The sequence below is a fragment of the Mizuhopecten yessoensis genome, unplaced genomic scaffold (genome assembly GCF_002113885.1).
Source record: "Mizuhopecten yessoensis strain PY_sf001 unplaced genomic scaffold, ASM211388v2 scaffold8437, whole genome shotgun sequence".
In the NCBI taxonomy this organism is placed as follows: Eukaryota; Metazoa; Mollusca; class Bivalvia; order Pectinida; family Pectinidae; genus Mizuhopecten; species Mizuhopecten yessoensis.
This window is the reverse complement of record NW_018407547.1, coordinates 78,564-150,652: the sequence shown is the minus strand read 5'-3', so window position 1 is coordinate 150,652 and position 72,089 is coordinate 78,564. Positions and strand designations below refer to the sequence as shown.

General features: G+C 33.6%; 1 protein-coding gene across 1 annotated transcript; it reads right to left on the bottom strand.

Annotated features, from left to right (window-relative positions):
- Positions 1 to 19,370: 19,370 nt before the first annotated feature.
- LOC110455949 (transcription factor LBX1-like) lies at positions 19,371 to 56,998 on the bottom strand. The gene is made up of 2 exons (XM_021506419.1): positions 55,847 to 56,998; positions 19,371 to 23,568 (listed from the first exon to the last, which is right to left on the bottom strand). The coding sequence occupies exons 1-2, from the start codon at positions 56,259 to 56,261 to the stop codon at positions 23,102 to 23,104; spliced, it is 882 nt and encodes a 293-aa protein (XP_021362094.1). The 5' UTR covers positions 56,262 to 56,998; the 3' UTR covers positions 19,371 to 23,101.
- Between the last annotated feature and the right edge of the window lie 15,091 nt (positions 56,999 to 72,089).

Here is a 72,089-nt window from a genome sequence, read left to right as displayed (position 1 = left end):
TGCTCATTAGAGTTTTTACATTAACATATTATCATTAATTTCATAAATTCCGTGTTATAATTAGGATAATTCATTTTAGTTTGCCATAGATACTGAGTGTTATTCAACTAGGTTAATTAGGGTAATCGTGGCGTAATATTTGATAAATTCTTGGTTATACGATAAATCATTATATTGGTAAATGGTTAATGAAACTTAGCGACCGTATAAACCAATGACAACGAATGGAGACTCATATATTTATAAGAGAGACTTTGAAAATAGTAACGACTTATGCACCTTCAGGGTTATATAGCTGCAGTTGTAGAATATGTTGTATCGAAAATCCTTTAAAACCCTAAGGCATTAGTCAGGCATAATTTATCAACTGTAACGAAATAACGTATCTCTACCTTCCAACTTCTATTGGAAAAGGAAAAACTAGTTGTCCATAGCTCACCATGTCTTCACACATTTGTTTTGATGTCGCTTTGATTTTTTTTTTAGTTTGTTGTAAGGTGGTATAACTTTCATTTTGTTATATCAAACTCTCATACATATCCTTAAACATAGGTTTTGCAGCTATCTGCTTTGCAAATCCCTTTAAAAGTGGACCCTATAACACATTTCAATAAAATAGAAATTGCTTGTTTTCATTGTCTGACATTGTGCATATCTCGCGAAAGAGTATATTTTTTGTTGTTGTTATCGTTAATAGGTCAAAACAGGCATATACAAACTATAATAGTTTTAATCTTGAAACATATATTACATTTGTAGTTCTGAACAAAACAAAATAATGACACGGAAATGTATTATGGAAGTTTTGCTGTCATTTATCACTTTTACAGACCGAAATGAAATTCCTGAAATACTAAATGTCAAAATGCATGGCAGGAATAACGTTTTATTAAGTTGTTTAGTAGATTTTATTTATGACAAAGAGTATAAACGTAAGTGTAAAATGTTGAGCTAATGGAATACTTATCTACAGTAACTCTCATCGGAGGCATGGCGGAGGTATCGGAAAGTTAATGCGCCATAAACATGACTTGATTACGTGTTGGTCTCAACGAACAAATAAGCAAGATTGAACATAATGATAAAACCTACATGTGTTACCGTGGTTATTATATATAAATACATCCACTGCGCATGTCCAAGTATGTGGATATACCGACAGTTATTCGAAACACCATTATAAACAACTAGCGTAGTAGCGAACGCAATTTGAAATGTGAGATCTACTATCATGACTAAAACGCAGTTTTGATTAAGTTATATTCTAAAAGATTTATCGTTAGTTGTAGCATAAATCATCTTCTGTAATAGCCAAAGCTCTTCCTTTGAACGCGGCGCTTTGATGCAGCCGATAAGTCTTGATAAGCATGATAATGATCGTTTGTGGTAGTGGGGAGCAGACTAAAGCCCGGAGTCGGGACCGGACCCGCTGCGATTTTTGAAGGAAACAACTGGCTGTGGTTGTGATTAGTAACATATTGTGTGCGTGCCGACATTCGTAAAACAAGATATGGTGTGCCGATAGACTTAAATACAGTTGTTAACTGTGCGGTAGATACAACACGAGTGATGTTATTTAATAGAAAACACGGCTGGAGCGAAAAATATTGTAATGCGATACTGAAATCGTCAAAAAACTGTCTTGGACTGCTTGACTCCACAGTTCAGAGGGAGGCAGGCTTATCTGTTTCCCGGTGAAACTCCCTTCTACTAAATTACTTGCATGAAGCGGCTCAAATTTACAAAAATGATATAACGTCAAAATGAGTCTTAATGAAAAGACAGACATAGCGAAGTTAATAGCACTTTGAAATATGCGTTCATGGTAAAACCCTGTTGTTCATTAACTTGAGCTGAAAGACACCTGCGAATTTCAGACGCATTGCCTTGTTTAATTATCTGCTGGTCTCGCATATAACCAGCGAACGGCAGGTAAGTAGTATATATTGTTTGCCATGTTACATAAATTTTGCTATAAAGTGCCTTCTCCCAATGGATGTGTTTTTACTGGAACGAGAAACATGGCATCACTGCATTAACAATACCGGTGCTGGTTCATTTTGTGTCATAACTGCACCAATGCGATCGATTTCTCAAGAGAACTAAATCAGGAGTGGCTGTTTCCTAATCATCAGCATCAAATGAAGCCGAAATAAAACGGTGTGTCATGTGATTAAATAAGTTCTGTAAACTGACATATATGTGTATGGACACCTATGTTACTTGACCCTTTTATACATTGACCATGTAAACTATGACTATTTAAAACATTGTGAAATTTGACCACTGATATTTACTGACACTGCTAAACAATGTAGGAATGACTTTTATATTTATCCTCCCCCTCCGTGAAAAAAATCAAAATCGATAGATGAACAAAAGAACGATTTACTTGGAAACCAGATGTACCGAAAACGTAAGCGTCTTTTGCTTCATCGACGACCCCGCTATGTAAATCTAGGTTACAACCCAAGGAATGTCACGTCCTCAAAGCGAGAATCAAAGTAATGACAACGAACTTCAAGACTAATGAGCATAATCAGAAACATCAGATTGCACCAATTGCATATATTTCTGAACGAGATCATAATGACGACGATAAAACGTGCTTATATTCTTTGTCAACCTGAATTCCTTCTCATACATAAAACATCTGGAATAATATGATACTTTCTCCCATCTAGACCTCGTACTAATGAATCATATGTCTATTGCCCCTTCTTTGGCCAACCAAACGGATCGTTGCCCTCAGCTGGAAGTATAGCCCTTTTAGTTGATGTAAACAATGCCGCCAAGCTATATAGACAAACCTCTGGTTCAAGGTGATGCTCCTCTTGTCAACTCGAATGACCAACGGTCTATAGCCCTTTGTGACATCTTCAATAATTATGATGGCGTTGGTGGTTATAACCTCGCAATAGCACTGTGGCCCTTGTTACACAGAGTTTACAGAAATGCTTATATTATAACATATCATCCTTGTTGATATTTTTTAAACAGTATTCATTTCTCTTCGTGGAGTTGGCCGTACGCCAGATATTCACCTTTCAGCGTATTTGAAGTACGTGTATATATTAGATAGTATCCATCTCCTTCATAGACAGTGGTGTTGCATTTACTTCCCAAAACAGTAGTGCATTCCACGTGTAACATCTTCTAAAGCGTATTGTGAATATTCTTTTAATATGCTATGAATTGCCCTTCATGACTTTTGATAAATATATTGTACCGAAACTAGATGTGGACTCGATATAGACAGTGCAGTTGGTATCTTAATCGTGTCACTGGTGTTCCGGTCTCTATTACAGGATTCATAGGTGGCTCAAACAAATCCACACCTCATATGAAATGAAGAACGTCCTCTGATGTCTCCGAAATTTATTTGGAAGTAGGTAAGATGATGTCAAATGTCAATCGTTTGTTCGAATTGTTCAATCGTCTCCGCTCTGTGCAATCTAAATTCAGCCATGTTTAATGGCATCAACCCGATTTTATTGGTCCGTCTTTGCAGCTGTATTTCCATTTTCTTAATTGACTTTTTAATAGTAATTTCCCCAGCATATGCATTCAATCCTCATTCCTAAATGCTGGTGATTTCTTGACGTGGGAAAGGTGTCATGACATCCTCTGCTGGTACTTCTGTCCATATGCCGATTACCTTTTGTTCCATAGCTCCTTGCTGGCAATACGTCAACTTCGGTTTTAATGCTGAACCTTCGCACAGGTGGGGAAGGCAAAGGTTATGTCCAAAGGCCGGAACATACAAAAGTCCTTTAAAAACAGGTAGTTGATATTCCCTGGTTAACGTTCAGCATTTAGGGGAATGGCAGCAACTGATTTACCCGTTGTCAGTATAATGTGACCAGGCTGAATGCCGTGCTGGGTGCCTTTGGCATGGCATTTCAGTTAGATAGCACAATAAAGCCGGCATCTAATTCCCGCTATCAGAAAATGGCAAATACACCAACATATCCTGCCTTCGTCACAAATACACACATGCTCGCACACAGCAAACACAGAAGCCCGTTCTTAAATGACCTTACCTGTTGATAGGACTTAAAATCCTTAACAAGGCCATAACCTCAGAAAACTGTTCACCCCAGTTCCTCATATACATTAATGTTAAAATTCACAACAGGTTGCAACCTATCGCATCGCCATGTGTTTGGTTGTAGTTCTTCGTATCCATACTAAAGCCACTATCGAAAAAGACGAACTTATTTGCATTGTATTAAAGCCATCATCTGACGGTAAGATGTGACTTGATTTACGGTCCAGTGTTTCCTTGTCACCAATCTTTCTTTGCTATATTGAGAATAATATACACGCATCAAATTACTCGAGTACAGCATCGTCAGGTATTGGTTCATTGCTTAACTTTACCTAATGGGTTAGATAACACCCTATTACAATGAAACTGTGTTCACCAGCAAACCAAATTACCTCAAACATGTTTGTTTTTCAATTCGCCAACTGTTGTATCAATGAAAACATACGGTTAAACTGTAAATACTTTTACTGGACATATTTACTGATTAATAAGCAAAATATTCTGATCAGTTTCAATGTTGTAATACAGCGATTATTAAGTGGATTCATAAATATAGAACATCTATATCAATGTACAAAATGTGATATTACGCCTAGTGTTGATTTTCGCCTATGACATTTTATGGCACCGTGAAGTTAGCACCGGATTCGTTTTTCGTTTTTGTTATTCGAATAACGAATAACGAGTTTTCCCGTTATTCGTTATTCAATTTTGTTTTTCGTTTTCAAATACCAAATAAGAATCATTAGTGTTTTTTGGATATCCAGATAACGACTCTAACACGCCAAGGTCAATTACTGCAGTGTTTTAGCGCATGAGCTCGAAAAACGAAAAACAAAAAAAAGGAATAACGAATAACGAGTTTTCCCGTTATTCGTTATTCATTATTTTTTTCGTTATTCAAATAGCAAATAAGGTACAACAGTGCTTTTGGATATCCAGTTAACGATTATAACACACCAAGGCCAAATGAGGCAGTGTTTAGGTGTATGCGTTCGAAAAACGAAAAACGAAAAACGAGTTTTCCCGTTATTCGTTATTCGTTATTTTTTTCGTTATTCAAATAGCACATAAGGTACAACAGTGCTTTTGGATATCAGTTAACGATTATAACACACCAAGGCCAAATGGGGCAGTGTTTAGGTGTATGAGTTCGAATAACGATAAACGAAAAACGAATCCGGTGCTAACTTCCTGTGGCTACATTTTATTGGGAATTATTTGTAAAGAATAGTTTCCTGTGTCGTGTATCGTTGGTGACCTACACCCTTTCCAGTGATGATTACGACGGGCGACACATGTGCTGTTTGTCATTCTTAATGTACAACGCATTTGTTTAGCAGTGTTTAATTTTCGCTGTTCTCGCCAACCTGTCAAATATACATGATTCAAGATTATATGAAAAAGAAAAAAGATAAGCATATGTACCTCCATGCAGTCAGACCATTACAGGAGTGTAAAAGAATCGATCCCATACGGCCTTGCAATCAGAGCAAAAATATTATGCCATGATGAGAAGGAATACTTTAAGGAAAGAGCTAAAACCAAGAACAGGCGTGTGAGGCGGGGTCATAGGAGATGCAGAATAGAGAAACAACTTAAACGAGCCGATACTATAGAACGAACAACATTGCTAGAAACAAGGAGAACAGAAACAAGAAATCAAGAACGAGTTCCATTGGTGACTACATACAGCAACAATTTGCCGAGTATATCAGAAATACTGCGAAAACACCAGCACCTTCTACACCGTTCTGACAACCTTAAAAAGGTGTTCACGAAACCTCCTATGTGTGCATTTAAAAGAGATAAAAATATTGCTGACATGTCGTTACACCAAAAAACGAGTAAGATCATGAAAGTTAAAACCTACATAAGTAAAGATATGAGAAGTGATGAAAAGCGACTGATGTGGGAAAACCCCACCTGCAGATATGGATTTGCACTTGTGTCCTCTACTTTGGGATACAAAAGCGACCAAACTAAATCTGCTGCACCCTTTGCAATATTTGGGATCTTTGTTTTTCTCTCTACTTCTAGCTACCTTTATTTCCTAGTTTCTTGTTTGACAACAGCTTTTGGCGTTGATGTTGAACGTTCGCCCAGATGAGCAAGGCAATGGGTTCTGTTCCCATACCGGGACATAACAAAGTCCTTAGAATTTGTAGTTGTTTCCCCTACTCAACGTTAAACATTTTGGGTAATGGCCACAACTAGGTCACCCGTCGTCAGATTAATGTGACCGGACGGACCACTATGGTGCCTTCGGCATGATATTTATGTGAGTTAGCACTATAAAGTCGGCATCAGATCCGCGTTATCACAAGGAGGCAAACACACCGACATACCCTGCCTCCAGCACACATAATCACAAGCACGCAAACACAACTTACATAGATGTACAAACAAACAAATCAAGAGACATACTATAAGCTACATGAAGTTATTACATTTTTATCTGCCACACTTTTCGAGAAAAAAGTATCTATTCAAACAACTTAGTAATTGTGATGAAGTCAAACAAGACAATGTTCAATGTACCGATCCTGTTCGTATCAGTGATGTATGAGAAATTTGTTCATAGTATAGATTATCAACAACTGTCTCTCATTATTTTATATTGAATATCACATCGATCAATACAGTGCGATTTTGTTTCAATTTCATTAAAACTTGTGTTTATAGTTTGAGCAATATCTATTTTTACAGGATTTGCATTATCACATAATTCACAATTTGAGTATATCACCCAACAGTAAAGAAGTACTAAACCTATGGGCTTATTTTTGTGTTGGTTAGGATTAATGATTTTTTTTTCACATTAATATTCATGATTTTCTTAACGCTTCTATATTTATTGTTAACTTCATAGATACCTTATGTTTGTTTACCTTACGAATATTAATGACTAAAGCTAAGATATGCATTTATTCCGCAGTAATCAACAATACATCATAATTCGTCTAATAAATCAATTAAAGTGTATATAGCTTGTCAAATTAAGTTAGGGAACCCATCAATCATGATCAACTTAGTCAAAACAGACATCTGATATACGAAATTGATTTTAATTAATTCGTTAAAGTGACAAAATAAGGTCTTTATTTTAAATGGATATCTCAATAAAAAGCGCATGAGTCCTTTTCGATGGGGTCTTTTAAATTTTCATAATTATCCGTAGGTATTGCTTTTTATGGAGCCAGTGTTTAAGGGAAAAGATTTGTCTTTTCATATGGAACTTTGTCCCAGTATTTTGCACTCCATGGACATGTCATGCCATGCCTTTCACCAAGGTAGCCGAAGTTCGATTCCCCGTTCGGACGTGAAAAGGTATGGGGTTCAAATAAGAGGTATTAGCCTAGCAACTGGTCAGGTTTTATACCTGTAACCAAACAAAAGAACAGGTATAACAGACTAGCAACTGGTCAGGGTTTTATACCTGAAACCAAACAAAAGAACAGGTATAACAGACTAGCAACTGGTCAGTTTTTTATACCTGAAACCAAATAAAAGAACAGGTATAACAGCCTAGCAACTGGTCAGGTTTTTATACCTGAAACCAAACAAAAGAACAGGTATTAGCCTAGCAACTGGTCAGGTTTTTATGCCTGAAACCAAACAAAAGAACAGGTATAACAGCCTGGCAACTGGTCAGGTTTTTATACATAAAACCAAACAAAAGAACAGGTATAACAGCCTAACAACTGGTCAGTTTGTTTTCTACCTGAAAGCAATCAAATAGCTTACGCGTTCTTTCGATTCTGTAATAGTATATTCCATATATGTTTAGCGGGAGCAGAATAATTGCGTTTCGGAAATTTATTGGAACTGCAGGTTATCATGGATCAGCTAAATCTATAATACTGTAATACTGCTTCAATTAAACATGCGCTGCAGTAAAATTATGTCAGCAATACTTTCATCAATGCCAATAATTAATCGATGAATCACGTATCAAGAGATTTCAACCGGAGATGCTTAAACCTACGCTGTGGAAAATTTACGACTTTCGTTATGAAGTGCAATTTAGATCATGTGGAAGATAACTGGCTATTGACAATCGCAACATCTAGGAATCTTTATTGTCGTATTACATTGTCGATTATGTCATGGTTACCATTTGACGGTATACTACGAACGTTGTAAGATAAGTTTAACCTTCCTATTTTGTAATGTTTATGTGATGACAACAACGTGTTTATAACTCGTCTTGTCATAATATTGCATGTTTTATTTCATAATTCAAGTACGTTAACATGTAGACATAAAAGGCTAATTCAAGAACAAATGTAAACTGTGATATCTACAGAAAAACACAGATAACCTATATCAGCTTTGCCGAATATAAGAATAGTTAATTTTAAAATTCTTCAATGGAATATTTAATTGGTCGTAAAATAATTTATATCGTCTTCTATACAAGCTTATATTTGATTAAATTAAACTATTTAATATACGGCATACTTAACATGAACCAGCTCATTTGCATATGTATACTCAACACCACCATTAATACAGATGCATAATTGGCACTCATCTTTGTGTAACTGCATCGTCATGTGTTTGTTACCTAGTGACATGTAATGTTGATATACATACATGTTTATATAATAAAGGAGTCAAATGATCGTAGATTTACGACTTCGTGCACTTCATTCATAATTAACGGTGTTTGGAACATGCTTTAATTGATGTTACTACATATTTCCATATTAAGTACATGTAAAAGCTTAAGCTACATGTAGTACCGCAAGTCGTGCACTGTCGTGGAATTTCTCGGCGTTGTTATAAAGGGATCATTATTTTAACGGGAATTTGAATTCGTCTATAACTCGCGAAAGGAAAGTTTAGCCAATGTATATCTTATCTTACATTCATTAGAGTCAATAAGAAATCATGTTCTCGGACAAAATTACATGAAAACAAATATCCTTCAAAATACGGAATAATCTTTAAGAAAAAGAAAAACTCAACATGATGTTTCCTTAATTAGTTAATCTGCTAATATGCATATATCATAAGACTATCAAGAGTTTTGACCTTACATGAAATAATACATTATACTGAATACTGAAATTTTAATGGGATTTCTGGTCAAGATCTTAGAAAAAATATCTTAGATGTCAGGCTCTAAATTACAGTAAAGGTTCAAACTAGGATGTAAGCTGGAGACATTGGACTGTAAACAGGCCAAATATTCACTTAACCCATCATGTTATCCACATATGGTAACGCTTTGAGAGAGATTGTTTTAGTAGTACACAGCTCATGACCCTAATATAAAGCTTGGTGACGTCAATTTAACGGAATGAGAAAATACGGTCTCGTTTATCAGGAATACCAGCAATTGTTTCGTTGGCTTTTTTATTCTACTATCACAGATGAGCTGAGATCGAGGTAGATAAGTATGATCACCAAACAACGCTCATTGAGGAATTATCGCTATAAAGGCACAAAGAGGCAAGTACACCAACATACCCTTGTATCCAGCACACATACACACATGCACACATCATACACGGAGGCACGTCCTTACATGACATAAGCTGTAATAGGACGTTAACAAAATACAACCAAACCAAACTAAAAAAACTATCAGAAAAAGAAAAATCCCCGACAACTCAGTCAAATCACATTAAAACGTATTTGGCAACACACGTACGAGGAAAGTTGTTAGTATGAATTATCACCAAACGGACTGATGTCCTTACACTCGAGTATATTGACGATGTTAAATGTATTATGTAAACATCGTTTTAGATAAAACGTAATTACTATTTAAACATTGTATCTGGTTTAAGCTTCCGGATAAGTTGTACCGATTTGCTTATTGACGTAACATAAAATTCACAACGTTTCAAAGATGAATCCTAATTGTAATCAAGAACATTGAAAACATGTTATTTGAACACTGCCAAGCTGTAAGGTGTGCGATTTTAGTAAGCAAATCAATTATGACGTTTTCTGAAAGAAGTATAGTTTTTAAAATGTAAGCTTTCATATACTTGAATCTCATCATTTCAATATCATCGTGCATTGATAATATAAGCGTCCTGTTATGATAACCTTCGACACAATATCATCCATTAGAAAATGTTACGACTTTGTGAAATGGGAGTCGCCACATGGCTAAACGAAACGAAATTGCTTCCTTTAGTCCCATCATGGTATCTGGTATCTATACAAAGAATTAATAACGGAGTTCTAATGAGGTGCATCGGTGATATAACTATGGAGAGCGTATAGTGATTATGACTATAACTGTATCCGCCCTATGCATGGCACACAACATAAGAGGAAGCCCATCAGTAAATAATGTCGCATTGTTTAATTAAGGCATACCTCATCCCCACAGCTCAAACATCAGTTTCGCATAACAGCATATGCGCGTGGACAAATCAAATTAACAGTAACAGCAGCGGAAGATTACAGAGTAAAGTTGAAGGTGGGCGGAAGCGGATATTTTGAGACCTTTTATGACAGGTAGGGAGCCTATAATCAAATACCCTATTAGGGTCTATTAGTCACGCGCAATGATCAATGTGTAAAATGGTCCATGGTAGGAGTGGACATGTGATCATGCCCAGCCGGGTGCAGCGTCAAGCTTGCAGATGAATATGATGTGTAAATTTAACTAATTGTTATATTAAATAAAACGTTGTGGTGACTATTTGATCGGCGCTGTATGTGTTCAATTGGGTAGATGTTCAACGAACACCCCATCCATATCCTAATGTATCTTTAAGTACAATGGTGAATAAAAATGGGCGGGTCTAGATCTCTGTGTGTCCCCATGAAGATGATAGCCAAAGCCAATGTCAACCACTAACCCAACAGATCGGTAGGGGCAGACCATAGCATCAAAGGAGATGTGATCCGACACTGAGGGTTAATAATTATAGAGCAGGTGGGAGCGCCGAAACCAAGTAAACCTCTATAATTGATATTTGCTCCACGAGGGTATGATACAGTGTGACCAGGCAGAACCCCTAATTGAAAGTTAAATGTTCTCCTATCTCCCTTACTAACCCTTTTGAGTTTTATAAAATCTTTGAGTATTTTCAATACAGTACACTGGCCACAACCAAATATTACACTTTAAAATCGAGACTTGCCAATCACGACGAGATTTTCTAACTTGTTTCATAATTAATAAGTGATCAGTAGAGCAGGTTTTCGGACGTAAATCCCCCCACCAGTTACCCTATACTTTCCCTTACAATCAAACCTTTCAGCGCTCAAGGCTTCATTATAGTTGCAAATGTCGAAAATTAGTCTTCTTTTCTTCTTCAAGTAATAATACCGAAACTTCAATTAACTACTTTTTTAGCGTTAATTTCCTTTAATTAAGAAACTTTTCTAAGACGTAAATGGCGATGGTAATAGCCCTGCCTGTTAGACTATGTGCCATTTGCTGCTGCCGCTACAGACAATGAACGGTGCGGAGCCGACCTTTGTTCATTAAGCCTTGACAACTATGGGGAATGTATTACACAACCACTCAACGAGAACACATAAACGGTAGTAGATATAGTGATTAGTATATACCTACCAGCCTACATCAGCATTTGTAAACGAAACAAAACGAATTTGTACAGAACCAATTAACAATGCTGTGATAAAGAAGAGAGGTTCCAAAAGGACAAACCTACATACACCATGTGTACTGTAGAGACACATCTCACCGCTGAACTGAATACGCACTATATTTGATAGTGTTGTTCTGTTACAGTAAGGTATTTGTTGACCAATAGCATCGCTATTTAGACATATCTGCAAATAATCTATTATTTTTGTACTTTATGCATTTAACTGTCATATTTTATAAGAAAAGTAACGAAAACAATAAATAGCTTTGCTTTCGAATTATAGCGTAAATGATACAGCATCCAAGGTGATTTAATGATCATGATCGATAATTATATTGTTTATTAAAATCGTTATTGGAACTACTCTTGTCATTGTTATTATTTCTTACTCCATCATATCGAAGTAATTCAAATAAGTAGGGACTATTCGATAACACATATAATAGTTTTCAATCAAATCGATCTTTTTCCATCGCTAAATCTCAAATATAATATACTTAATTAGATATTAACCAACGTATTATTCAAACATTCCATTTCACATAATTATCGAATATGTTCACGCGAAATGATTTGTATTTATAGTTTAAGATCCTATTAACGTTCACTACCTCTCAAACCTGATGTCGATAATCAGTCTTAAATGAAATGATTGTATAATATGATCACCCAGTTACATCAATAGCATGACGTCATATTCGACTAAATGTCATGTCCTGTTTATTTTCGGGTATTTATCTTCATCATCAGTATGTCTTTTATATAAAAGAATTTCCATGAAGATACGTGCTTATATTTCACGTTATTATTTTCATGTTTCCGAAAAACGTTTAATATGAAATAAAGTAAAAACAAATGAGATGCTTTTAGTTGTATTCTAAGAGAACTGTATACATGTAAAGTTAATAAACTAAAGGAAATGCATTGAATATTTTGTAGCTGTTGGTTTTCTCATAAGTTAACCATTGTCCGTTAAATAAGATTTAGACGTCGTGATTTTATAAACGCGCATTAAGACAAGCGTATACAGTGTTATCCAATACGATTTGTCATGGAATACAATAAAGTAATACTGCAATAGCTGGCAGACTTGCGTATATGTGATCCATGCAATAAATACATAATTCGAGGGATATCTACTGTATATGTATGTGTTGAATTTGGAGAAAGTTGATCGTTAATATGTATGTATGATAAATATTATAACATTTAAGAGTCATAGTAATAATCCTAAATTCCTAAATACAATTGTGAAAAATATGGATACTTGAAACGTAAGCAATCAACAGGTTTTAGAAAAAAAATGTTGTGGGGCCAATTTCTTAATTTGGAACAAGTTAGGATGATTTCTATTTCACACAACACCGTTACTAATCAATTAGCATTACTTATTCTTTGTAAGTAATCTTAAGTCCTAACCTACCTCTCTCATTAATTAATAATTCTTTAATAGTTCTCCGTCGGTTATCAATAGCCCTTTTTATTTTCTGTCAGTAATCCATTATCCTTAATACTTTCTGTCAGTAATCAATTATCTTTACTTACTCTCTGTCAGTAATCAATTGTACTTACTTACTCTCTGACAGTAATCAATAAAACATACTTACTTTCTGTCAGTAATCAATGGGCCTTACTTACTCTCAATCAGTAATCAATTATCTTTACTTACTTCCTGTCAGTAATCAATTGTACTTATTTACTCTCTGTCAGTAAGCAATTGTACTTACTTACTCTCTGTCAGTAATGAATTGTACTTTCTTACTTACTCTCTGACAGTAATCAATAAAACTTACTTACTGTCTGTCAGTAATCAATTGTACTTACTTACTCTCTGACAGTAATCAATAAAACTTACTTACTTTCTGTTAGTTATCAACAATCCTTTCTTATTCTCTGTCCGTTATATATGATTCTTAATAACTCTTTGTCAGTTATCAATTATCATTAATAACATTTTGTCAGTAATCATAAGTCCTGACTTATTTTCTGTCAGTTGTTAATTATCTTAACTTACTTTGTCAGTAATCAATAGTACTTCCACAGTTGCTCTAAGTGATCAATTATCCTTTTTATGTTCTGTCAGTTATAAACTATCTTTAACTACTTTCTGTCAGTAATCAATTATCACTAATTACGTTTTGTCAGTAATCAAAATTCCTTGTAGCTCGGGAAAAATACCCAATTAATTCTGGCTTGCTTTTTTTTCGCTTACCTTGTAACAAGCCACGAATGTAGCAAAATTAAACCAATTAGGAAGGTGTCAGCGCTACAGAGGATATGAACATTGCTTGCTACCTGTACACCACAAGTTTACAATTAAAAGAATTTTATTTTGTATAAAATTCATACTAAGACGACATATGGGGAAAAAAGTATTATATAACTATGGTACTAAAACACGATTTCATAAATTATACTTTTTCTGATATTCAGTGTTGTTCCATCACAACAGTAGTTCTTTACCCCATTTTAATAAGCATTGGTCTATTTATTCATTATCCAAACGCATTGGCAGATGTCCATATATTCAATACACTATGCCTGATAATATATGCTGTTTTTGTTATTAAGCAAGACTGCAAGCAAAGAAAAATGCTGTATGTATAATATATTGCGTCAAACTGAACGGGATAATATAAATGTTTGATTGATTTAGAATTATACTCTTAATCCGTCAACGCGTGTAAGACAGCGCTCATCAAAACATCTCTTCACTGGAGTAATGACGGGTTGTAGTTATATGATATATGCTGAATGTTTAATTTAACTGACAATCTAGTTGAATAGGCAACATTTGGACATCTGTTAGGTTTTACACCTCCAGTCATTACGTTTAACTCATTAAAATTTAATGATATGTTGACAGCCTTGGAGAAAAGCTCGCTCCTTTTTCTCATAAATGAAATAAAGAGGAATAATCACTGGTGTCTCCCCCACTAACAAAGGGTAATGTTCCCAAACCAGTATTTCGGATCCATCTCTTCCATTGTACAGGCTGTATTCGAAAATCATATTCTAAAATTGATCATATTTCAAAACTCAATCAATAACTCTTTATGAAGCAAAACGACGTTGATGTCCAATCTTTGCTGCTCAGTGGATGCTTTTTTCGTTATACGATTTGTTGTAATGGATCATGTCTGTGCCCAAAAATACACATACACATGATCTGGTTCACATGTGGAGCCTCGGTATTAACCGGATTCTGAGGCTATTAAATATTTGTTAAATTTAATTGGGATGTGGCGAAAAGGAAGTGGATAACCTCTGGGTCACCAGGGTGACAAGAAGGACGCCATTAATTGAATCATCAGAAAGTAAGGGCAGATAACCATATGACGGTATGAATGGTTTGAACAACCTGACGAGAAACCTAATACATTGTTTTAGTCTTATTCTGGCTGATTAAGATCTATTGGACACTTGACAGTATGGCATGTCAATTCTCCCCATCTAAACCCGAAAAAGAAATTGCTTCTTCTGTATTGCATTTCGTTTTAGAGAAAAAGACTTTCGCCTCTAAATTGAAACAATTATTATCAATGGATTTAAAAGCAGATGGTATTTCGTATTAGATGAATCTAACATTCTAGTAGCGGTATAAGTAGTGTACGGCGAACCGCTGAGGCGTGAACGCTTTTGGTAATATGTTGTAATTGAGAAACACCACAGCCGATGGTTTTCTAATAGGAATCTATCGAGAAGGCATATCCATCCATTGTCTCGTTAAAGGCCTATGAGCTATAACAATGAAATGCCTAAGTTATTTATCCATCATAGTAAAAACGCATTTTTATTTATTTTACACAGCTATGTTACTCTTTTATTGGTATCACTTATGAACAACAAATGTATTATGCTGTATGTATGAACTGTCTGTAAGTCTCTTAATATTTGCGAATAATAGTTTCGGCGATTTGCCTCACGCGACTACATTTGCTTTAATTTTACGAATTGAACAATAGAATAATACACATCTTGATAATACAGTATCTGCATATACGTATGATACATGGATAACCAATAGGCTTTCACAGCAAATAAACAAAATAGTTACATATTCTGAAATATTCACTGTCGTGGAAATAAAGTACTTATTTATTTGCCGTAGATTTATTTCCTTAGCGTTTTGTTTTTTTCTAACTTTATTTTATTCATGTTGAATTTAAATCCACAACATTCCATTCAAATGAAAGTACTTTAATGAAACGTAATCCCCATTAGAGTGACAATAGGCATTATGATAATATGAGAAAGCTCCAATTTAAACAGAAATTATACTAACGATATGGCCATGAATCTACAATAAATTGCACAACAGAAATGATGTAAGACTGACAGACATTTTATTATTCTTAAAGGTTATTTAATATTCAAAATGACTTCGTTATCAGTAGAGTCCATCACAGTTTTCGGCATCGTGAAGCTAGTTTATCGTTTTTGTATAACATCACAATAGAGAATTCGTCATAAAAGTCACCTGGTTACAGCACATAGGTAAATTATGAAATTATTAGCATACATGTGACATCACACGACACATATAAGACCAGAAACACCTGAGATATATGTGCCATACTATTGTGTAATGAAATTTAGATTAAAACCAAATTCACAAGACACTCAAAGTGCATGATAGTTGTAATACAGCTGATATCAAAACTTGTTGAGACACAGACAACTTTATAAATGAAACCTTCGCAAAATGGAAAAAGCATTTTTATTTTTTCGATCGGAATATATAGGTTTATTTTTAAGCAGGATACACTAACATGGAAATGTTTACATAATGACTTAATTGAATGTATTAATGACTCATGAAAGTCAATGTGAAATCGATGAGATATTCATAGTTACTTAAGTAAATAACAAGTAGGAAATGTTCCGGGATTCAACGATTATTCTCAGATAACATAGACATTTGGCGTATATATTATTTTTAATTTGACTTTTAAGTATTATAAACAAAGTAATGTAAACGTCATATGCTTTGCTTACTTCTGATTTATACAGGTGTGTAAGTTATCTGCATCATATTGTTAATTAATAATTTACCACTATCACATTCAGAATATCTCTATAAGGTGTTATTTTTGTATGGAAAAACGAAACAGGCAGAAACAAAAAAACATTTATTTAAAAAAAAAAAAAAAAAAAGTTCATATATCTTTTATCCATTGTAACTTCTTCAATGAATTGAATCGATTTCTTACACATATTCCTGATTTTTGTTGAAAAATAAATATGACGAAGATTCTTTAAAAAATTAGTCCAGGATATTTGACTTTAAACAGAAAAGTATTCGATGAAGCGGTACCTAAAAGCTGCTGTGTATTTCATCTATATTTAACAACACGTTGTATTTTCGAAAGAATTTGCAATGGAGACGGATTAATGAAACCTTTATTAATTAACGAGACAGGAAATGACATCTAAAATTCAGTTTGTTCCTAGAAAGCTAGTTTCTCGGATAAGCGAGGTTAAATGTTTTATTTCCTTTTTGTCTTTCAATTCTTAAATCATCAAATTAACTTAATTGTCATATGTGTTGATTTAAAATATATGTTAACTATGTCCAAACGTCGTGTACGTCATTCCCTTGAGAGTGATAAATTACGTTAATCTGAGTCTCAGAATTTCATTAATGCGTCCAAGAACAATAAAATATTCGACCAGAGTTTTCTACCTTTCGTGATCTATATGATTTACAGGATGTGAAAGGATAAAGCTAAATGTGATTTTTTTTACTGGTTTTGCTTCGAATTGATCGGAGCGAAAATATGTACCGTCCAACACATATTGACGCATGATGAAGTATTTATCAAAGCAGCTTTTCACCACCGCCAAGATTTCCACATGGGAAGATTTTACAGTAAATCAAGGCATTGACCATATTCATTTTAGGAAAAGCTTTTGAGATTCCTGCTTTCTCCTCTGTTATTTTTGGAATCCATGTTGACTTCCCGATAGTGTTGACGTATCTTCCATCCCTGTAACTTCCTTTCCGTACTGCCTTTGTTCCTGTGTGTTACCGCTGTGACATGATTCGACTATATATAGTGTCATCTTCAGCACTATTCGTAACTACAGTTATGTGTAATATTGCGTCACAACTCTGAATGTGTTAACTCTGTATACTTTGAATTTCACATTTTTGCAATATCGGAAATATATATAATTTTTTTTATCAATGATGTTACTTATTTGTTTTCATACTTCATAATTCAACCATTGAGAATATTTCAGTAATTATACATAATACAATTTATTATATATAACAAATACATATATGATAAAGAGAGTTGTATTTATCATGTATCTGCTCAACTCGCTTACTATATCATAAACATAAGATCTCTACACACCAACAATTGTATGAGATAACTCGGTTATAAAAGTGCTGACGTACGACGACTTAAATTCGACGTGTTTTACTCACACCTTGTCCAGACAAGTTACGATTTCACTATTTACATGTTGAACATCAATACAAATGTCGAGCCATTAAGGTAACGGTAGGTTTAAAGTTTAACATGATTACAACCACTGAATCCATTTACGATGAATGTTAAATCTAACTGTATTGAACGGAAAACATTCCGAAAGGCGTCAGACACATGCGTTGTCCCTATTGTTACACTCCGGTGTCAGTTGTCGGCCGCCATGCTTCCTTTCTCTCATAGTTACCTATTCTTGTTTCTAATGTATGACAAACGTTATGGCATCATTGAAGTATTGGAGGTAGTTTTTCCAACCACTCCCTATCCATTTTACTTGTAGCAATAAAACCGTCACTGTACGCCCAAGCAACAATCAATGCAATACACTCGTATACAAGTTGTCTTCGCTTAGACAACAAACACTATCTGGTGTTACACCTTCGTTCTCTATTTGTTTTGATGCTATTGTTGTTGTCATTGTTGTTGTTTTAGTTATTGTCTTTGCTGCTGTTGTTGCTGTTGGTGTTTTTGTTGTTTGTTCAGCGTTGCAGCAGTTAATATTGATACTGTTGGGTTTGTATTACATCTACACATGTATACCATGGATCCCGGGTTTTCATTTGAATGTGAGGAAAACTATTCAGAATGGACATTTTCCCCCCTGATAATGATGGATTGTACTAAACACTTAAAAATTTAGTCTACTCTTTTAATGGATGCTGATTTGCAATAAATGAACCTTGAGAAGGCAAAAACTCATTTTAGTTCGAACAGATAAATATCCTAACATAAAAAGTGAGTAGGTTTTCTTATGCGATGAAGTTTCTATAAATATATACAATAATTATAATATCGACGTTAATTTGACAGCTTAACATCAATGTGAGTAAAACTAGATGTACAATGTTCATCTGAATTAGTCGAGGACAAATGTATATTTCAATAATATGTTGCGGTTGGTATCCACATACTTGACAAACGGTGTCGATATTTTTTCTGATTCCTTCAGAATTGACATTTGCAATAGACGTACATTGTACTTTTTTTTTAGATAACATTTTAAAATCTTGTGTAATATTGACTTGTAGGTTTAACTATTCTTCATCCCGGCGTCTTTATCTCATAGTTTGGCTACATCTGTTCGCCATTATCAGATGTATTTGGAACCATCTGCAGTCTGCATCGACCATTTTTTTTTATCAAAATTTCTTTTCAATTAAACTTATCTTGTTCTATATGATAGACCCGTGGAGAAAGATAGAAACAACAAGAAACAGTCATACAGATAAAATCATTTAATTTACATTTGTAAATAACATATTTTAATGGTGAATTTACAATTTCAAATTTCATAATATACAGATAATAACATCTGGATATGGTTGTATAACGACTGTTGAGTTTAACCAGACAGGATAATGTTATAAATACCTATTTAAACATATACATATTTTCTACATCAGTCAATGTGATATTGTATAACATATTGGCCAAGACCCATTTGTTTGAAATCAAACTGTGTATTTTTTAATATTATTTCTATAAGCCTTTTTTGTCAGAAAACCATTTCCCATCCCCCATTTTTAGTATTGAATTATTGTTACATAATTTTCATGAAAAAACCTGTTTGTTAAAATAATCTTACTTATTAAATATTTTCCTGTGCGTATACACTTAAGTTTTTTGGAACATTTCTACAAAGAATTTTGCTGGACTTCAACTTCCCCCTATGGGCAGTACTTAAGGAAGGTAGAGGTTACTGAAACCAGGCTTGTTTGAGTATTAACCATGAATCCTTTTATTTTATCTTTTGTAACGTTCCTTTAATCAAGCATACACTTTTTTTTAAATATCTAATGACCTGATTATTCATCTTCCATCATGGTTCGTGTTAAGCTAACAATTCTGTCAACAACCATAACCAGATGTTATATTAAACCTTACATGCGACGCATGGTACAGTAAACGTAGATGATGGACATATGGGTGACAATTGCTGACAACGACGATATGAATGACTTTAAGGATTAGAGGGCAGTAGATGAGATAAAGAGAATACAGACGAAAACGATGATGATGGATGACTTTACGATGAAAATCGGATGAGGATGAAATAGGACAGACTTTTTACGGTCTTTTCTTTATCTCGTACCGTTGTTAAATAAGCATGATTATCGTTTGTCGAAGCTTTATTTAATTATGTAGCCGGTGTGTATTTTGAAGGCTTGTAAATAATTGTTTAACTACATTTTAACGACATTCTGTTCCTGTGGGAAATGGTGGCAATGACATGTTTATTTCAGTTATGCTGGCTCCAAATAGTTTTCAAGGCTACATCAATTAGTTTCGTATTTCTGTTTGAAACGGTTTTTTTATTAAAGAAACTAGCCTACATAATTAAAACCGTTATGTTATGTAGGTGAAAATAGTTAAAATATAATTTGATTTATTTTATTTTGAAGTAATGCATTGAGTGTACTTCTGATGAAAATGGATGTTACTTTCATGATCATGTTTCCAACTATTGTATTTCAACTTTTAAAACTCATTCACATCTAATTGAGTGTGGGTATGGGTATATTTTGCAATGAAAATGGAACTTTATAATCATATTGTTATACAAATCAATTTATGTTTCATAGTTTTAACAACGTCATGGAATTCACATTCGACAGTCAGTAAGCGACAACGGTATATATTGCAGAGGTATATATTGCCATTTCTTAATTCAAACTCAAATATATGGCCTGTACATATATAACAATCTACAAAAGCTAAAGAGAAAGGGGAACAGTATGTCGGTGTAAGTAAAACAAAATGTCCAATAAAATAATATGTCCATGAAGAATAAAAGAATTATAAACGGTGTTGTCTGAGGTAAAATTGTAGAAAGACAAATTAACACTGGTGTCGGCCTTACACTTGGATAACTGAAATGAATTCAAAGCACTGTATCGAAAGTGCAATGTGTTTATATTCTGCACTCTTGGTTAATCAATGTGCAACCTTATTGAGTAACAATAGTTCTTATAGACGTAGGTGTTATTTTACCCTTCTTGTGAATGAACTTTGACCACAAAATCAGCTTCAGATAAAATTATTATGGTACTTTTATATATTTAACTGTGCTGAAAGAGAATGCCAATGGCCCAAGGTTTAATAAAAGCAGAACATAAAACTGGTATGTTTTCAAAATATTTCAGTTCGTTCAAGCAACATTTTATACATTTATCTGTATAATTGACAATTAAGTTGTGGATCTTTTTTTTTTGAAAGAACTGTATATATACGAATATTGTTTACGAAAATATAGTACTCAAAGAATGCTTACTTATCGTTACTAATATTATTACACTACTGTTATCATCTACAAAGCACTGAGGTAGAACAGATGTCTATGAATAAATGATTGATATTTGACATAGACGCTTATTTTAAACATACAATTGTACAAAATATTTTTAAATCTTAAATGGTTCAATTTATATTGTTAACCTATTTTTTTTAGATTGAATAACCAGACGCCATTTTGCAAACCATTCTCGTTTGAATCAGATTTTGACAAAGTAAATATATCATATCAATAAAATGATATACAGTTTGACCTGGGAGTTTCAAACTTTGCGAGACCGTCGGGAATATAGCAAGTGTTTCGGTTGAACGTTCTGATTTGTAATGATATAAATATATGACTGTTAATATAATATGTATTTTTTTGCGAAATGTATTATTGTTTGCAGTTCCTTTCTCTTTTAGAAACAAGCCATACAGAAAATAATAGAAAATATCTGGCATAATATGATACTGTTTGTTTATGAATTTTGACTGAAAATTATACTGATTGGATTTATTTTCAAATTATTCGGTAGTGGGTGTATAGTATGTCAGACAACTGTGCAAACAAAATCTAAGTAAACCGTATGGGATTATGCTAATACAAATCATGCAAGCAATTAGCATATTTTCATGATATGAATAAATGCTTTTTAAAATTAATAAAATTTCGATTTTGAAATATTGGGATTTCTCACTGATTCCGCTTATCTTTTCTGTTAAGACTTCAACCCTACCTTGCCTTTACCTCGTGACAGATATACAATAGATAATATTTAAATGCATTCACCTATCCATATTCATTCTTCCTCAACTTTACTGATTCAGTTTCGTATGAGATGAACTATATATAAAACCAATATGTTTTTCAAACAGAAAACTCAAAACCATTTTTGTCACTAAATATAATGTATGGATTACATATATAGTTGTTAATTGAACGTCGTTTTAGATTCAGCAAAGACAGACATAATAATTGCATATTCCAAAGCAGATAATTATTATAGAAAATGAGAGAGTAGAAACACGCCAGAAATGATATACATTTCCAAGTTAGACATATTTATAATAAATATCGTCAATTTAGACATTTTACTTTGGTGCTTGTTTCGTTAAGAAGCTTTAATTTAATATATACGTCCGAACCTAGTATTAATAAATGACAGCATATTATTAGTTTGGTTCAATGTGATGAATCTGAACACATAACTTCTGTTCTCAAGGAAAGCTATAACGTGTATTAAACGAGGGACTAACGATCATGTACACTTTAGGCTACATATCTTCTTTGAACATACAAGCTGTACTGTTTCATAAATAGTAGTAGCACGATTATGCAATAATAGTCAATAACACCCAATAAATCAAGGTCACAGAAATGCTTAGATATCCTCCAAGCGGGCTCAATGAGACCGACGTCTACTATCAACTAGCAACGATGAAGGTGTTAAATGTATATGCAAAATTGCAAAGCATAAGACGCCGTTAAGACATATGACGCATTTGTCTACGTCACATTCTGAACTATAAAGGCGGGTTTACCCTTCGTGTTATCTCTTACAGAGACATGATATAGGTTGTCTTGATATCTTGCACGTCCAACATATTGATAACATATCAAACATGTAAGCGACTCGGACTAAATAAGGGACGAACATTATCACATTAAACACATCTTTTCATCCTAGCTATGACGTCAGTTCGTCCGGTTCTGCATCTGAATTATTGTTATTCTCCCTGTCCGATAAACACGTGTTTTCCTTCTCGGAATTGTCCTGATCACTGTCTATACAACTCTTTGATAATTTGGCGGGAGAAGGTTCTGATTCACTGTCCATGTCACTTTCTCGCCGTGAATTATCCATTTCTTCGTCATCTGTGTCAAGCTTTGCATGGACGACGTCATTCTTAAGCTCTTCGAGATCACGTTTAAGTTTTGCACGCCTGTTCTGGAACCATGTTATAACTTGAGCATTTGTCAAACCAAGCGTCTGAGCGATTTCGTCTCTATCGGCTGGTGTTAAATACTTCTGGTATAAAAATCGCTTTTCGAGTTCATATATCTGTTGGTTTGTAAACGCCGTTCTGGATTTCCTTCTTTTCTTTGGAGGCTGGTGTTTCCCGAACAGTGCAGCTTGCTCTCGTCGTTTAGCATCTGAAATTGCAAATCAAATAAATGTGTTACACATAATTGGTAAATAATATTGCATGCATATTTGCGTGTAGCAATGTCATGTATCATCTTAATAGCATCAATTAATTTCAAATAAATGACTGAATAGAATGACACCAATGAATTCCAAAAATCATCATTAATCATGAAATAACACATAAATATTCCTAACTTAAAACAATACTACTGCAGACGAGAGCACTTTAATGGTTCGACTTAAAAAACAAGAAATATCATCCTGATTGTCAACCGTACGATTGTCGCATCAGCAATTTAAACATAAAAATGACATATATGAATGTAATTTTAATTAGATGATGAATATTAATGTACGATATATCAAGCGTAAACGTAGATTTCTGTTGCCTGCACCGTTTGATAGTTAATGTTTTATGAAAATAAAAACATACAATGAGATATATTGATCCATACATTCCTGCTTCATCTGTCGATAAAAGTACACGTGAATCCTAGTACTCTAAACACATATTGACATACAATACTATGTTATCGGGTCCCAAACTCAGTCATCCTAATATTGAACTATTGTCTTTGGAGAGATGGTTTCTTTGTTTGATAACATGTAATTACCAATAGTATTCTCTGAACCATATTTTAAGCACAAAAGTAATTGAAGCAATTAAAAAAATAAAAATTAAAGTAATTAATAAATTAATTAGGTATAATCGCTGGCTTACCATATGAACATTTCCATCAAATTGATAACTTAATGATATTTTTGAAGACAGTTTATATGAAATATAAAATTAAAAGAAAACTAAAAATCCAAAATTAATCATTTACTGCAATAAAGGAGAAACCGCAAGTGAAAAACAGGTCATGATTCTAAGACATTTATGGAAATAAATTCCATTTTAAGTTTTTAAAATTTAACATGTGTGATACCTCACACATTATACTTATGACATGGGCTAGAGTTCTCTCTGTATCTATACTTTGTAACATTCAGAAACTCATAAGTTATATTAAGACAGGAAGTCATGCATATATAACACGTTCGTCACTAATTAGCTATCCAAATAAAACAATCACGAAAGTTTTCCAGATTTCATTTTTTTTTAGTTTGGAGCTCTTTTTTAAATGAGGTCAATGTTGGAGCATTGTAACATACGTCTTAAGAAAGGTAATGCATGTCCCTAACTCAGTATACTGTTATATTTTATAACAAATTTGTATGCTTTTAATTCTATTTTCTGTTTTGAAATAACCGTAATTTCCTTGTTTTGATATTTTCACTTTATAACAAAGCTCAACCTCTATTTGTTTGTTTTCTGTTCTGTCGTTTCTTTCCAAAATGGTAAAAGTCTAATTGCATCAGAGTAATATAAGATCATTTCTGTCAGTTACCATGGCAAAGAGAATGATTGTGTGTTGGCTCAAATAACATCGATGTGTCTACAAAAGCTGACTGGCGCTATAGGATTACGTTAGAAAGACTAATGTAGACAATGGACGATATGTATATTGGGTTTAGTTTAGCAAGAGGTATTAAATACCCCATAGATGTCGTCTTGTGCTCGTGTTTTCAAGCAAAAACGATATATTTACACTGACAGTGGTAAGGCTGGCTTACAGCGAAACACTGAAGACGTATACATGTTTTTGGCGCATTAGTTACCGTCCATAGCGACCAACCCAATTATAGAAACATATCATTTGTATTGAAAACGGTTAATAGCGAATTACTGTTGCTTCAAATTTGTGGTTTAACATTGCAATGTCCCAATTGGCGGCATCTTCGGGGATTTTTTAGTGTTTTAATATTATCAAAATTAGCTTGTTACGGTCCTGACGACAGGTACCAGTCAAGCTGCCAAAGAAAATTAGATATTTGAATTCGTAAATGAAAGAGTACAAAGGGCTGATAGTCATTTCAACAACCCATTTGTTCTTCGAATAAATCAAGCGCCCGAGATGGTTTAATATGCACATAAAATACGATTTATTGAATATCGGCAATCAGGGAATGTGATCCGTAGTGCAGAGTGCTTTATGGCTACCGTTGCTAACACAAGAGAGGTATGAGGGAACATTGTTTTCAATGTTTAATGTCTTTAACTGTAATAGGAGGTGAAGAGGTCCTGTGTTTGTGTGAGGTCCGCGTTTGTTGTCGCTGGTCTGTCAGGGTTTACCGGCCCCTAGTGTATCTTTACCAGCAGGCTAGGGAAGACGTGTAGCCGTATACAGTAAACCATATGTTTCACACTTCTGACTTACAGACTCTCATTGCAACATATTCTCTTTCGTCATATTCATATAAAATGTGCATTGCTTGATCTGATAATTAGCTAACAAAGTTAAACACATAAGCAGTACAACTAATTTGATCAGTTAATCCTTTTCCCCAATGAACGATGATAAATCAACTACCCAAATCGATATTTATATGTACATGTATGTTTGTATGAATAAATAGAAATATGATAAAGAAATACAATGATATTGTTGGTTTTATTAAAATACTCGCGTCACGTTCAAATAACAAAGAATACGGATATAAATAACTCCTTAGTTCACAGATCCTAGGAAATATTATTTAATTAAACAATAACTTTTAAAAAAATGTGTGGAGTTTTGAATACACACGTGTAAATCAACGTTTAAGTGTGTTTCATGTGTAAACGGCATCTTTGACTATAGAAAAAGTAGGGAGGCTTTAGGTGACCTTACCTAGGGTTAAATATGATGGTAAAATCTAACCATCCCCATGATAAATATGTTGGATGTTAATTCTGTCATTTGTTTGTTTCATTTTCCTTCATCTGACGTTTTTATGAAGAAAAAGAGTTATGTGCGAACATTTCCTTAAAATATTCTAAGGTCGTGTTCGTCAACTTGAGCAGTTAACTCACAACATGTACTTTTCTGGTTTAAATCAATTTTGAGAATTAATGTACAGAAAATGCAAAGTGTGTCTTTGTGTATGCTGACAGAAGGTAGATTTAGGAAAAATTAATGAATACTATTTAACATAAATCCTTTTTATTTAGTTTAACAACTACAACGTGGAAATAAGAAAATATATTACTGTGTGGATAGAGACATGACAAACGCGTTATGAACTTGTCATCTGTGCCCGCTTCTCATGAGCTAACAGAAACAAAATGGCGAGGGCTGGACATGTAGTGAGTTCAAGGCAGTACGATTAAATTATGCTCCCGTAGCTGTCATTAAAGGTGGTTTATATCTCGTCAACCACGTACGATGCATTAGCATTAAAACATCTCTACGAAGCATTTTCCCAACCGCAGTTTCCGAACGGCTTCGACTAACAGCAAGGTATCCGTTGGTTTTGTGCATCAACTAGATTACACATTGTACTTGGTGGTTTTTTTTTCACTTTCTGAAACCATATCCATTGATAAATGCCAACAAGGTTTGCTCTCTGTCAAACATCGAAACACATTTTTGACTTTCACGCTTTAATTAAACAACATCAATGTTGATTATTTTGTCCTTAACCTTTACAATGTTAGTGATATCCATACGCCGATTTAGTGTATGAGACCAAAACAAAGCATTTTAAATCATCCTACTGAAAGTATGCAATGTTGGTAATAAATAGCAGTTTTAATAATAACGAGAAAATATGCAGCTATATCATTGATAACCTAATTAGTTTTTCCTACACAATACGTTATGCATCCAATACACAATAATTTTAATATAACTGAGAAAATATTTGTGCGATCTGTCAATTTCTCTGCTTTGAAAAACGTGTATTTTTTTAAGGAGCGGTAAGATTGTAAGAAAGCAAATGTGAGAAAGTATTGTAATGTTTTATCATTTTCCCTTGTAGTTTGTCTTCTCAAACGTTTACAAAACAGTTATACAAATTTGGTAAATAGTAACTATATATTTGCGTTCGATGCAGAATAAGAACTACGGTTTTCTAATTTTCCCTTTTCCTATTTTGCATTTGGAATCATCATGTTTTTAGTTGAGTCGGTACTTTATAAAACAATAAATTAAAACAATATATATCTGAGGAATGACAGGATAGTGTGTTGTTTTGTTTTTGCGACTTCATGTCCTTAGTTTCGAAATAACATGCTTTAATTTGGAAGGTCCATTTTTATTTGGAAACAGCATATCATATTTTGGAAACATCCTGTCCTTATTTTAACAAAATGATGTCCATATTTTTCTAGTCTCAATTAGATGTTTTGAAGCATCGTGTCCTTAACAGCTGAACTCCAGGTAAAAAGACACAGGTGTTTATAACAGTTGATGAACCCGTCTATTTATTAGTTGACCCTTTGACCTTTATGATAAATGGGAGGCCTAACTGACAGGTATGGTCAGGTATATGTGAAACTGATCTAGAGTTTAGGAATACAATTCTAGTTTGTTGTTTGTCCTCAGTCACGTTAACGAGATCTACCTTTCGAAATGTGACAATTTATTTATGCATTAAGACTCTCAACTTAACTATTCATATCTTGTAAAACGCCACACCTATCAGGGAACGAGATATTGCATACCATTAAAATTAATTTAACCTAAAACAGATTTATTTCAACCTCCTCTAACATTTTTATTGCCAGAGCTAACTCCTAACATTGTTACATGACATTCATCGCGATCCTAAATGTTATATAAGTCTTAGAAGGTCAAATTAAAAAGGTAACCGAACCTCATTCACATTAACACTGCCAGGAGTATATTTCACTTAAAGTAATAATCCAATATGCCGATTTCTTTTCAGATTTCAATATCTTTTTATAAATTTGACACAAAATAAATTTATGCAGCTAACATCGAATATTGTCATATTTAAAACGTACACCCTTATTCAAACATTTTTTGCATCGTCACTATGATCGGATTTGCTTTCCATTCGCTGTTGAGACTGTGCTGTATTATTATTGCAGATGTACATGAAACAAATGCCATTGTCACAAGCCAACGCAATGGGCTACAAGAAAGTCGACAAAGAACTGGTATGGTTGGGGAACATGCAGATACTTTTTCTGTCAGACTACTTTAAGTTTCAAAGATGAAAATAATATTTAAGATTATATTTCATATTTAGTAAACAAAAATGTTTCGTTGTTAAGTTTTTTGAACTTAAATGGAATTTTAAATGATTTTATGAATATAGTTATATGCAAGCTATCTGTGTCTGTTTGCCCCGGTCATTCTGTATATCTCTGCCTGCTTCTCCCTCTCCCCGTGTGTCACTCCGTCTTTCTCTCACAATGCATTTTGCTCTTTGTTGATTCTATCTGTGATTCTCAGTCTCTGTTTGTTTGTCTGAAAGGTTTTACCTGTACCTCTCCCTGTCTGTCTCTCATTCTCTGCATGTCTCTGTCTCTCTTTCCCTTTAAATACCCCCTTCTGTCTCCCACTATATTCCTGTCTGTCTCTCTATCTTAAGTAGTGGGTATCTCTTCATTGTGTCTCTAACTGTCTCTCATTCTCTGCAAGTCTATGTCTATCTCTCTCTTTACCGCCTTCTGTTTCTCACTATATCTCTGTCTGTCTCTATCTTTATCAGTGGGTATCTCGTCCTTTTGTCTCTATCTATCTCTCTATCTCTGTCTATCTCCATGTCTATCTCTCTCTTTACCTTCTTCTGTATCTCACTATATATCTGTCTGTCTATCTTAATCAGTTAGTATCTCTTCCTTGTGTCTCTAGCTGTCTCTCTATCTTTGTCTGTCTCTACGTTTTTATTTCTGCGTCTCAGTCTGTAGCTGCCGTTTGTCTTTATCGTCAGTCTCAGTAGGAGAATCATAGATATTTCAGTTACAGGTATTTGACAGCCTGCCATGTACTAATCATTAGATTAATGAGAGATCTACCGATCAGTGATACACCTATCTATCAACTGTGTCAACTCTCCCTAATCAGTATAGATCCCTCTGGTGACCTGTTTGTACATCACCAATCATTCCATGCTTACCTAGTCAGTATATGTATTAGCTACGTGTTCCGTATCAATCAGGTGAGATCATGCCTACCTAACAGGAACATGCCTTACCTACATGGCTGAAATTTATCAAGCGAGCTCATGTAATTACCTATGACTGTATCCGAGGAAGGTTTGTTAGCGGAGTCGAACCCGGGACTAATGATAACTAGTCCGGTGCTCTATTGATCGGGCTGCTGCAAAGTGATTTTCAAATTCTAGCCGAGTCAGTAACAAACTGTATATGTTTCACCACTGTGACAGCACATTACCTAGTGTTTACATATCTAACTTCGTAGTAACAAGTGTTACATGTATAAATGTACTTTCAGAACAAGATGTGTTATGAGTTCATGCTTTCCGCTCTAGCAAGTGTTTAGATCGGGAGTTCGGGACCAATCATCAAGTGATTCCACGCCATTGACGCAAACAAACTGAACCCTAATATCTTCTTAACTATTCCAGGATTCAAAATGGCCACTTTTGATTAAATATATTATATAACAAAAATGAATAATTAGTTCTTATATTTGACTAGATTTAACAAATATACTCATTTTGACAGAAGTCATCAAGGTAATGAGTTTTTATATAATAAGCCAATACTTACAAACAAACGCTATATACTACAGTACCTATATCGCTGTGATGCCAAAAAAAACCCAGGCTTATAATCAAGCAGATCAGCTAAATCAGTACTGACGGCCCGACATTAATCGTCTGATTTACATGTCACCTGGTAATGTGTCTGTGCACCATGCCAGTCGATACCTGCCAAACTAGTATGTACCTACACCTATGTGGGTGAGTAATGCCATCAGTCACTGGTTTGGGACGAGCTTGGTATAACGTCTCCTGGACGATTTCCCTGACTGATAGGTATAATGATGGACACTAAATGTCGTCAATGAGTTTGCACCTTAGCTGACGACCACAGCAACGATAGTGATACATCTTCATCTACCTAATGATGACCGCCATGTGGGGCGTAGAGGTTAATGTGTTCGGTCATACACAGACCGTATAGGTCAAGTGTGCACACGGATAGACTAAAGAGATGGAAGAACGCTTTCTTGTCCTTCTGAAATAAATCTTAATTCGTGATTTTGTTTTGAAATATTTCGAAATACATTGTATATATTTAAATGGGGAATTCTTCACATAGTTTCTCCTTTTAATTGAAAATCCAGCGTGTTGTGTTAGGAAGGAATCATCGTTTACTTTTGAATTGGGAATTCATTGAATTTTACAGGATGACTATTAAAATAATATCAGTGATAGTATATGTTAGAAAATATAAAATCAACAAATCTTTTTTCTTTGTTAAAATGTGACAGGTTTAAGATAAAATGTCTGTATAAAATACGTTTAGAATATCAGAGACTTTATAAAGACGCTTACTCTCGAGACAATTGTATTTTGAATTCGAGTTGACTTCGGAAAGGTTAGCGCAATATTTGTTATACTGAACATCACAAAGACTGCCATGGATATCAAAACAATTGTTTTTTAGGGGGAATAAATAGGGAACCCCTAGAAAAAAAAGATTGCCTTCATGTTTTCTAGCGATTTATATTCATTTAGAAACGATTCGACATTTGTGATGAAGATCTGGAGTTCAAACTCTAATGAGATGTTTCAGACTATCGCTTCTAGTAGAAATCATTATAATTTGACAATATCCCTAATGCTTTCTCTCCGTCATACACACACGTGACCACATGCCAACAATTAACCCGCGACCTCAGCGTTTTCCGCAAAACCACAGCTTCTGACCACACGAGATGTGGTCCGAGTTGACTTCGATACTAGACACATGCGCATTTTTTTGGTTGATTGGAGAATGAAATATTCATGTCTTTAATATTTTGGCGATATATAGACTACCTCTAATTAATAGGCAATAAATAGATCACTGCAGAAGTGATGTGAAATGCTTTCGATATCAAAAATATCCAAACTTCAAACGATTTTTTTTTTTACTTTTCAATCAATCCAATACTGTACATTTTCACTGTCGCTTTCATCGATCTATATTCAATCTCGATGTTATACCTTCCAATTATATTTCCCTTATTCCTTTTCTCCTTTCTTTCCTCTCTAACATTCAGAAGTGTAACCCTAGACTGGCCCCGTCTCTAGAATCTTGAGTATGTAAAGGAAAAAATGAAAATTTTGAATGTTTATCACTAGGATGTCTGATTCAGAGGGAGATTAGTTAGTAGAAGAATGCAGCTGGAAAATTCTCTATAAAAAAAGCTGGGACTGGTAGGCAGTGTATTTATAATCCAACTGTATCCCTCTCCTGTCCCCCTCCCCACCATTAAGCAGGCCTACGCCGACCACACATTATATGTCAATTAAATCCGTATATGGTATTTGTGTATTGGCTATCATAAATTTACCGTATACCAGTCAACGGTCTGTATTAATATCGATATCTTGTTTATTGTCGATCTTAGCAACATAAATCCATCACTACTCTGTCAGCTCGACATCTCCTTGATGATTCTTCATTTTTTGAATACTAAGTGGACAGATCGGTTAATCAAGAGGAATTCCGCATGTCATTGCTACATGAAAGATTGGATGTGTTCGAAGGTCAGTTTGTGAACTTGGCTACTTAACTCCCTGTACGCATGTTCGGGGGCAACAGGTGACGAGCCGTTTAAATGGATAAGTGCTAGCATCAAGTTATTAATTCGACTAATTAGTGTGATGGTAGCTCTAACACGTCCGGAGAGAATACATTTTGTCAGTGAAATTTTCACTAAACATTTCACTTAAAATGTCATGATATTTGAACATTTACAATTCGGCCGGGTCATAGCTATGTTAAATGTTACGGCAATCTAATAAGCCTTTAAACACAATTTTGAGATAGTGTCTTGTGTTAGATTATGATGAATTTATTACCTTATTCAATGCGGAAAGTGGCCAGGTGTTGGGGAGAAAGTAGCTCATTAACATATAAAGGTGGTTCCTTATAATCATAAAGTATCTTAGAGAAGTAGTTTTTTTTTAATTTGATGAGCTGACTGACATAATTCATAGATTAAATAATTAAAAAGTGTAAGGTTCATTTATATGTAAAGTATTGCTATATTTGATTCACATTTTAATTTTAATAGTACACTACACTTTGAAATCGTAGAAGAATGTTTGTATAAATCAGATACTTTTGCATTTCAATAGGCGAAAACTTTAAAAAAAAATGTAATATTTTAAAAGAAATAAAGAAAAGACATTAACCAAACAAATGCGTGTGTATTTATTATATTTATGTATATGCATTTATTATTAACTCACTAATTTAAGACGATTAACGGGTAACAAAACAAGAGATACATGTACTTGGTCATCATATTCCATTTGCTTATCACTTTAGATCCTCTTATCAATTATAAAGATCTGTATAAAACCAAATTAATATTGTGACATTTTTTTCATATCTTCCTGACATCAATAGTTAGCAACTTTGGTTGAATTAAACCCGTTTAAGATTTGTGTTTTAAGCGTTTGTCTAATAAAAATTAATTCAACAACCCCCATCTGGAGTGTTTCGATGGAGAATTTTAGCACCGCAGATAGAAAAACAACAATTGGAAAAATGTCTGGGCTATACCGGGTACAAAACAGTTTCTATGAAAAAGGCACAAACATGAATAACGAGATGCACAGGTGGTGTACACCAGCAACCCCTTTGTGACGTAAACACGTGAACTACATAACCTGTAAAACAAAGACGGATTCCGGACTAGCCCCCCTCGTAAATGATTTGAGCCGAAAACTATGCGACGCGGATGACGGGATGCGCCACCTTACGATTGATACTAATTACCGGTTAGGTTTCGGACATGATTCATCCCGGATTCCGTATCTTATAACTTGAGATCGCTATCGATGAATAAACGTATATACTGGTATATCTGATGTAGGTAGTCACTGGTAGTTTGATCTTGCCTCTAGGTAAATATTTACGGCCTGACACCATGAACTGTGTGGTTTTCGATACCGCGGAAAATAATTATTGTATAAAAAATGAAACCTGATTACTCTATCAAATAAAATTAAAAAGTAAACGCTTGTAACAAACCTTCCCATTCAACCTATCCCATACGTCAAAAATGAGATTTTTTTTAAATCGAGCATATTACAACAAATTGCTTCGTGGAAAGGTCATCAATTAACCGATTAATAATAGGCTAAGATATCGAAATATCGCGTATCATCCCTCAATCTTCCTGATTTCTCTAAGGTGTTAAATAACTTTTTTTTTGAACTTTCAAGGTTTGTCTTTTAAAATAGTTCACCTATAAATTATTACAGATTTTGTTAACACTTTATAGTGAGAAAATAGTATAATTACAGAAAAAACTTGAACAATCTTAAGTTAGAAAAATAGAGATGTATATATATACTATTGAATGGCTGGTGAGTAGGACGATACACCTTGTGACATAACTTTGAGTTGTGTTCATCTGCTAGATATTTTACAATGCATGTGGAATTGGTCTTCATGTATGTTAAATATTACGGACTTTTTTGGAGCGCTCGTTTCTGATCCGCTTTTAAGATTATGTATTACTAACTTATTTATAAAAGAATCACAAAATGTTTTCCTATTAAGGGAAAGAATGTATAAACATATATATTTTTTTTAAATAATATACCTGCATGTAATGAAAGTATCAAAATGTATCATAAATAGCGAGCAACATGTACTACATCTGTAACCTGTTTACATATAATTCTATCAATACAAAATAATTTGAAAATTGTATATAGTAAAACAAATGAGAAGGATATAGGAGAAATTTTCTCTGTTAATCGGGTTGTTAGGTGTTTCAATAAAATTCTCAATAGAGAAAAAATAAAATAAAATGAGATTTTTTTTATCAACATTGAAGCATAAATATTATATCTGCAATAGTTTTGCTACATGATAAAGTCCTACAGTTATAAAATGATCAGAGATGTATCATATTAAAAAGTGAGAGAAGGCGATATTTATTTTCTCTGCTAGGGTGTTATTACAGTCGTTAATAGACATGCTACGATCGATCAGCCCTGTCGCATGCCCTAGCTATGGTGTTAAGTCACCATTACCGCTCGGATATAAAATGACACGAACTCGTCCATCAACAGAAGTCCTAACCACATGACCAATAGATCGACCGATGATTGATTTTGTGTCGATACCAATCCATATCAACAGTGCTGACTTCATATCGAACACTATGATAGGATGACACTTACATAAACATTACAAACATCCCATGTTTAGTTTCTTATTCTTTGAACGTAATATTCAATTAATTTTCAGAAACAGTTGTATTTTATTTTTTCAGACACAACGAAAACATACTGTTTTTACACTGGTACTTACACTGTATATACACTTGTTATCGCTCCCTAATACATGTACATGAGCCAATTGTTTTGTGGAGAACAATGAGGAATAATCAATTAATCGATAAATCAATACACTAAATTTATCTTCTATACCGATGCCAAGCATTTTGCAAAGAGTTACTACATTTACGTACATGTTCAAACTATAATTACACATTTTATTTATCTGATCTACTGCCTGTTTTTTTTGTTTATTATAAGTACATGGCTGATTTATAATGGATGAACGTAAGACGCATACGTGGGATTGGACCTATAACATTTCTCAGTAAATGCAGTATGCCAAAAAGTGATTCACTGAACCCGAGGGCTGTTTCGTCCTTCTAAGACTCATCGGTGATGCTAGGAGCCAAAACGTTGGAAACCACAAGTGTTCTAAACTACTGTTGAAATCAATGAGATACGTTTTAATTTTAACACTTTATAGCTGTATTTACCTGCATTTGAAACATGTGTACAGGTACAAACAATTGTAAGATTTTAAATCATAATGTCCTTATCAATAATGAATTATATTTCATTTTGGATTTGAAATGGATATTACTGCATATTTGATGAATGATATCAAAAAAGCGATATGTATAATTTTGATAAGAGTAGTTCCCGTTAGTTTCTAACTAAAGTCAAATAAATCTGCTTCCCATTTCACCGGACGAGAATGTGGTATATCCTTGTGAGACTGAGTTACAAAGTGTATTAAAATTACAGTTAGCGAAACATATTCCCCGTTGAATATCGGTAACTTCATGTGCAGCGTTTGCACGTGTATCTGACTCCTGTGTTTTTATCTCCCCTAGAGCCATCGGGATATCGCTATGACATCACACAGGGGTTTAATTACCAACTAAAAGGATTGTGTGACTAGGCCTACAAGTAATGTAAACAGTTATTTTTAAGGTTGTGACCCGCAGCAACTCAACCATTTATCATGTTAGCGTACGATTCATTCGAAAATACTAATAACGAAATCAGGATTAATTAGGACGCCAGGAAATAGACCCATTGCACGTGCGTGATACATATGAGCGGAGGTGGACAATTTTCGATTCATTTAATAAAATTACGACATGATTACAGAAAGAAATGCTAGCATAAAAACAGAAAGCAAAATTATAGGTTTAATATAAGCCTGTATTGGACAGAACGTGTCATTAAAATACCCCCTCCTCAACTCCCACTCCAACACAGCCCACACCTTAGACACACATGCCCTTCAATTCACAAACCATCTTCTCCTGTTCTAATTAAACAAAATAAAAAAACGAATAAAGTAATAATCTTAAGAAGTAATCATGAACAGTTCGATTTTTAATTGTTCTTGGATACAGAAAAATAACTATTGTACAAGTGATCTCTTGATTTTATTTTATTTTCTATTACGTTGTTAGTTTTTATTTTCCTGTCAAAAATTGGTAACTGAATTGTCACATATAAAGCATAGAGTAAATAAACATGTTAAATTATTTTTATAAATTTTTGTTCATTTTGATAAAAACATTTTTACGTAATACTTTCTTTCTTGTGCGATATTTCTAATGTTTAATTGTCCTGCAAATGCTGATGACTGTCGCGATAACTCGACTGATCTCTTCCTAGGAACTGTTTGAAGTTTTGTTGTTATAACGATGTGTAAACGAAGGCGATTTACAATGACACATCTAAAGTATGATTATGACGATTTAACATGTTTTCATTATATTTCAATAAAAGTCAAAATGTCATAAATTCATATTAAAAATTCTTACTATTTATCAAACATCAAACAAAATATTTGTTGTTGTCTGAATAAATAAATTTGAAAATCTGACATCATTTTACCTTAGGGGGAGGTATATAGTCTTTTTATCATAATACCCTTTCAAATAAGACACCGAACGTGTTATGTTTGACGCATACTTTGATTCGTCAAGCCTTAGGCTGGCTGTCCAGCTCGTCTACTCCGGACTACATTGTATTACTGAACACCGCCACCCACCAACCTCTTGTAAAAGTCATAAATTTTAAGGATAACGCCTCAGTGACCGTTCGTTACGGTTCGGCTGTCGTACTTTGATCAAAGTCTGGAGGCGTCCAGTGGTAAGCTTGCTGCTACCCGCGGGCTACCTTAGGTTATTGTTTTGATAAGTGACAAATAATATGTCCAGTGACTATAAGTAACATACTTAGTAGCCATTAGGAATGGTATTGTGATTGACAGAAAATATGTTTCAAACAAAAGATACGGATCTCATTCTGAATCGCCTTTTGAACAGAAACGTGTCAATATGATTTATGATTATTATTAGATAAGATAGAACAGTATTTTTAAGATAAGGAAAAAAAACAAAACAAACAAACACGTGATCATATGCAAAGCTCGTATGAAGTATTCATCGGAAACATAAAACAGCACGTGAATTTCATTTACTGATATATTTTTATATTCAAAAATCAAATAATTACAATATGCTTATATTTTACGGATATAAACACCCTTTTTTAAGAAATATATCACGAATGCTATTCCACTTTGTTATTCTGCATATTTCGAAAAAAAACGTATTACCTTCAGTTAGCGGATTAATTAATCACCAAAAAAATAAGTACGATGTATTTCTACTTAAAATACTTTCCAATAAACGTGGAAGTTCTTTCTTCACAAAGTGCATTGCATCCAAATAACGCTTTTAAACAAGACTCTATTTGAAGATATATGTATAACAATGGTATTAAACTTCCTTGTAATGGGCATTAAGTGTTTAAATCAGAGTTATCACCCGCTAAATTCCCTCCAAGGAAAAAATCACTGATTGACGAAAATTTCACCAGGGGACATGTTCATTCCAAAACACTCAATATTACAACAGAGGTACAGCATGGTCTAACATTTAAATCCAATTAACTTGAGACGATATTTATCAACCGAAATCGTTCATAAAACTACGATTTCTCCGAATTCACCCTTATATGGCAATATTTCATTGACATTCAGTTTGAAATAGCTCCCGCTAGAATTGACATTACAAGTTGTTTCAATCGTTATCCTAATTTTAAGGATATTGCTGTCACCAAACATTTTGTCGCTTTCCCTGTGCCTTGAAAAGACTTACCGTTAATATAAAAGTAAGTTTTACAATTTAATCATAATATTTCAAGACTAAGGATATTTGAAATACAAGTAATTAGAAATCGTAACAACAATATTTACCAATTACTGAGCACGTGCCTTCAGATGCATGTGCACTAACATATTTTTTTTAGATATATGTTTATTTAAGCGGCTTGACATAACTATGATTATAAGACTATATCATGATCAATACCGTTCATTATAACAATTCATTATCAGAAATCTGCACACTTTTTTCAATAACCATTGTGTTTTTTCAACAAACTAAGTGCCCATGACTAATAATAAAATAAAGGATCGATAACTGATAAAAAAACCACCAAAAATATGTCTCCAATATTTTTAACTATATCTGCATATATAATTAAATAAAATCGATTTCATCCTGGAATATTCATTTCTGTTAAACGTTTTGAATTTACATGCGTGTATTTTGTTCCGGAGCAGCGCTGTGTTTTATTAGGTAACAGATGCGTGGTTGAAATAATATCGATCACTGTACGTTCTGCATCACATTTAAATTGTTGCATGTTTTGTGCATTGTCACGTTATTCCCCCCCCCCCCCCCCCCTCCCTGACACACACGCAAACGCCTCTTCCACACTCCCTCATTTCAACCCTCACCCCACCCAATCTTTATTAACATGTCAAATTCAATAGCAGAGTTGAACATCGATATAATGTATGGAAAACAGTGTTAAAAATCCATAAACCATTCAATGTTGTAATAAAATCCGGAACTGCTACCGGAATTAGAATGTAATGAACATGCATGTCAGCCACTGAAGCCAAATCTTTGATTTATTTTCGATGAGACTCACCCCCTTACCGTCTGTCTTGTTATTAAAGGAAATAAGCAACTCGTTCTCCTTTCATCGAAAAAAATACGCATGATGCTGCTGTTATATTCCCTTTTAACCATAGAATATGATTTCGAAGGGGTGAAAACGATGCACTTATTAATTATGATTTTATGAAGGTAATAGTGATGTAATAACAATTTTGCTACGTAATTATACCCTTCCCCTCTTGGAGTTGACAGGACTTTTGCTCATGGAAGAATGTTCAATAAGGCGCGAATTCAGTGAGTGAGCTTTTGATATTCCACGTCAAATTAACTCTCCCCTGTTCCTTTATTCTTGTATCTAAAAGAAATTCCATCTTGCATAATTAAAACATCATTGGATGGCTAACGATGTACTTGAGGTGTAATCGCATTGCAATCTAAATAACAACACCAAAGCAACAGAGATTTGACTGGAGTTTGAAATCGCGACTCCGTGAATTATGTAAGAACTGGTGAGGGATATAGACACCCAGTGCTCTCAGACGTCAATCATCTGGGTAATCAATGGTGCCCGTGCCCAGCAGTATGCAAATCATCTCGTGCATTCAGGAAAATTAAGACTCCACTCTATTCCTCGGAGAACAATTAGAGACGTTTGCTAATGAGCTCTTCACAATCAAACTCATCACGCCAAATTTTGAAACAAATGCCTATTAGTTTGAAATATATTACACGCAAGTGGGTTTCAATTTTGTAATGATATTTCCAGTTGCAGCAACAAACAGCTACACGAAAGATGATAATAACAGGTTCTCGCCTTTAGCATTTTTATCTTTGGCCATCTTGGCTGTCTCGGACTGCCAAAGAGGTCGGCCGCTAATTGCTCGGGATGAATGGGTGTACTAACTAGAGCTGGGGCGAAAATTGGTTGTCTTGATTCGTGTTGGATCGCATGTTCGACACGGGCCGAAGCTGTATGCGACATTCGTCACTATTTTGCAGACAGAACACATTTGCCTCTACAAGTCTCTTGCTGGGCCGGAAGAGCTCGCCTTTCACACTGTATAGTTTTGCGGTCATTCCTAATTATTCTTCAACTAAGATTTATAACACAAAAAGAACTAGGCGAAAGTTGATGGGCAAAATCTTGTTGTCTCAACGGGGGACGAGGCAGTTGTTTTTTAAACTCGCTTTCGTGAGAAAATCGTTCTCGTCTTTTATTGGTCTTGGCGAGGTTATAATGGAAAAAGCCGAGAGACATTCTGTGCTTTAAAAACAAAAGGGCATAGCTCATAAATTGTTTTTTTCGTGTTCTTAAACGTGTATCAGTCAGATTTTATTCCACAATGGAGTGTAGATCTGAAACAGATCCTGATGTTTTAGAAGTGGAGAAATTTACATTAATTTAATACACTATCAGACTTGGTTAATCTCGGTGTGCAATAGAGCAATACAGATTTTGAAAGTATTTTTGAATCTCAGAATGTGTAATTTTAATTATTGAATTCTTTTGTAGATTAACAAAGTTGACTGGTTAAAATGGAAACCGTAGGACTCGAAAACTAGATAAATAGGTAACTTATGAGAAGAAATGAAAGTTGAACACCTTCTATTGAAAATCATTGCTATTTTGCGTTAATTCTCGCAAAGTGTCGACCGCGTATTGAATATTTTCGCTAAAATATATTTACACTCAATAGGACATTCTTGTTCGTTTAGTAAATATTAGCACTCGCAAACCAGTACAACAGTTTTGAAGTTATTCACAAACGCAAATTGTTTACACTCATATATCATTCTATTTTTAATCTCAGCATGGGTTTTTTTGTCCATTCATATTGGTATTCAAAAATATATTTATTTAGTAGAGCACAAAATATTCGTTCAATAAACGTATACACACAATATTCATGCCTTACTTGTTGGAATGTTAATTTTTAGTAATTTGTGTAACAAAATAGGCGTGCTATGTAACATTTGCTTTTCATAAATTTTATTAAAGTAACGTATGTTTGAAGTGGTGTGTATTGGTGATGTTGTTAAATTGTTTACTTTATGTTGCACTATATATATGCACAACTGATGAGCTGTATAGTTGTAAGTAATAAATTAGCTTGAATATTTAATATTTGCTATCTAAAATATACACCGTATTTTATTCCAGCATTATTCGAAAAACATTTATCAAATTAATGTTATATACAATACAACTTTTCCGTCATGGTGGTATTATGTAAGTTACATGTGAATAGTATGTAAGTATATTTTATTAAAAACTCAAATTTTTGCTTTGGCATTGCTGTCGTTGATGACTAAGACGCTAGACTTGCTATGTATACAATTACACAACATGGATACGAAATGCTTATTAGCAATCGAAATGCTATAAAAACCTTGATGGTATACTCCTATTAGCCAATGCCATTTTCTCATTAGGAGAGCTCTAAAGTGTTTTATACCAACGTGCCTCGATACCACTCAGTGTTTCCATACGAACGCGACTCATTGTATAACTATTGGCTTCTCTCGGAACATCATTTATTATTTACATACATTCGATACACATCCTACCATGGGTTTTAAGATTTGTGCTTGTGGAAACGAGGGTAGTAGCGTACAAGATGATTTGCTTGCTTTGTCATATCGAATACATATAACAATAAACAGCCAAGTCAATAGTCTCTCTCCAGTGTCCTCCTGGTGTGGAAGTGAGCCCACTGAAATTATGTTCAACCATAGGGAAACAGTTTTTGAAGAAGGCAGATATTTAAAGAACATAAGTTTTTTTCGTAAAATGTATGTCAGTCCGAATCTAATCCACTGATGACAAAATATCATCCTAGAGCACATAGTTCATTGTATTTACAGATGTAGGTTGCAGCATTAGTGATTTTGTGAATAGTATTCCATGTGTCTACCTTTCCCTTGAGTTATTTCAATGTTCTTGTATTGGCTTCTCTACCTATGAATACCAAAAAATATTTATGACATCTGTAGACGTATGAGTGATGTATTTTTGATAGTTTTGTAGATAAATATCTGTTTATGACCTATGCATGTTGACTATAAATGAAATAATATACCTGTGTTTTGAAGCATAAAACACCGGAAAGAGTGTGTAATCAACACATCAAAATATAGTGGTGTTGGTTTGATATCCACTTAGCATCAAGAGGATCTCTGGTTAGTGATATGTGATTTTTTTCCCAACCGATTTGATATTGGACAAAAAAGAATGAAGGCGTTGGAATTGTTCATCGTAATAAGTTTACGCATGTCACACTGAAATGTAATTCCTTCATTTTACGTTCGAATCTGTCAGGATTTCCGATCAAATGGCTCTTCCATTAACTAATTATATACTACAAGCATCGTGTGTTATACGAAACTACAATTTTCCCAGCTTTACATATATTATTTTGAGGGATATACTTATCGCCCATATCGTAAATAGTGTTTACACATACTATACACTATGGGCTTTGTCTGTTGGTATAACGAGTGCTGAGCAACATTTAGAACGAGGATCGTATAATGTCAGTAAGAAGGCCTAATAACGCTCTAGAAATGAAAAACCAACACCATAATAACATACACTCGTATCAACTTCAAAAGATACCGAGGGATGCAATTTTCCGCAGTGCGATGATCACTTAAACACACCGGCTGAAGGAACAACAACACCAAAAACCCTATCGTTGAAAATCCCCAAGGTTTTAAAGTTAGAACTTTCCCGTGGGTCTATAACATAGAGCAACTCCCAAAACGTAAAAACCTCGTAGGTTACTGGTAGATCTACATCACAGAAATGTGTTTTTCTAGGAATATGATATACTTTTATTTATATCAAGAACTTTCTTGTAGGTCTTTATCACAAAATTTTGTTTGAGGGCTCGCTCAGTAAATGTTTCTACCGAAAAATATTTGATAGCAATTCCCCTATGTTTAACCTAGTCACTTTCATGTAGTTTTATATTATTAGAAATGAATCAAAGAAAATATGATTATTTTTCTGGAGATACATTTACACGTGCATGCAGATTATAAATACACTTAATAGTCATCCCAAAGGCCATATCCCTTAACATAATACTTACCTATATGCAACTAACATATTTTTAAAGATTGTGAAAAAGAAAGAAATATTAAAAATAAAAAAAAATAAAAAATTATGATATTGCTTTGTCAGTAACCGATTGTTACATAAGTAGCCAAATAGATTCAGTACGTAAATGTATATCCATATTGCACATGTCAGAAAGTGTTAGTATAGACCCTAGTACACTCTGGTTTTTATGCTAGAATGAATTAGTAATCCTGGATTAACAGTATCATACATATTTAATTTTGGTTTTAAATCGTCAGTAAAAATGCGATATTACCACTTAGTCATTTTTTCTTGAAAAGAAAATGTGAAATGTCACATGTTTTTTTATTTCGACTTGGTGGTTGCATACGTTCAAAATTAATTTGAAACGATTATATGCCTCATTTTCAAAGAGAATGCTTCTATTTTGTTGGTAACATGGTAAGCAAGTCATGACGTTTTAAATTAAGCTCAAAATATTTCGTCTGGTGTCTACTAGATTTGGTTTCCTACATACAAACAATATGTAGGATTGCTTACACAATCAATAGTGATATTAAATTTCCGAGTTTTAAATAGATACTTTTTGGGTCATTCTGTGTATTTAGTATATGTCAGTATTTCAGAGCGTTGATCTCAAGGGCAGATTACCTGTATTATATAGCCTTGCTATCTTTTGTATATCTGTGGTGAATTATTTTTCTCTAATGTACCAATAGTTATCAGCTATCTGGTCAGAAATGACAAATGCGAATTTAATCAACACCTTTTATTATACGTTACGACGTGAAGATTTCGGTGTTCACGTTACTAATTTGATTCAATTCAGAAAATTACAGGTTTCTATAAGAAATTATATTTAGACTTGTTTTAATTCAACATCCGGGGACTGCATTTATGTGACTCACGAATTCCTTCCCTACTAGGGTCTAACGAGTCATGCGTAGAACATAATCACAAGACATGTCACACGAAAGACATACCTGGATTTCTTTTATCTTATTTCATTTTGTTGTATATATGTGCAAATCTAGATATGTACTTTAAAAATATCGAAATTGTCTTTATAACGAAACTAATGACGTTTGATCACACGTTTCTTATGGAAATGAAACAAAATATGGTATATTGATTTTCCTTACCATATGTACACCTGTATATGAAACTCATGCTCATAATCCAATTTGTTTTTGTTCTTAGTTTATGATACTGTGAATGCAATATCCAAGCTTTTGTCTTCATTATATCCCCATTATGATACTCATAGAGTTGTTTAAGAGATATACAACACAAGAAAATTGCAGTTTAAAGAAATAGCCAGTGAAAATAAAGCGCATAACGTCATTAAGAAAGCATAAAGGATACATGGCGTTTTAATGGTGTTTATTTTGCATATCATAGTTTAAAAGAAGACTTATTTCTATTTTGGCTTCAGGGTAAGATATTCTGGATTCACACATAAATACTATTTTTTGATTTTGGTAATATGAGACATGAATTTGGCATATTATATGTTCCATTTTCATAAACTATCCAAACGTTTGAAAATCAAGGATTGATTTAGCATAACGATAGCCAATGTCATTATTAAAGTCTACAACCAACCGGAGACAATACCATGTGTTCCGAAAGGAGAGGCGTTACCGCTATCGGATGTGAGATCTGTCATTTTATCTCACGTCAACTTCAAGTAGGTGTTTCACAAATATACGAATAATCAACTTATATTAAAACACATTATAATCTTTAATAAGGTAAAAAAACAAGTCATGATGATGACGTAAATATTTCTTCAGCGTTAATTTAGCTTCTCGATCGAAAACCAAGGTTTGTTAATTTGTTTGTCAACAGGTCGCATGGATTATCAAGAAATCCTGCTAAAACCATATTAGTTCAATTATGAAAACAATTCGTCTTGTTTTCCAAAGATTTTTTTACAGTGATCATATTCGCTCACAGGACGTGTAGGTTTTTATTTCTGAATTCTTTCTTTGATTTCAATAATTATCGAAATTATATAAATCCAAATGTTTATTGATAAATAATTAATACATATTACATGATACAACTTTCTGGTTGTCCACTACGATTAATTCACTACACCGACTAACTAGATTGGGGGTATTTACAGATCGATACATCATTACCCCTTTCCAGTTTGTTTATTTTATGTCAATTCAACCGACAGGACAAAGTGTCGCTGTTTGGACAGTCTGATTGAAGGGTCCATATTTAAGTTAATAAATACACTCTATTTGTCGGTTTATGATCTTATTAATAGATCATAAAATATATTTTATATGCTGGTGGTCCATATCGGGACAAAACAAGTGAAACTGTATAGTCCTCCATAACGAGGGCCGCCATTGTTGATTGTGACGTCACAACTCAATATGAAAGGACTTTGAGATCACAATCATATCCGGTTGACATTTACGACCTTCAAGTATGAGTTTATAGTGTCTGTCCTTTCAATAAGTGAATTAAAAAATATATCGCACATCTACAAAAAATTATGTTTTAGAGATATGATATTTACTCTCTCGTTTTGCAAGTTTATGTATGTTTTTGGTTAGCACGAGCTCTCGCGACATAGGTGATTGGGTTTCGGTACGTCTAATGCTACATGAACTGTAAAACAATTTCTGATTTTTCAAATTTTACGACAAAATGTAAATAAAAGGAGCATAACTAGCACAATAAAACGAGGAATGTCGACATTCGCATATTCGTTTTTATTTCTTTGAAGGGTGATTTGAACGGAAACATAAGGGTACTTAACAGGTGAGGCGACATTAACTCTAATTTATGCACACTTTGTAACTTTAGACACGCAGAATCTCGATTTCAATCTATACATCCATAAAGTTTGTTTCCAGGGTATTTCTTGTTGATTTAACGTATAGACACTGATAAAACATTTTGATTTTTCAAGTCAAATACCACAAATATTTAACAAAAAATATGAATTTTGTTATATAAAATATATTTAAAATCATATTCCTGAACATTATGACTTTGCACACATATTTAGTGCTGTTTTTTTTTTTATTATAGGAAAAACATAAAAACCTCATAAATCTGTATATTAATCCGAATTTCCCTGTGTGCATTGAAATGTAAACACGTCCATAAATTTTCTTTGGCTTACATTTACATCAAATGGGCTTGATTAGATTACACCAAACGACATGAATAGATTATACGTAGATATAGATTCCTTCGACTCATGACGTGTAAATGTCTAGTCAAATGAGTCCAACGTGCTACCCCTACAGATTATAAAATCGCGTCGGCCTTTATGAGGAATGAAGAGTCGAAAAGGGAATATAGGGGTTCATTAATATCATACATGATATTGTTTTAATCGTATTGGAACGTTTCGGCTAACGTTGATGGGAACTTATATTCTGGTCGGTAACAAGATAATGGTGATGTTGATGAGAAAATAAATGGAGCGACACATACATAACTGTCAGCTACAAAGTCGAAGCAGATATCTCCGCCTTGTTCTTATAACAAACGAAGACTGGGAAAAATGAAGCTATATGTTATTCACAAACAAAAATCATAGTTGACATGTCATATCAAAACCTTCATATTCAAACTTCTGTTGATACACGGAAATTATAATTCTCACCTATGACCCTGAAAGGTCATATAGTACCGTAAATTCTACCTATTACTACAGGTAGGTCGAAGATCACGAGACACCAGAGGAATAAAACATGGTCAGATACCATTCGGAATTCCTGTGGTCCGACTGATGTTTCTATATTTTATGATAACCACATAAAGGATTGCTGCGTCGGCGCGTATCACACTCCAGAGTGCTAAACAAGCCCTTCTATCCGCTGTGCAGGAAAACCATTATTTGATCAACATAAGCTGAAAGGACACGTGTTTGTGTTGTTTTTTTACTAAGATGTATACTAGAGCAATATTCCCATAAGATTTCAGTGAGACATCCTTGAAAACGTTACTCATTGTCATATATTCAACAAGATCATTGTCTCTTTGTTACACTGAGGTATCTAAGCATAAAGTGTCTTTGCTAAGCATTTGTAAGCATCGTCTTACAAATGCTTACAAATGCTTTTTCTGTTTTCCTCTGTGTAAAGTTGTGATAAAAGACGAATGCCATCCAGACGGAATTCGTCTTGTATTCAACACCTAGCATTTATTTAATCTGAAGCATTATAGAATAACAATAACACAGAAGATTTTTGAAATTGTTTAAATCATCTACGCAGAAACTGACAAAAATTATGTCCATTTATGTGAAATAAACGCTTTTCTGTGTAATACACGTAGACGCCTATCCCTTTATGGAGAATCCCCTTTGCCTCCTACATATCTACTTGTAAGTTGGATACTTTTATCATATAAGCTATTAAAAAGAATGCGTTTGAGATGACATAGAGAGAAATAAATTGTCACCATTGATAAATAGCATTTGTTTTAGTTTTCATCCCAGAACTACAAATACCTACTTTGTGAAAAGTTATTGTGGCAACCTTTACGACATCCTACGTATTAATCGACAGAACCAAAGCAAAAGTGTTTTTTACATAACACATTGACCTATTCAAGCCTCTAAATTCTCTAGACTGTTTTGCTATAAAGATTCGACCGTTGCGTTTGCAAAACGCCTCTTACTTGAAACACATCGTCAGTTTTAGTGCTAGTCCACCTGATTTATGAACAAACAAGATCATTAAGACCGAGCTGCGCTAAAACACAACATAATAGTTTAATTTGATTTTGTTGGCACAACTTGTACGCGCCTCATTCTATCATTTCGTACCACTGCTATACAAAACCCCGATAACTGTTGTATTCAGCACATGCGGATTGATTGTCAGGCATGCATATGCATCTTTCCTAATTAATATATTTCAGTCACTCACAGTTACTTGGACAATATGTAGAAGTTTCTGAATGGTTAGATGATTTGTACACTCGTCTATGCTGTTACATGTACTTATGTCTTTCTACAGCAAGTGCAAGTGTCGGAACAGCCGTGTATCCCGAGATGGTAATTTATTTTACTTGCCTACTTTAGTCGTTTCTTTTCATTACAAAGTAAATATTCATTAAGATATAGAGAATAACATCAACTAAGAAAATAGCATAATTGTGACTCAAACGTTGTATTAAATAATGTGTGTCCATGTTTGAAAATGTTCAACTTTAACTTTAGTCTTTGAGAATATTTTTCAGTTGAAAATGTATTTTTATGTTCCAGATGTATTTCCCGGAACACTGGTTTGTCTGTGTTCTAAGTAGTTTAACATACAAAATAAATTCACGAGTTGATGACGGCTCAATCAAACTTGAGCACAAGTTTTGTCCTAAATAGGCAGTTACTAGTTACAGCTGTAAGTATTCTGGTATAAGCACAACGGCATGGTCAGCTTTATTTCCATACACAGACTTTTGTTCTTATGTTGAATTCAAGAAGAAAAAACAACTATTTAATAAAAATATTGGAGAATGTGTAATTGATTGATGAAATTATTTATTTTCGTGAAAACCCTTGGTTGAAAGCGTGTTCACAGAACTAGAATTCGTTTGCAACAATATTTTAGCAGTACTTGTGTGTAGGGATGGCGAATCGATTGGGATATCTAATCTAAGGGAAATGAAGCATTCCGTTGGTGATAATACCCCCTCCCCTTCCAAACCATAGATCATTGTATGTTTTCAGCTTGTTACCAGAAAGGAATGGGAATGAAAGTCTTTGAGGTTATGATATATGTTCGGAAAAAGCATTTCTTTCTCCAAGGGAATGCAATTGTAGACGGCGTGTGTATGTTCGGTGCATCTTAATCGGATCTTCAAACACTTAAAAAGACAGCTTTACGTCATCGAGTACACGAATGCCATTTGTAACTATTGAGAATACCGTATATACGAGTTCATACCTCTCCATCCACTTATATTCTGCTTTAGTATTGCGCTGCTGCTCCTTTTACGCTTCCCCCATTCCCATGTTCCTCAGTTGATGCTCCAAATCTCACCTTTCCTTCCCTATCTCAACCTCTACTCTAATTCATGGATACTCATATGTATATAGTTCGTTATAGCACTTAAATAAAAACAATATTACGAACGTAATGTATTATCTAGCAATCCTGCAGACAAAATAAAATACCACATAGTTTCTGCTATCAGAGTATATCATAGATTTTACATTTTTTCTCAATGTATATTATGGTTTATTTCGTTTGGATAATTTAAGTGTCAGCAAAGTTCACTAGGGAAGGATAATTATATTTATGAAAAATGTTTTACCTTATACATTATCTAAAAAAATGTGTAAAATTTCGCCAACATAGAAGAATACAGCAGTTAATTGTGTTATAATCCTTGTATTGAAATGAAGAAAAAAAATAAACCGCTCTTTCTCCATCAAAATTGACTGAACACTTTATCCTATTGAAGTGCACTTTCAAGTCTATTGAATAAATTACGACATGACATTTTTTTTGTATCATTCCAGGTCGATGTGATCAGATGACACTGACACCAGGGGTGAGACTGATTTGACAGAATGATAACATTAAGCAGGTTTGAAACTGACATACTGATTTCCGTCTATTCATTTAAACAAGGTGTGTGTTTTACGAGCACTTTCCTTTGTACTTGTACTAATATGATGCATGCTTTCCGAAAAATGAAAAGTATTTATAAGAGAAAAAAACACTAATTTGCTGAATAGCTAATTCAGAGGTAAACAAAGACATTTTTGTCATAATACATTTTGCTTTGTAATTAAAGTGAGTAATTCAGCAAGACCCATATATAACAAAGTAAAAGGCGATAAAAACAGAATGATGTGTTTACCTGCATTCAAAGGTGAAGCTGTCATATTCCAATCTGTTTTTTCCATTTCATACATGAACTAGGTGCATGTTTTATGAGGTAAAATAAGTCGATGATTTTTTTTCTTGTAAAAGTGATTAATGTATTCAGCAGAAAACAAAAATTACCTGTCATGTTCATCTAGTTTACCTGTATACTTCAGGTGTGGTGGGGGAAATTAACATACAGATAGCAAACATCACCACGAGAAATCGATAAATATAAACAAGAAAAACATGGACAATGTCGGTAGCCTGGTGTGTTTAGAAATATTAAACGTTATGTATTATTATATCTGACAACATCTACATGTATGATTAATACCAAATGTCACAAAAATAGAAAATTAATACTCTTATTAAATAATAGTGTCCGTCATCTATCACACCATATATACACTTTTAATACTTTAATTTCCACCTATTTACAAATCTGTTTTCCTCATAATTGCATAATATTTTTCCGTTTTCCTTGCTTGTCAGTTAAAGGATGGAATGAAATTAATCAAATAATTAAAACGTGTACTTTTACATTGTAGTGACTTGAATTAAGCTCAAAATTAATTATAACATGTTCAAATTTAAATGTATAAACTATGAATAGTACTTGTACACCTTTCAGTGTGGAGCTAACACAAAGTATACATCATTATTACATTTACATCGTGCTCTTATAAGCTTTATACAATATTTCAATTTTACATTATTTTGTTGCTTACTAGTTTTATCATATTTATCTCGACGTTCCGTAGATACATATTGGTAGGTCTTACCTTTTTATATCAACTTAAAAGAAATAATAAATATATTTGTGTGGCTAAATATGCAAAAAGGTAACATTTTTTCTAATGAATTATAATATATATATATAAATCGTTAGCGATGATAATTTGTATTGGCCAGAATTTTGTTGCATTTAGTCTACACATATATTTGATGTTATATATTCTGAAATATATATCATATCAATACAATTTGTAACAAAATAAAACAGCATTGGTTTGCTTTTAACACATACATTAGTGATCCATCTGAGTGTGTTAGCAGGTCCCTATGCTTTTTGTTGAATAACAGCTATTCAGAATATGGTGGAAAGCGTCCTCGTTTGCCAATATTCCACTGCTGTGAGCCAAACATTTCATTGATTTTTGTCTAGGTTTCAAACGTTATATAAACAAATAACACTACATGTATATGCATAAATCAATCTCGATTATGTTTGATTTTGTTGAAACACAAGCTGTTTCATCATATTTCACCATCACATTAAGCGATAACTGATGGCGCTATTTTATCTTTATTCTAATAACAGAATTGTTTTAAATGCAAGTGAAATGATACAACGAAGATCAGAAATATAACACGCACCATCGGTATACTTTGTCGATTTATCAACTATACACAGTGACAGTAGTGACAAGCAGGATTGTTTTAATTTAAAACATTATGGACGAGGATTGGTGGATTTTAGTGTGCTAAACCAAATACTCTCACCTGGTTATAAAAAAGTCGCTTTCTTGCCAGATTTGAAGAAAATATTTAGTTTTCAGATGAATGATAAATTTTCTGCTAAAAGTTATAACATGACCGTGGACAATTCTCAAAGAATGTCTTCACACGGAAAAGCTATTTATGTCATCTACTTCATATATATATATAAAGCAATAATTAAAATATGTCAAAGAAAGCAGTTTAGTGTTAATTAATTATATAACTGATATTAGGTATATTGATTAATAGTTATTAATTTTCACCGTTTTTCTTCTGATATCCAACACAGTCAGGAAAAGCTCACAACTCAAAAATGTCACCTACATCTATAAATCATCTCAACGGACGTTTGAAAGTCTATTTTTTTTATTGAAACATTGTGGTGTTTCCTTTTAACTGATGTAAGCACATTATTTAAACTGAATACATGGATTTCGAATAAGAAAATCCCAATTTCAAACACAGTTGATATAATAATATTTAGTCCTACACACTATTCTTCGTCTAATACATATGTTGAAACATTCTACGCGTTTTGATTACCTAGAAAAAAGTATAAGTGATATTTTATATTATAAATAATAAACATTTCACAGAACTCTAAAGAATCAGTAAGTTTAAAACGAGAGTTATCGGTTGTATTTATATGATCGCCTAGGTAAACAGTCGGTAAAGTAAAGAAGAAAATATTTGTTATAGTCTAATAATGTATACCAAAAATTAATTGTACGTCTACATTTAAAGGTGGGGACAGAGTGCCAGGTTATCGCACTCGAGTGTGTCAGGAAATGCACATTACATCTGTGGATTTTGTGGAAACAGCTTTTATTTAAATGGAAAACATCATTATTTAATCGATTATGTATGCTTCTCATTACTCGTACTAGTAACGACTTCACCTGATGAATGCAACGTTATTATGAAATACAACTTTGCAATTACATGTTAATCCCAATGATACATTTCAAAGTAATTTATCTTTCATTTTACTAATAACTGAAATGTGGATTGTTACGATGAAATCTAAGATTACTGTGCTATATTTCAAACTATGCGGGTTAATAAGCGACATGTGTGTGATCAATGGTACACTGTAAAATATAACAACTCTCTGAAGAGTGTTGTCATTAAAATGAAGCTTCTGAACACATGGCCTAGTCTCTTAGGCTAGTGACAGATTTTTGTGGTGTCAGAATGTCAATAGTGGGTTATAGGTGACTTATTATTAGATAATCGGTCAACAACACCCCTAAATTGACCATCGTTATAAACTGAAGTCTTAAATTAACCGTTTTCGCCAACAAGCGAAGCCGTGGAAGTATGGTAAAGTGCCAGTAATGTACAGCCCAACCAGTAATTGTATCACCTTCTGTTCGTCTGAAAACATATAGCTCTGTGGAAGTGCTAAGGGAAAACGACGTGAAGGAACGAACCTAGTTTATGGTAAAAGATGTGTTGAATTAGCAGATAAAAAGAAGAAAATTGTTTGTAAATTATACCTTTCGGACGCGAAAATATCATTCCGTAAATAATAACAGGTTTACTCGAAAATCTATTTGTAAGGAGGAAGGTAACCCAAACCACGGTCATATCTCAAATAGGAACGGAGGGGAACACCGTTGTTCTGTCAATCTTCTATTTGTTCATATAGTTTACTTTTTTGCTTTGATCTGACGGTTTGGGTATAAATATCCATAAACTTCTTTCAACTTTTAATTAAATTATTCTGATACAAGAACAAGACCTAGTTATATATAACTTATCTTGGTAAAATCTGCTAAAATATTAAGATGTGAGGATTTTCCTATGCTTTACGCGGAATCAACTTCGTCGTAAATCAGGAAGATTTTTCGGTATTCGACATACTTGATTCATGGATTAAATCCGTTTTTCAATTTGTTTGGAATATTTAACTAATAACTTCTCCAAGTATAAATCAAAATTCTTAACGAAAATAACTAAAGACATTTATGACATGTCTGTCCTGCTTAAAACTCCATAGCAAGGAAAAAATGAAAAATAATAAATGGATAAAAGTGATGTATTTCTGCAAAATATAACGGCTGAGGGAGGTGAGACGGCTAAGATACTTGTGTAGTTCAGACACAAGACCCTGCTTAAGCAACAAGTGCAAATATGAGCAATTACATCGATATCACTGTCATGCAAGAGAACTTGAGGAAATATATAAATCAATGCAAAATGCAGAGGAAAATAAACAAGAACAAAGAAAAGAAAAGAATTTCCATCTCTGAACAGTTTTCAAAATTAATTCGCTGTCTTATATTTAAAGAATAGTTTTTCAGTGCATATTTGTGTGTATAAATAGCAGGTATGTTATTGACGCTATAATATATTTATTTTGTAATGCATATTTAATAATATCGAACGATATTTTTGAAAGTTATAGACTTTTTATTTGAAAACTATATTATTATCATTTTGTTTGATTTTATAAAGAAAACAACACTGAGCATTTAAATCTTTCTATATGCACTTATCATGTACATGTTTTATTTATAAATAAATGCATTTTTGCTAGTAACTGTTGTCTAATGGGAAAGATATTGAACTTGTTAAAATCACAAAAACATATTTAACAAACTGTCTTTCGAATACTAGATAAGGAACTACTGCACGTATGTTGGGGCACGACTCCTAGCACGTGGACTAACGAGGTCTTGACCGCGAACGTATTGGAGATAATTTGTCAGATTTACTGCCGAGGGGTAAAGATGTAACAAGGCTAAATTGACCATCCGATAGGTGTAAACTGACCGCTGTTCCTGATAGATTTAACACATCTTCACCACTTCCACAACACAAGTACACTAAAAATCAAAATCGCCAGTAGCTGTCGGAAAGTCTTTTAACTGTCCGGACATTCAGTGGTCAGTTCCTCTATATTGCCAGGCCATAAATCAACAGACCGATTAGGACCGAGATATATTTGTTAGTGAAAGTGTCTTTATTATGGTCAAGTGGTCAGCTAATAAATAGACTGCCCGTGGCGACATAACGTTGTAACGTACTACCTTTAATGTGTTGGACCTGTGGCCACCCTTTCATTTTGAGAGTTTCAACAAATCGTTAATACCCCTTTTGTCGGCAAAGGTGTTTTATGTACCAAAATATTGCGCAATTAATGGTTTACTGAATTTTTATTGCCAGGTTTACATTGTGATGAACTTTAGAAGTTTTATGATCTTCCAAATTAGTGGATCACACTGGCCAAAGATGAAAGCTAGAACATAGACTGATCTTTAGTCTATAAATCTTGTTCATCAAAAGAAAACAAAGGTACCACTCTAATGTAGTTTTATCTATAGATCATGTATTATTTTATTTCATATTTTTGAAAATTGCACAATACCGCTGAATTTACGTTCAGGAACATTTTTATTGATGCTTGCGGTGACTCTTTTATTGATTCAATTTTTTAATTTTTCAATAGATGCAACTAGGACTGAGAATTTGAGAACATTTTCGTTTAATGATACATGTACCTGTTAAATAGACATATTTTTGATAATGATGATTTATTTTAGAATGCATCAATAAACTACAACATTTCGCAGTAATCATTTTAATGTTAATTGATGGTATCTAATTGAATGAATATGACCAAATAAATTAGAAATAATTAAGGAATATGTCATATTAAATATATTACAGAACGATGATTCATAACGAGCGCTGAAATTAGTGTAAATAGAAGACTATTTACGATGGCGAGCTACACAAAACGATTTAAAATGAATTATATTTATTTTCGAAAATTATTTCATACATCATATTTAAATGCATCTTCTAAAACGACAAATTTAGCCATAATTTCCTCGCTGTATTGTTGTTCCTGCCTTATGTCGTTTTAACACGGTCTAACCAACACAATTTTCGTGTAGTCTGCAATAGCATGGAATTAATTACCTAATCAATCAATTAACTTTCTATCAACCTTATTAAGTGCTATTCTTTAGAATCAAATCTGAATCTTCTGTGAAACGTTTCGAGACAATTGATTCCATAAAATGGATGCAAAAATGCAATAATTTATCAACTTTATTAGACATTTGATATTGAATTATTTCGTATAAATGTGTTTGATAATGATTCTCTGATTTTAAATAACAATTTTATTGAATATGTAATATTTTGTGGTAAATTATGTATTAAACGTTGAAGGCTTTATCTGATATAAGATTAATACATTGTTTATATTGTAAACCAACGGATTATGTTGATAAACTGAAGCCTAAAAACTCATTCTGAGCTTTTTAACAATTGAATACGAAATCTAAATTGAACTTATTTTGATAATAAATTTAATTTATAACTAGTATTTATGTAAAAGGTTATATAATGTATATTCTGTTTATGTAATTACATATTTTATTTTGTTATAAAAAGTATTAATAAATATAATTTTATAAACCTATTGCATAAATAGAAAAGAGAAGTGATTTACTGTTTAGAGAAATACCAACAAATAATTGTTATATTAATTACCCACCAGTGTCATATACAATTAAAATAATCTTCAAATAATTTTACATATTAAAAAGCTTACCTGCTGCATCAGCTGTTTCTAATCCCTCAAATGTTTTATTTGCCATTTCCATCAAAGCATCGAGAGGGGATACTGTTTTCATGCTTGGGATTTGATCATCGTCGTCGACGTTGATTTCTTCTTCTTCAGCATCCGATGAAAGTTCTGAATCTCGACCCGGACTGGATCGGTTATCCCATGGTCGTACGATCCTCGAATTAATAGCATTATTAAAATGTAAATTTCTATGTTGCACATTATTATTATTATTATTGCTAGATCCTAGAATATCCTTGATTGCAAATGACGTGAATGGTTTGTTTGGATTTCTAGGAGGCTGAAGTTGCACCATTGCAAGTTTCCGTATCGGTTCGTATTGGTCTTTACAGCTATCGTCCGAATCACTGACCCCGCTGGATGTTGACATGATTTTCATTTGGTCTGCTTTTTAAGTAAACTTTTTCACAGGTGAAAGGAAAGTCAAAATCAAATCAAAATTTCTTCCTCGGAAAGTTATACATTTAGAGATAGTAAACAAACATCCATGTGCACACAATGTTGTAGTCGTCCACAGATATTATTTCTTGAAGAAATTCTGATAATTTTTCTTTCTAACTTTCCTCGGGGTAGTAAGTCGAGTATGTGCTGTATAGTATCCGAGGCCTGTCAATGTATCTAAGTACCCAGAAGTCTAACAACACCAGAGTCTTTCCAGCACACCACAACAAAAACAAAACCCCAAAACGAGGCCGGGCCACTTGATTGACTGACAGTTAAATAACTGTAAGGATATGTCGTCTGCGCGCTACTGAAAACACCCCTAAGGTACACAAGCGACGTGAGGCGCGAATATTTCGTCTGATTACTAACTGTCGTCTGCCGAGCGTACAGCGAATGACCTGAGGCAAAAACAATGATTTGCTTTCAAATAATGTTACGAGAATGTTTGTAGAAAAAATTGAATGAAAGATTCTCGTATATGATATACTTGAACAAACGTCCATGAGATTTCCTTGAACACTTTTTAGTAGCGAGAATTAAAAAATGTGTTCACCATCTTGGCTCGATTATGAAAAACATATGCAAACAAATTCGAGAAAAATTAAACAGAATCCTTTAAATATATGCAATCCTCATTATCAAGATGTTTCCGAAGACATGAGACTTGCGAGGATTGGGGTAAAGACGTTTTAACACATGATCATGGTCTTGTTAGGTGTTTGCCCCTCACAACAGTGGGAGGGGAATGTGATCCGTTGATCAGCCAATCTCAGCCAGACTTTTTCCATCAACAAACTGTCCCGTCATGCATCAGCCACAGTTCACTAATTACTCTACGTTGACTCTCCAGATGAGAGGTAATTAAATTAGCAAAATGTTTTGGACATCTAAACCAATCGCGGGTATCATTTTAAACGATTAAATTAATTATGCTTCGATACAAAGATGTTTGGTGATACACAGCTTCATGTAAACCCACACTAAGAGACCAGAATAGGTTCACCAGACAAAGACTTGTCAGCTTTCTCTAAAGGACATTTTAAAGTAAATAAATATTGAATATTTTCTACATTTTCTAATATCATTTAAAAATAAAAATAAACATTATAGATATAAATAACTGATTAATACAAACAATAATAATAATTGATTCTCATTTTAACTGACAAACATTGATCACATATTATTATTAATATCATGTTAAAAGATAACTGGGCTTTCATAACCACGCGGAACATGAATTAGCATCAGTCTATCAAGAAGCCGGCAGAGGCTCTTTTCTTGACACAGTTAACAAACCCTGCCTCGTCTGGTAAACGATGTTTGTATTGTGTTGGCCAACCCCTGTGTTCGCGCGCGTTAGCTGTGTAAGCCGAATCGTTTTGAGCTGATGAAGAGTCACTTATATTTTAATAATCCGATCGCGAGTGGTGTAGAATATCGCTGTGCCAACAGGAGAACAGAAAGCTTTCGTTTTTTTGGTGTCATTTTTTTGTTTTATGATTTATGAATTTACAAATTCGTTATATTTATGCTTGGGTTTGTCAGATGAATACCGTTTATTTGTTTACCAAACATGTGCTTTTACAGTTTTCATATTTGAAATTGTTTATATATGTTTAAGTCCGATACTAACACAGGCATACTTACATAATATGTTTAAATGTAGCAATTGAAAATACTGAAATTCTCAAAAATACTAAATATTACATATACATGTTTTTAAATAATATCAAAGAAGAATGTTTTCTATGAATAATGTTAAGCTTACATAGCAGTGACAATGATATATATATTTTTCCATTAAATACATTTACAAACGGGCAGCGTTATTATAAAGATCCATTTAAAAAATGCATATAGCAAAGTTTATAATACAATATGTTTCATACATGTATCATGTTCTGCTTGCGTTAGGGAAAAAGCCACAGACCGCGAGCTGTAAATAGTCAAGTGTATTTTGAGATGAATTTATCCCTCTGATAGAAGCGATAAACCTTCGGTGATATTTAAAATTAAACTGCATTTTTAAAAATATTTTCAACTCCTGCACGCAAAACGTAACTAGTCAGTCGAAATCTTTTAATGACATATACGATATTTTGTTGTTTATGTGTGTGTTTTTATATTTTTAAATTATAAACATTTTTTAAAGTGTTTTTTTATATAAAAGAAATCACCGAAACTTGATTAATCGAAATTAATGAACAATTATCACAAATATTACCAAATAGATTTGTTTGTAAATTAACAATATCTAACAACTTGTTCTTGGCGACTAATCTGATGGATCTTCTTTACTTCTCTTTTAGAAATTATAAATTATCTCTCGAATTAAATCCATGAAATAAACGTAAAAATGATAAAGGGATATGTTAAGTTAAAACAGAATACTGATTCTTCGTTCATCCCAGGTAAATAAATAATTAATTAGAATTCGAGTGGTTTTTTTTAAACAATCTTAAAAAATTATCTATTTTTAATCAATTTCATTCTCAATATGATAACTGTTCCATCATATTGTGTACTTAATATAATTTGTGCATGTTTGACTTTTATGCGTGGAAATTATGATAAAACAGAGTCAGACTTTTAAAAAGGGAGACGTCTCCAATTTAAAATTGAAATCATAATATATATAAAACGGTTCCTAATGTAAAAAAACAAATAAATATTTGTCAAAGCTCTTTAAAACTTTTAAAGGCATAGAAAAAAACACGGATGTGAAGGTCAAACTGATCCCAATTGACTGACATCCGACGTCTCGTTTATATGGACAATTCAGTTACCGGATATAAACACAGCATAACGATTAATTTAACTTAGTGTTGCAGGAATTATCTCTTAAATGTATATACAATTTAGGATATAAAAGTTCGGAAAGCACGCCCTACGGATATTTGGCATCCGGACTGACGACTCTCTCTACTGTACACAATATGTGAACTGTGTTTTAAAACGAAGAGATAATAAGTCAAAACATTAATAAAGTTAGATTTGAAATTTAAAATACCAAAGATATATTCTAAGTATAGGATCGAAGTAAAAGGCCATTATATACCCTCACACCAGGGACCAAACAAACTGATAGATAATTTAAAAAAATGAGTCCCTGGGCTGTTATTTTCAACATTCCAACCAGCGTTGATTAGAGGGCGCTTAAAAGTGGTATTTAGAAAGTGACAATATCCTCCGTTAAAGCCCTTAGATATAGTAACAAAAGAAAGAACGCTAACTTACTGTCATAAAAATCGACACTTTTTCTTATCTATTTTACTGAGACGATTAAAGAAGTCTATTCCTGTCTTGACCAGGTTTCGTCCATCCTAGATCGATATCAATGACCCCGCCTCTTCCGAGTTTATTTACTACGTTTTTGGAGCCTTGTGTACCTGTTTTAGTAAACGTGTACCATTAAGAATGATTTTTTGAAATAATTTTCAGCAAAATAAACATTTTGGAATAACAGTTCTATCAAATATACTACGCATAACAGTGAATTGTGATTTTGTTTTTAGAAACGTTTCATACACAAATACAACAAGGACTATGTTTTTTATAATTTTAAACTGTCCAATCTTTTTTGGTGTGCCTTTCCACACATCGACTTCAACACTGTATCATATCTAAAGACAGTGAAATTACTTTCACTGTACAACACACAAGAAAATGAAACTATAATAAAAGCTATACAAAACATAGCTGTAGATCTTATATATATATCAAAAGTAAACTCTTCTTTTATATAGATACATGTCAGGCACTACAAAAACTCATTGTACTCAAATAAGACCTCTGCTGGATGTAGAAAACTTTTTTGAAAATATATGAATAAATTAAATAAATAAAAGTCCCATTTCAAATCTGCCAACTGCATCTAATTACTTAGCACTGATGTTACCGTCAAATAAATACGTTCAAATTTATAGTCCAACATGAATTCTAGCTATACATGCTCCGAGACTGTATCTTTCATTTAAACCAGGGACAGATTGCAGACCAATTTTACTTATTTATGTGAAAAGTCTATTTTATAACCTTTATAAGATTAAATCAAATAATGTCTAATGTTCGCATATTCATTAGGCAACACATCAGATAACCTGATACTATATATCTAATGACTTTTACGCAATTCTTCTCGCAAAATTATACGTCAGTTCACACTCAAAGATACATCGAAGACACAGCCAATAAATCAGTCAAATGGGCATCGAGAGAGAGGATAGGAGCGCTAATGTGCAAACTAGACCATTTCAACGATTATAGCGATTTCTGTCTTCTTATTCTCGACGTAAAATGTAAATCATACAAAATACAGGAATTTGTTAAATGGGTGTTTGATGTATAATGTCCCATATATATATATATATTATCTATAATTTGAATGATTTAATGTTTTACTATATAATGCATATGCTAGCATATGAATGGTTATTGGCATCTAAGAAAATAGCAAGTATGTTCAATTCTACATCAAAATGTACATTTTTGCTCGTTTACATTAGTTTGATATGTTTTTAATCTATATTTTTAATTTCACATATATATCAGATACTCAATTTGATGAAAGAAGCTTAACGCCCTAACCTAATTATAGCACACAGGTATACCCGTACATGTATACAGTTTGCACCTTTACAACAAATCGAAACGCTAGCTATAGGTACAATTATCATCGTAATATGTGTATTCTACCAAACAAACAAACAACGAAACTTTCTAGAAAGTGTCAATATGCCACTTTCGTCCTATTTTGCTTGGCCTTCTGATTATCCTGTGGCAGTTTTGTTACGTTGAACTTGGATATCAAAAAAGTTTGTCTCGGGGTCTTTTCTGTCTCGTGACAGTTTTCCGACCCTCAGAGTTCCCATAATGCCCCTAATAGAAGAGTATTATGTAAATGTCGAAAATCTGGTTTATTCTAACTCTGATATCTCGAATACATAGTTTATCACGAGCTTCGATATAAGGAGGTTTGATTTGTAAACCCGTATACGTTGCCTAGCGTAGATTCACTCTGACCAAGTCTTTCTATTCCACATCGTTGTATAAGAAACTGGATCAAACGATTTTGATTATAATCTTATAGATTAAGTAGATTTCAGTTATCACCAAATCCTGTAAATGTATGCATACAATGTAGTTAGAGTAGTGTAAATTATTTACGTACGTACATGTACGCGTGATCTTAAATATGTTCCTAGTGTCGATAATGATCGGTGGCTGGTCTCCTGGTTTCTGTACATATGCTGATTAATTCTTATCTATATCGACTTCATTGGAGCATTTTTAGAAATAATCTGGGATGACACAGGATATCCAATTCGTTATGATAGGCAGTTGGTTTATTCGCGAGGGTTAATTCTCAAGTTTAAACTATGTACGGAGGAACAGAATACCCAACTCGTGATAATTGACAAAAGGTTTTTCTCTCGTAGGTTAAGTATCATGTATAATCTACGTTGCGAGTCAAAATATAACCTACTTGTGGTGGCTAAGATTTTCTTTTCGTGAAACTTTCTGAAGAGTAACTTTTGATGTGAGAAATAGGATATCAAACTTGTGATTATTGAAAATGTTAATTTTTCACGAGTTAGTTCTTGATCAACATCTGTAGGGAGAAACAGGATATGTTACTCTTGGTGATTAAACGATGTCCTTTTCTCGCGAGTTCATTCTTAAGTATAAGTTAAACTTCTCTAGTGAAAAACAATATATCCAACTCGTGGTAATTAATCATATCGTTTTTTAATTACATGTATAAGACATTACAATATCAATCAGATATGTTGCTTCTCCTTAAGCTTCCGAGGGTCAAAATCCAACGCCTGGTCAGTTTGTTTATTTGTTTGTTTAGTGTGAAATGCTATCTCATCGATATGTCATATTACATGACACCCCTGCTTGCTACACTATTATGACAGCAGGCTTACCAGAGCTGCCCAGGAGCCATCTTACATAAATGGATTGTAATATTTACTGGTATGTTCATGTATATTGTAACTCCTATATGCTATCTGTTGCATTTGGAAATAAAGAAATTGAAATAGGAGGACAACGCCGAAAATGAAGACAAAAAAGGGTAATGGTCTCTTTTGTACCAATAGGGACAGTTTTGTTTTTGTTTTACCCTAGTGTTCAAGAGCACATAGAACAGCCTCTGACTCCGAAGTGGTTCCTTCCTTAGTTGTGTTTTGAGACATGCTCTGTGATACAACAAGCCTATTATCTATCCCTAAGCCAACTGGAGACTTGCAGCTAGATCACTGTTACAGTAATAACAGAACAATAAAAGTTCTAACTCCCTAAAAGGACCCTCGATACATAAACGCTTTGTATGAATATACTTTATGTAGAAGAAATATCATATTGTTTTAGGAAATTAACTTTCCAGTACAGCATACCGTAGAAAACTAACTTTCCAGTACAGCATACCGTAGGAAATTGCTATTTTGTTAATTTTTAAATGTTTGAGAAATTCCATTTCTAAAACAAAGCTATTTTGGATCTTATAGATGCACCAAGAAGATAAATTCAATATTTCAAAATGACAGCTTGATTGGAATCAGGGGAGGATTTTTTTCTCTGAGAAAATGACTATGCTCATGGTAATTATGCACCATAAACAGTTACACATACAAATTCTATTCTGACCTTCTCTATACAAACAAATCTAGGCGTCAACAACACTCACAATAGTGTATCTAAGTGAGAAATAAAATATTAAGATATACACTTTACGAAACAGATATAGACATACATATGTACACTACTGCATAAGTGTTTTTTTTAAAGGTCTCCGCGATAAGATATGATTATTTCTTTATAAGGTTTTTGGAAAAGAAGCATTTATTGAAATCTATCGTTTACGCTATGTTGTTTTTATCATCCATTTAACTGTTTTAGAAAACAATATGTATATCTCAAAACTTTGTAAATTGAATATATTTATAAAAAATGTCTAGTTATTGATTTTGTTTTCAAATTAATGTTTTTCTCTGTCGTTTGGGCGATTAATAAAACAATATTTTCAGTCAACTCTTTCAATAATCAGTTAAATATGGGGTGGACGGGTGACGCAGTCTATATAGCACTTGCCTATCACCTAAGGTGGCCGGGGTTCGATTCGCCAATCGGACGTGGAAAGGTATGGGGTCACCTGCCCTACCACGTGGGTTTTCTCCGGGTACTCAAATTTCCTCCCACATTAAGACCCCCGCGCGCTAACATCCGGGCCAACAAAAGTGATTAATATAAGTTAAAATAACTTGTTTCATAATTGTTGTAAAATAAATAAAGTTTATATATAAACATGCAGCTTTGTACCATGTAAACCGGGTCATGCTTTTATGTATAAATATGCTATTTTTCGATATAGCGTTTTTAACACCTTTCGTCTCCACGATAAAAAAAATATGTTTATTTCCAAGTCAACTCTTTGAATGAATAATTAAGGATATGCCTGTAGGGTTTACTAAATAGATATAGACATATATGTGTATGCATATGCTAATTGAAAGAGACATGTGTGTGTATGTACATGTCGCCTAGCACTCGTGCCTGTTACGAGAGATAAATCCCTAAGGCTTTCTTGTAGATTTATGGCTCGTGAGCCTACGTGTGGCCAACCGAAAGCTGTACATAGAAATCTCGTCTTATTCAAAGATTTGGATGTTATTGATATGTCAAATTATTTATATACTCCAATCCCAGGTCATGCATCTCAAACAGAGGGGGTAACATATTTAAGACTCGGTATGCATTTTCGAGACTTGTTCTGATGTGTAGGAAGTGTTATAACATATCGATGTCTTAAAATACAAACTTTTTAACAACCAGGTCCCAGTGATCTTTCTTATGTTCCCATAATTATCGCACGATTTTGAACAAAAGACAGTTTTTCATTGTACACTGACGATATTGAACGCCACATGTCATTAAATACATGTACGTGTTAACAAGAGAGTTTCTGGAAAGATCCTTTAGGAAAAGTATCGATATTTTGGACAATGCTCTAACATAAAATATCTCGAAGTCGATTGGATAAGGTATTCAAATATCACGAAAAAACAAAGTTCCCAAATATCCAATAATAGACTTCATGTAATGCATACTTAAAAAACCGACATATCTGAGTTGCAAAATGATACTGAAAGGTCGATGAAATTCGACATCTACATTTGTATAACGCATATGCCCCTATCTCGACGTTCATTCATCAATGTTCAATACACATATGATGAATACAGTCGGGGTTCGATAGATTGAGCTCGATATTCGGTTATACTTGTTATTCGAATTTAAATATCGTTAGTTATAGTATAGCCAGTTATAATTGAACGCGGAAATCTCGACGATCTCTCTTATCTCGAAGCCCATTATCGGTCCTATGTTATTTTGTTTACAGGGATATCTCGACTGGCTCGGTTCATCTGGACTTTTTACGATCCCGACGATTTTCTATGTATATATGATAGCAACTCTTTCGTCAAAACCGATTTTTACTTTGTTCCGAAAAATATGCCTGAGAGATCAGAGATTTTATCATCAAATCGAAATACGATTTTTAATAGAAAAGATCTGTGTAACTTGTTTGAACTCTGTATTTTCGAAATCTACACGATGATACAACTGTTCATCTACTACATGTATATCGAGTCCTTTGTAAATTATACCTGTTTTAATAGAAAAATAAAGAAACCTTAAACTAGAACCGTTGTATGCATTCCAATGTTACATGTACCTGTGTAATACGGAAACCTGCATAAACTGTCAATCATATCATATATATTTCCTATATGACACGTTTAATTTAAGGGTGACGTATTTGTCTGTTTACTCCAAGTTTCCTTCGGTACTGATAAAATAGTCGAGTAAATCCAAAATTGCGAAACTTTAGTTTAAACATATTTTATTGAAAACATATTGACAAAGGGATTAGTCGGTAAGTTTTTCCAACTTATCAATTGACTTCTCACGCTTGCGACTCCTTGATTTCCTTTCCTGGTTCAAATTTTCGAATTTGTATGAAATCAGATGTCAACACAGGATGATGAAAATGTAAACAAACCCATGTTATATATTCTATCCGTCTTGATTTAAATTGAAGATAGTTCATTGATGATTTAATTTCTTAGACCTAAATCCTTATACTTACAAAATGTAGCTCCAAATAATATAGAACCAATATATGGTTTTCAAAGGTATTGTTTTTATAAATGTAACATTATTATCAGCTATTTCCATACGATTCAATCAAGGGAATTATATTATTTTACATTAGAAGTACTACTGTATTTTTTATCCGGAATGTGTAGGCCGGTGTACCACATTGTTTTACACAGCCATGACACACTTCCGTTTGTTAGGACATGTTCGTTTCGCACGTCTAACCGCCAGAAATAATAGAGAATTTATGACAGGGCTCATTTGGATTTGCAAATTATCAGAGGATAACATGATCGAGTAATTGTATTAGAACCCTATTATCCTTCCCGCCATCCTGCGAATCTTGCCGGCTTGTGACGAAGTCATCGCCACACTCCATCTCCATTAGCGGGCACCGAATCGGCACCAAATTACATAGAGGAAAATTAGTGGAACCATTGAGGAGAACAAAAGCGACTGGTATCATATTGGCCGGCTTTAGTTACACCCATGTGGGGCTAGAACATGGCGTCAATTCGTTTTGACTCTTTTAAAGTCTTGTCCAGCAATGATTGATTGCTGAGAAAAATTGCTTGTGAATGGTGTTCAGGCACAATCAGACCAGTTTGCGCTACCAGGCGCCAGCCTAACGGTTTTTAATAGAACTACCAAATGTCGAGTGCCAAACGTTTGAACGTCCACTTATAAAGAATGCAAATATTATTGTTGTAAATGGTTAAGCATCACATAAACCCAGAATGCTTGAAATAAGATATATGGAGGCATCTAGGTTCCCATACACCATTTCTACTACAAACTCAACATGTAATGTATGTTCTTCTTCTTCCGTGAACGGACGAAGGCTCCGATGTTTGAGCGAGAACTGTCCGTGTCCAGTCAACTTTAGAAAATGACATCTTCGATTGTATGATCTCGTAATTGTGATATTTTATGAAAAATACAGTATAAGAACTAAAACAAGTAATGACGTGTGTGCGCGCGCGTAAAGATATGTTTACTTGTATATATATACATACCATGGTCAGCCGTATATTGTAACGTTTACGTAGCTGCAGTACTTGCAGACACCACATTGAAGAAATGATAACTACAAATAGGTCTTTTTTAGATACGTACGGGAAAATATCGTATGAAGAAAAATACAACAAAAGTAAATAAATTGGAAGTGTCAGGTTGTATTTCTGGTATGTCATTTGCAACTATATAACTTAAAAACGTATGACACTTACATTGCAATTGCGATATTCGAATACATTTGTACCATACGTTAGAGATATGGAATTAGAATTTCTCCAAACCTTATATTCAATAATATAATGGAAGTCGCCACATGGAACAAACAATCGACGTAACTAATTATATACCGAGAATGTCAAGTTCGTCACAAGCTTGTATAATCACGCGGAACATAATAAGCAAAACAAACACACATAACACGTGTATGCACGCGTACAACATATATATTAACTTTTGTTGTTGAGAAAACCGCTGTGAGGATGTGTTGCTTTGATCAGCGTTTTGTGTATAAAGTAATGATAACAGCTACTCCGAGTATCACCCTACCCTACTGACGCAGGGTTAGAAACACTTGGATGATTACAGATGTCTGTGACTGGTACGGTGTAGGGTGAGATGGTACATTTGTACTTGGTTGTTTGTTTTTTCTACATTTCTGTAACACATTCATAGGTTATCTGTACATCGTATGTCTGTGTCTAACATGTTAAAACGAATAGACAGAAAAAATGTTTCTTTAGTTTTATGAGGGAAATAAATATAATCGATGTATCAGGAGTAAAGTTTTTCTTGTAGAAATTAAGACTCATAGCAGAAATTGTTGCAGTGAAAAATGCAGATTTTATCTTGAGCGTATATGATTTCAATGAATTTCGGGTTCTCAACTATTTTGAGATTGTGAACACTTTCACCAAACATATGACTTCTCGTCGACTCGTTTGGGCAAAAAAATAAATAAATTTGGAATGCCATTGAGATTTATCACAATTTTTCTCTCTATCACCACGAAAGGAACCTTTATGTAATTTTCATTGTACTCTATAATGTTGACGTCGTAGGCTTATTCTTAGAGGCTTTAGTTCAGTACCAGTTTTCGAACACTTAAGTATTTGTATCATATAAGGAGTGTTCTGGCAAATTTGAGAAAATACTTGCTGAATTCACACTCTGTCAGATATACATTGTATACTTCACTTACGAAATAAAAAAAGTAAGAAAATGAGACCGTTGAAGTCAATTCGCAGGTTGTGGTTGCCTTTTCGAAGTGTAAATGATCTAAAAGTGCAATTTTTCATTTGCACCTTCTCCAATTTATAGCTAGATGGTGGAAAAGGATGATATAAGATTAGTTCCGAAGGAAATGACCTACAAATACATACTACATCAGATAACTTTAAGTGACTGTCCTATTTTACAGGGATGTGCACGCACTCCCCCACCCCCATAAACCCGCATAATATTAATGTGATTGATACTAACTGACCTGCGCTTGTCATACCTGTTGTTGTACACACATTTACCTGTAATAACTGTCTATCACTGTACGTGACGGCGCAATCTACATCATATATACATATTTACCACACGATTCGTTAAATACCGCATATACCTCGCTTACAGGTATGACATAAACAATAAAAGACAGGTATATGATGTACGGTCCTCGACAGGTAATGTGACAATCTGCCGATTCCTCATTAGCGGGGACACGGGCATTCATGTCGCTATTACACTATTGGTAACGACACCCAGGCTCTATGTTGACAACACATGCACATTTTACATGCATATTATGCATAGAAAGACACATTTATATGTTCACAAATTTATGCATTACCGAAAACTAATTACACTTTAAACCAGCTTAATTGACTTTGTGATATTTCTTTATTGCGTATTCAATTGACATGTTTTATCATCTCAGGGTCAAACTTGATTAATTAGACTCATAGGCATGATTTGAGTAGCGCATAAAATATGTTTACAATTTAAATGATTTATAAATATTATTACATTAATTTCGATGTCTTTACTTATAAATGGAACTTACCAAAATTGACCCCAGTGCAAACTTGGGAATATATTTTATATTTTTAAATTTTACCCTTTTTATATTTTTATATTGTGAGTATCTTTCCTCACCCCGATCATTTGCGTTAGTAGTTGCGTTCCGTGTGGTCCTGTACGACATTATTATATAACACCGGCGAGAAGTCTTTATAAGATAGATAAATAGATAATGTAAATGCATTTCAAAATCACTGAGATCAGTAAACTGCCAGCATATAAGAGATACTAGGATAATTCCATGAAATATGTATATGGATAATTATCAAATATAACTCGAGATGAGCAAACGGGACCTCGAGATGAGCAAACGGGACCTCCCTGTATAGCGCAAGGTTGAGAGACAGGGGTTTCCTAACAAAATGGAAACCTTTTTTAAAAATACAGCAAAACACTGTTGAGCAGGGTAGAAAAGCGGACTTTGCTTTTTTAATGTTACAACTCAGTTATCTGTATCGAATATGTATACAAACAGCATATAAAGTTACGGTTCAGAGGTACGAGGCTTTTTCAAATTCCCTGATATTGAGAAATTATATATATGAAATTTTGTAAAAGGTTACACAGCGTACGTAACATCACATCCGAGTCTATAATAAACTACACAGTAATGGCCGATTTCCATTAGCTATTATAAGAAAATTTAGAATATTCAGTTATTGGTTAAAATTTAAAAAGTCGAAAACTTAATATCTTTCAGTTTTTTTCATGAATAAAATAGAAAATGAAGACAAATGACTGATAAATGTCAGAGAAAAATTGAAAGATAAGGTGAAGGAACAGTATGTGTGGGAAGCGTAAGGAGTAATCATTACGTTTATGAAATTGTGAAGAAGAAAATTGTTGATTTTTTTTATTTATTGTGAACGGAATAGAAAATGTCAATCAGAAGATACCTAAAAATATGCTTTACAGCACTAATGTAAAGCTATTAGCTATGAAAATTTCGAAGAAAATGACAAGACATCTTCTATCATCGAATCATCTTAAAATTAAAACGGGTTCACTGACAGGTTTTGTACTTTGTCAATTAGAAAATAAGGGAGATGAATACGATTTTGCTGTTGTTGCGAATTTGAGAAAGAAATACATTAAAAACTATATCTTTTTGCTGTATGTGTTTATGTATATGTATGTGTTTATGTCCATGTATGTGTTTATGTCCATGTATGTGTTTATGTATATGTATGTGTTTATGTCCATGTATGTGTGTATGTCCATGTAGGTGTTTATGTCCTTGTATGTGTTTATGTATGTTTTCATGTCCATGTATGTGTTTATGTATATGTATGTGTTTATGTCCATGTATGTGTTTATGTCCATGTATGTGTTTATGTCCATGTATGTGTTTATGTCCATGTATGTGTTTATGTCCATGTATGTGTTTATGTCCATGTATGTGTTTATGTCCATGTATGTGTTTATGTCCATGTATGTGTTTATGTCCATGTATGTGTTTATGTCCATGTATGTGTTTATGTCCATGTATGTGTTTATGTCCATGTATGTGTTTATGTCCATGTATGTGTTTATGTCCATGTATGTGTTTATGTCCATGTATGTGTTTATGTCCATGTATGTGTTTATGTCCATGTATGTGTTTATGTCCATGTATGTGTTTATGTCCATGTATGTGTTTATGTCCATGTATGTGTTTATGTCCATGTATGTGTTTATGTCCATGTATGTGTTTATGTCCATGTATGTGTTTATGTCCATGTATGTGTTTATGTCCATGTATGTGTTTATGTCCATGTATGTGTTTATGTCCATGTATGTGTTTATGTCCATGTATGTGTTTATGTCCATGTATGTGTTTATGTCCATGTATGTGTTTATGTCCATGTATGTGTTTATGTCCATGTATGTGTTTATGTCCATGTATGTGTTTATGTCCATGTATGTGTTTATGTCCATGTATGTGTTTATGTCCATGTATGTGTTTATGTCCATGTATGTGTTTATGTCCATGTATGTGTTTATGTCCATGTATGTGTTTATGTCCATGTATGTGTTTATGTCCATGTATGTGTTTATGTCCATGTATGTGTTTATGTCCATGTATGTGTTTATGTCCATGTATGTGTTTATGTCCATGTATGTGTTTATGTCCATGTATGTGTTTATGTCCATGTATGTGTTTATGTCCATGTATGTGTTTATGTCCATGTATGTGTTTATGTCCATGTATGTGTTTATGTCCATGTATGTGTTTATGTCCATGTATGTGTTTATGTCCATGTATGTGTTTATGTCCATGTATGTGTTTATGTCCATGTATGTGTTTATGTCCATGTATGTGTTTATGTCCATGTATGTGTTTATGTCCATGTATGTGTTTATGTCCATGTATGTGTTTATGTCCATGTATGTGTTTATGTCCATGTATGTGTTTATGTCCATGTATGTGTTTATGTCCATGTATGTGTTTATGTCCATGTATGTGTTTATGTCCATGTATGTGTTTATGTCCATGTATGTGTTTATGTCCATGTATGTGTTTATGTCCATGTATGTGTTTATGTCCATGTATGTGTTTATGTCCATGTATGTGTTTATGTCCATGTATGTGTTTATGTCCATGTATGTGTTTATGTCCATGTATGTGTTTATGTCCATGTATGTGTTTATGTCCATGTATGTGTTTATGTCCATGTATGTGTTTATGTCCATGTATGTGTTTATGTCCATGTATGTGTTTATGTCCATGTATGTGTTTATGTCCATGTATGTGTTTATGTCCATGTATGTGTTTATGTCCATGTATGTGTTTATGTCCATGTATGTGTTTATGTCCATGTATGTGTTTATGTCCATGTATGTGTTTATGTCCATGTATGTGTTTATGTCCATGTATGTGTTTATGTCCATGTATGTGTTTATGTCCATGTATGTGTTTATGTCCATGTATGTGTTTATGTCCATGTATGTGTTTATGTCCATGTATGTGTTTATGTCCATGTATGTGTTTATGTCCATGTATGTGTTTATGTCCATGTAAGTGTTTATGTCCATGTATGTGTTTATGTCCATGTATGTGTTTAGGTCCATGTATGTGTTTATGTCCATGTATGTGTTTATGTCCATGCATGTGTTTATGTATATGTATGTGTTTATGTATATGTATGTGTTTATGTCCATGGATGTGTTTATGTATATGTATGTGTTTATGCATATGTATGTGTTTATGTATATGCATGTGTTTATGTATATGTATGTGTTTATGTATGTTTTTATGTATATGCATGTGTTTATGTATATGTATGTGTTTATGTATATGTATGTGTTTATGTGTATGTATGTGTTTATGTGTATGTATGTGTTGATGTATGCTGGCTGTTTATGCCTGCACTGTACATAGTTTGCGTTTTATCTCATAATGACGAGTGGCAAAGCAGAATACAGTACTTGAAACTGGAGTAGAGTTTGTCAGTTAGGTCCTATTTGCTTTCAGATGAATTCCCAATCTGATTACAATACAGTTCCTCTCTTCTGTCGTAGAACGATA

Bases quoted from the DNA above. Each gene is read 5' to 3' on its own strand.
- LOC110455949 (XM_021506419.1), bottom strand. From the start codon at position 56,261: ATGAAAATCATGTCAACATCCAGCGGGGTCAGTGATTCGGACGATAGC. The intron at 23,569-55,846 runs GTAAGCTTTTTA...TTGCAATTTCAG, and splicing joins AGAAACAGCTGATGCAGCAG to ATGCTAAACGACGAGAGCAA.